General features: G+C 48.5%; 2 protein-coding genes across 6 annotated transcripts in view; both read left to right on the top strand.

Annotated features, from left to right (window-relative positions):
• The first annotated feature begins 14,319 nt into the window (after nt 1–14,319).
• SMYD5 (SMYD family member 5) lies at nt 14,320–46,404 on the top strand. Of its 2 annotated transcripts, XM_068274200.1 has the most exons (13): nt 14,321–14,457; nt 16,237–16,345; nt 24,355–24,494; nt 25,515–25,636; nt 26,624–26,693; nt 27,604–27,708; nt 28,065–28,127; nt 29,723–29,793; nt 31,947–32,053; nt 32,294–32,350; nt 37,854–37,948; nt 40,526–40,596; nt 45,971–46,404. In XM_068274200.1, the coding sequence occupies exons 1-13, from the start codon at nt 14,365–14,367 to the stop codon at nt 46,116–46,118; spliced, it is 1,251 nt and encodes a 416-aa protein (XP_068130301.1). In that variant the 5' UTR covers nt 14,321–14,364; the 3' UTR covers nt 46,119–46,404. The 2 variants fall into 2 exon arrangements, with proteins under 2 accessions (XP_068130306.1, XP_068130301.1); XM_068274205.1 differs by lacking the exon at nt 27,604–27,708 and having other exon boundaries at nt 14,320–14,457.
• Nucleotides 46,405–66,355: 19,951 nt separating this feature from the next.
• The window catches only part of GLOD5 (glyoxalase domain containing 5), a 13,912-nt gene continuing 8,835 nt past the window's right edge, over nt 66,356–71,432 (top strand). Inside the window, exons 1-2 of one of the 4 annotated variants that reach the window (XM_068266302.1) lie at nt 66,356–66,461; nt 68,972–69,121. In XM_068266302.1, the coding sequence (XP_068122403.1) occupies nt 66,429–66,461; nt 68,972–69,121 (183 nt within the window). In that variant the 5' untranslated portion in view covers nt 66,356–66,428. Of the gene's footprint in view, nt 66,462–66,988; nt 67,033–67,066; nt 67,104–68,306; nt 68,342–68,971; nt 69,122–71,432 lie in introns of those variants that run through there. The other 3 variants (XM_068266314.1, XM_068266320.1, XM_068266308.1) reach the window with 3 other exon arrangements.

Raw genomic sequence — 71,432 nt, 5'->3', positions numbered from 1 at the left:
TTACCTGTACCTTTAAAAAAAAATTCCCACGCCAATATCCACGGTAATTGATCCAACAAACTGTATCCTCTTATGTTGCGATCTTCTATTAAGTTGATTGAAGATCTCCGAAGCCCCCATCCACATAGCAGAGAATGCGTCCTTTCGGATGCATAGCTGCTAGCTCCCGCTGTTTCTCCCCACCTGCCTGCCTGCACCTGTCAACCCCCACCTAGGCTGGCACTCAGTGCACCCATGGGTGCGCTGGGTGCCAGCCTAGGTGGGGGTTGACAGGTGCAGGCAGGTGGGGAGAGACAGCAGCGGGAGCCAGCAGCTTCACGTCCTTCCGAGGACGCATTCTCTGCTATACTAACGGCTCATGAATGAGCCGGATCTTTTTAATGAATCGGTTCTTTTTTTATGAATCAACTCTTTTTTTTTTTAATTTAAAATCGATTTTCTCAAAAACTATAAGGTCTTTTTGAAAAAAAAATGTTCCTCTTGTTCCCACTGTTCTTCTTAACACTCCCAGTAATTTTGGTGTTGCTAGCTTTTAAAGGGGCTTTGCAATTAACCATTAAAGTCGGCGGGGGTATATTTTCCCACGGTCAGAAGGAGAATTTAGATTGAAACTTTAAAATTGATTTTCTCAAAAACTATAAGGACTTTTTGAAAAATTGTTTTTTCCTCTTATCCCCACTGTTCTTCTTAACATTTTCTGCAAGTTTGGGGTTTTTAGCTTTTAAAGCGGCTTTGCTATTAACTGCTAAAGTCGGCAGGCGCTTAATTTTCCCACGGTCAGAAGGAGTTACTTTTAAATTGATTTTCTTAAAAACTATAAGGTATTTTTGAATTTTTTTCCCCCCTCTTGCAGTCACTGAAAGATCTCAGGTTTTAGACACCTTGAAACATCTTTTCCATCACATTTCTGGCCAGCAGAAATGTTTCTAGTTTTCAAACTTCGCCTCCCCATTGAAGTCTATTGCGGTTCGCGAACTTTTATGCGAACCGAACCTTCCGTGAAGGTTCGCGACCGAAAATCTGAGGTTCGCGACATCTCTAGCCAGGATTGGATGGTCAACTTGGAAGGTCATAGTGTTTTTAGAAAAGCTAGATTTAATTAAAAGAAAGAAGGGGGGGGGGGGTCTGTATGTTTGTTAAAACTTCCTTATCTCCAGTTTTGATGGATGACATGGCTGAGGAGGACTGTGCCAGCATGGAATCTGTAGGGGTAATTAATCATACCGGAAAAAAAAGTCAGTTGCTTTTTGGGATCTGTTATAAACCTCCACAAATGAATGAAACGGAGGAAGTGCAATTACTGCAGCAGATTGAAAAAGCTGCAAACAAAATTGGGGTTATAATTATGGGTGATTTAAATTATCCAGACATTAACTGGGAAAGGCCACTCGCTCTAGTAAAAGTGGCAGATTTATATCAACACTGTAAGACAATTACTTAACTCAGATGGTAACTGAACCAACCAGGGGAGATGCTCTGCTGGATTTGGTCATTTGAAGGTCTGTTCAGGCTGAACGAATACATGGAGCGCTTCAAGAACACCGCGGTTTACCGCCAAGTGCCTAAAGACACCTTGCTGGGAGCCGGGCAAGTCTGCCCGACTGTGTCCATCTACTCTCCCGATTCGCCGCCAACCGGGGCTAACGAGAGGTTCCCTCCACTACTGCAAGCTCCCTGGGGACAGTAAGTGAAAGCCGTTTGGCTCTGTTACTACACAGACTGTTTATCTACCACTGGGAGGATTATAACTGTCAGATTAATTTATTCTGCTTCCATTATCTCCATTGTGGAATACGGCAGGGTTGCCAACCCAATTTCTAATTTTTGACGGACAAAAGGCCCAAAAAAGCAGGACACTCAAAATTTAGGACGGACACGGGGCGGAGTTGGGGGCGGAGTCAAAAGCGCACTTTTAAGTAGCTGTGGGTGGCGCTAAGCTCTGGGCATTATTATTTTTTGTATTTATATAGCCAGGGTTGTGGAGTCAGAGCAATTTTTGGGTACCTGGAGTTAGCAGTTTCATAAACTAAGGCGTCAGAGTTGGATGATTTTTGTACCAACTCTACAGTCCTGTATATAGCACTGACATCTTCTGCAGCACTTTACAGAGTACATGGTCATGTCACTGCAGTGGCGTAGCTAAGGAGCTGTGGGCCCTGTTGCAAGTTTTACAATAGGGCCCCCCAAGCACTCTATACATAACAATTGATACGGCGCACCAAAACCTACAATGGCAACTACAGTGTCTGAGGTGCAAAAAGGGGATGGGGAACAGTTTGTTAATGATTACTACTATTCAAAGTATCTATAGAAGTGATTATTATGAGCACAGGACCAATAGAGAGCGAATACTGTAGTTGAGGGAGGGCCTCTAGGGGCACCTCTGGCCCGGATGCGGTCTCTACCTCTGCACCCCCTATTGCTACGCCCCTGTATCACTGACTGTCCTCAGAGGAGCTCACAGTCTAATCCAGGAGTGGGTAAACTTTTTGACTTGAGGGCTACATTGGGTTCTTAAATTTGATTAGGGGCTGGTGCAGAATAGGAGTGCAGTGCACGAAGCGTGCTGCGACAAAAAAAGGGCCTGACTGTAAGGTAACAGTGTAACGCAAAGACAGTGGGCCCAGGTTTTCTCCCAAACACGGGACATTTTTCCCCCACCCACAAACAACTAAGACAAGACAAGACAAATAACATTTATATCGCACTTTTCTCCTGGCGGACTCAAAGCACCAGAGCTGCAGCCACTAGGACGCGCTCTATAGGCAGTAGCAGTGTTAGGGAGACTTGCCTAAGGTCTCCTACTGAATAGGTGCTGGCTTACTGAGGCCCAGGGACAGCAGGCAGCCCCCCTCAGACAGCAAGATACGTAATGTGGCAGCTTTCCCCAGAAAATACAGATCATGGCAAGGCATTTACAAATATGGCAGCCTCCATATCCCTATTATTTCTTACTACATCTATGTTGTACAAAGGCCATAGCAAAGTAAATTCAATCTGTAGGTCCTATCACATATAAAGTATGTTGCTAAGATTGTTCTATACAATCTGACTGTAGTGTGTACAGTGTATGGCAAACTAGTTTCAAAACTGCTTTCTGGTCAACAATTAGTTTATGTAAGAAGCAGAGTGTGTGTGACATCTGGGCTGGGGATATACAGTAGTGTGTTCTCCCCCTGCCAGCCACTCTCTGTCCAGTTACAAGGCCAGTCCTTCTGCCAGACTGGCTGGGGGAAATATGCAGAGGGTTGCAGAGTGAGACATAAAGAAAGAACCAGTCTAGCAGAATGACTTGCCCTGTAACTGGACAGAGAGTGGCTGGTAGGGGGAGAACACACTACTGTATATCCCCAGCCCAGATGTCACACACACTGCCCTCACAACTTCATACCTGGATCTGGCTGCCATTATATTCTGGGGACAGGGGGAGAGGAAGACAGTGATGAACACGCTGGCTGCTCGGTGCTTGCTCTCTCTGTCCCCTGCAGTACAGCTGCTGCTGCTGCTTCCAGTTCCTGGACAAGAGTTGTGGGGGGGGGGGCGGGCTCTCATGGCTGCTTCTACTCTTGCTCTCTCTCATTGGCTGGAGCGAGGCAGAAGCAGCAGAAAGAGCACTGCTGATTGGAGGGCGGGAGGGAAGAAGAGAAGGACAGAGAAGCCCAGGGCAGTATGGGGCTTCATGCAGAGCTACCTCACGTGCTGGAGGGTTAGGGGTTAGGGTTGGGGGAGGGGAAGGGATAGTAAAAGTCTATGGGATGTAGGTTATTTCGACGTGTAGGATAAAGTGTTGGAGCACCGGCAAAGGGACCAGGCCCCAACCAGTCCCACAGACTCCCAGCCCTCAGGGGTGCCCCTCTCTCCCTCACAGAGAGAGACTCACAGTAGGCTGCTGGGTCGACTGTTTTTCTCCTTGGCCTGGTCACTCCTGGCAGCTTGCTGGGCTGTGGGTGGGGGGCGGGCTGCTGCTGTAGACTGCTTGGTCGGCTGTTTGTCTGCCTCCCCCTGTCCCGAACCAGTCAGTCTCTGTCCCACAGACTCCCAGCCCCCACTCCAAGCCAGGGTGCCTCTCTCTCCCTCACAGAGACTCACAGTAGTGTGCTGGGCTGGCTCCTCTGCTCCAGGCTCCTGTGTTTGGTCGGCTGTCAGCTGCTGCTGATCTGCTCCTGCCCTGGCTGCTCCTCGGCTCTGCTCTGCTGCGTGGCTCCGAGTGCTGTCTGTGCTCATGTGCCTGCGAGTCTGCGACCTCAGCTCCGACCTGACTCTGGCTGCAGTGCTGCCGCCCGTGTGACGTACTCCTCTCTCCTCGCCGGCGTCCTCTCCTCCTCGTCTCGCTGCTGTGCTCAGACTGAGTGGGCTGGGCCGGCTCCCTCCCTGCATCTCGTATTGGGCAGCGAGTGGCGCCGGTGCCAAAAAGAGGTTAGCTGATTGGAGGGGACACCCGGGGAGGAGAGCGGCGGCTGAGGGGAGACTGAGGGAGGGGGGAAAAGAGCGCGCATAGCACAAGGCGCATGCGCAGAATAAGTTGGAATAATATATGCACTTTTGGACGGACGACTGCCCAGGAAATACGGGCAGTACGGACAGCTCTTTTTTAAGAGCTTCTGTACGGACAGTCCGTCTTTTGACGGACGCTTGGCAACCCTGGAATACGGAAACCACTTGTGAGCATATTTGATGTGGCCAGTATTTGAGGAAAGAGGAAATCTGCTGCTTTTTCAGTGTCCACTGTCCAGCTACAAGTGAGAAATCAGGACACATTATAAGATCGCTTCCAATATTATTCATTGTATGTGGAGTTTCCACTTTATGAAATAGCTGTTTTATTATTTTTACTATTTTTTACTTTGACATTTTTAATTTTTTCCTACTGCAGTAGGGCGGTGAGTGTGGTGTGTGAGTGTAATTGGTTAAATGAAAGTAAATGGCAAACTAGGACACAACTACTCACCTCCCAGGTTCCAATCACCGCTCACTCGCCGCTGGTCTTCTCCTCTCTGCATACACGCTGATACACAAGCTGCTTCCTGCTAAACAGGAAGCAGCGTGTGTGTATCAGCGTCTATGCAGAGTGGAGACCAGCGATGAGTGAGTGGCGATTTAAACCAGGGAGGTGAGTAGTTGTGTACAGCGCTTCCCTGTGTGCTCACTCTGCACTCAGAGGGAGGAGCACGGAGGGCCGACAGGGGAGAGGAAGGGAGGAAGAGGACGGGCTGCCCTCCCAGCGGCTGACTCCCCTGCCATTATGGGGGGCACCTACCCAACCTATACTGGTGAAGCTACCTATCTAACCTATACTGGGGGACACCTACCTAATCTAACCTATATTGGGGGGCACCTACCTAATCTAACCTATACTGGGGGCAGCTACCTATCTAACCTATACTGGGGGGTACCTACCTAATCTAACCTATACTGAGGGGCAGCTATCTATCTAACCTATACTGGCGGCATCTACCTATCTAACCTATGCTGGGGGCAACTATTCTGGCTACGTATATTAGAGGCACCCACCTAGCTAACCTTTACTGGGGGCACCTACCTATCTAACTTATATCGGGGACGCCTGCCTATCTAACCTATACTGGGGGCAACTATACTGGCTACCTATAATGGGGGGACCTATACTGAGTGCAACTAGACCTGGCTAACCTATACTGCGGGCACCCATACCTTGCTCCGGGGGAGGGGCTCAATTTTTACACCCTCGCCTTGGGTGCATTTTAGCCTAGAAACTGCACTGATTATGCACTGCTGCCATGCGCCACTAGCTATTACGCCACTACAATAGCTACATTTTTTGTTTAAAAAAATATATATGTCTGAAGCGTCTGGGTTGAAAACTGTGCTGTCCCAGTTGTGTATTGGACACAATGTGGGCTTCACAACTGCTGTCCGGAACCTCCTGCTGTATGGTTTTTATTACAGCCGTGGTACCAAAGCTAGGGACCATGGCCCATTACACTGCCTGCTGCCACACGTCACTCCTCCTCCTGCTGTATTTCACCTTCTGCTGTCTGTGTTCCCACCGCTAGGGTCCACAGAATTACAATAGCTACAATTTTTTGTAAAAAAAAAAAAATTATTCAGAGGTGTCTGGGTTAAAAACTGTGCTGTCCCAGTTGTGTATTGGACACAATGTGGGCTTCATGACTGCTGTCCGGAACCTCCTGCTGTATGGTGTTTATTATTACAGCCATGGTACCAACGCTAGGTATCATAGTCCGTTACATTGCCTGCTGCCACACGTCACTCCTCCTCCTGCTGCCACATTTCACCTCCTGCTGTCTGTGTTCCCACCGATACGTCCACAGAATATGCGCTGCTGCCATGCGCCACTAGCTATTACGCCACTACAATGGCTACATTTTTTTTTTAAATATATATGTCTGAGGTGTCTGGGTTGAAAACTGTGCTGTCCCAGTTGTGTATTGGACACAATGTGGGCTTCATGACTGCTGTCCGGAACCTCCTGCTGTATGGTGTTTATTACAGCCGTGGTACCAACGCTAGGGACCATGGCCCGTTACACTGCCTGCTGCCACACATCACTCCTCCTCCTCCTCCTGTTGCTGCTGTATTTAACCTCCTGCTGTCTGTGTTCCCACCGCCAGGGTCCACAGAATTATGCGCTGCTGCCATGCGCCATAGCTACTGCTACCATAGCTACATTTTCTTGTAAAAAAAAAATTATTCTGAGGTGTCTGGGTTGAAAACTGTGCTGTCCTAGTTGTGTATTGGACACAATGTGGGATTCACGACTGCTGTCTGGAACCTCCTGCTGTTTATTATTACAGCCGTGGTACCAACGCTAAGTGTCACGGCCTACTACATTGCCTGCTGCCACACGTCACTCCTCCTCCTCCTGTATTTAACCTCCTGATGTCTGTGTTCCCACCGCCAGGGTCCACAGAATTATGCGCATGCACGTTTCTAGGGCAGTGCCGCCCGTGCCGCCGCGCTGAGCACTGTTGGGAGGGGGCGCTGTAATGGAGGGGAGAGCCGCGGTGAGGGCAGCCCGACCTCTCCCTCCCTTCCTCTCCCCGGGCCACCCTCCGTGCTCCCCCCTCTGAGTGCAGAGTGAGCGCGCAGGGAAGTGCTGTACACAACTACTCACCTCCCAGGTTCTAATCGCCGCTCACTCGCCGCTGGTCTTCTGCTCTCTGCATACACGCTGATACACACGCTAAACAGGCAGCAGCGTGTGTATCAGCGTCTATGCAGAGTGGAGACTAGTGACGAGTGAGCGGCGATTGGACCCAGGGAGGTGAGGAGTTGTGTACATCGCTTCCCTGCGCGCTCACTCTGCACTCGGAGGGGGGAGCATGGAGGGCGGCCCGGGGAGAGGAAGGGAGGGAGAGGTCGGGCTGCCCTCCCCCGCCATTATGGGGGCCGCCTACCTAACCTATACTGGGGAAGCTACCTATCTAACCTATACTGGGGGACACCTACCTAATCTAACCTATACTGGGGGGCACCTACCTAATGTAACCTATACTGGGGGGCAGCTACCTATCTAACCTATACTGGGGGGCACCTACCTAATCTAACCTATACTGGGGGGCAGCTACCTATCTAACCTATACTGGGGGGCACCTACCTAATCTAACCAATACTGAGGGATAGCTACCTATCTAACCTATACTGGGGGGCACCTTCCTATCTAACCTATACTGGGGAGCACCTTCCTATCTAACCTATACTGGGGGGCAGCTACCTATCTAACCTATAGTGGGGGCACTTACTTATCTAACCTGTATTGGGGGCACCTACCTACCTAGCTAGCCTATACAGGTGACAACTATACTGACTACCTATATTGGAGGCACCTACCTAACTAACCTATACTGGGGGCATCTACCTATCTAACCTATGCTGGGGGTTACTATTCTGGCTACCTATATTAGAGGCACCCACCTAGCTAACCTTTACGGGGGAACCTACCTATCTAATTTATATCGGGGATGCCTGCCTATCTAACCTATACTGGGGGCAACTATACTGGCTACCTATACTGGGGGGACCTATACTGAGTGCAACTAGACCTGGCTAACCTATACTGTGGGCACCCATACCTTGCTCCGGGGGAGGCGCAATTTTTACACCCTTGCCTTGGGTGCATTTTAGCCTAGAAACTGCACTGATTATGCGCTGCTGCCATGCGTCACTAGCACAAAAAATATATATATGTCTGAGGTGTCTGGGTTGAAAACTGTGCTGTCCCAGTTGTGTATTGGACACCATGTGGGCTTCACGACTGCTGTCCGAAACCTCCTGCTGTATGGTGTTTATTACAGCAATGTTAGGGACCATGGCCCGTTACACTGCCTGCTGCCACACGTCACTCCTCCTCCTCTTCCTGCTGCTGCAGTATTTCACCTTCTGCTGTCTGTGTTCCCACCGCCAGAGTCCACAGAATTATGTGCTGCTGCCATGCGCCAATTGCTATTACGCCACTACAATAGCTACAATTTTTTGTAAAAAAAAAAAAAATATTCTGAGGTGTCTGGGTTGAAAACTGTGCTGTCCCAGTTGTGTATTGGACACAATGTGAGCTTCACGACTGCTATCCGGAACCTCCTGCTGTATGGTGTTTATTATTACAGCCGTGGTACCAACGCTAGGGACCATAGCCCGTTACAGTGCCTGCTGCCACACGTCACTCCTCCTCCTGATGCCACATTTCACCTCCTGCTGTCTGTGCCGCTGCCAGGGTCTGAAGAATTATGTCCTGCTGCCATGCGCCACTAGCTATTATTACGCTACAAATGTGCTGAAGAACAAATTTTACAACAGTTCAGTTCTGTAAGGGAAAAAGCATTAAGTTGGGTACAAGAGGAAGAATATGAACATTAAAAAAAGATGGTGGTGAAGAAGAAGAAGAATTACCAGTTGAAGAAGAACCAGGTGAAGAAGAAGAAGAAGAACCTGGTGAAGAAGAACCAGATGATGATGAAGAAGAAGAACCAGATGATGAAGAAGAATTAGATGATGATGAAGAAGAAGAACCTGGTGAAGAAGAACCAGATGATGAAGAAGAACCAGATGATGATGAAGAAGAAGAACCAGATGATGAAGAAGAACCAGATGATGATGAAGAAGAAGAACCAGATGATGATGAAGAAGAAGAACCTGGTGAAGAAGAACCAGATGATGATGAAGAAGAAGAACCAGATGATGAAGAAGAACCAGATTGTAACGATCTGTGTCAGCAAGAGGCAGAATATGATTATTAGGTGATCTGCAGTATCACCTATAATACAGATATATACCTGATTATAAGGTGATCTGCAGAATCACCTATAATGCTGGTATATCAAAAGCTGCCGTGACAACAAATACAGACAGTGTAACAGGTGTAGCAACCCACAGGAGGTACTCAATGTATAGTGCTTGGTGTAACAGTAATACTGATAGCTAGCAATACCTCACCAGAGGAGCTGGTGGGTACTATCAGTACAGAGGCCCTCACCAGAGGAGCTGGTGGGTATATCAGTACAGAAGCCCTCACCAGAGGAGCTGGTGGGTACTATCAGTACAGAGGCCCACACCAGAGGAGCTGGTGGGTATTATAAATGTAGAAGCCCTCACTAGAGGAGCTGATGGGTACTATCAGAACAGTGGCTTTCACCAGAGGAGCTGGAGGGTATTCTCAGTACAGAAGCCCTCACCAGAGGAGCTGGTGAGTACTATCAGTACAGAAGCCTTTACCAGAGGAGCTGGTGGGTATATCAGTACAGAAGCCCTCACCAGAGAAGCTGGTGGGTACTATCAGTACAGAGGCCCACACCAGAGGAGCTGGTGGGTATTATAAATGTAGAAGCCCTCACCAGAGGAGCTGATGGGTACTATCAGAACAGTGGCTTTCACCAGAGGAGCTGGAGGGTATTCTCAGTACAGAAGCCCTCACCAGAGGAGCTGGTGAGTACTATCAGTACAGAAGCCTTTACCAGAGGAGCTGGTGGGTATATCAGTACAGAAGCCCTCACCAGAGAAGCTGGTGGGTACTATCAGTACAGAGGCCCACACCAGAGGAGCTGGTGGGTATTATAAATGTAGAAGCCCTCACCAGAGGAGCTGATGGGTACTATCAGAACAGTGGCTTTCACCAGAGGAGCTGGAGGGTATTCTCAGTACAGAAGCCCTCACCAGAGGAGCTGGTGAGTACTATCAGTACAGAAGCCTTTACCAGAGGAGCTGGTGGGTATATCAGTACAGAAGCCCTCACCAGAGAAGCTGGTGGGTACTATCAGTACAGAGGCCCACACCAGAGGAGCTGGTGGGTATTATAAATGTAGAAGCCCTCACCAGAGGAGCTGATGGGTACTATCAGAACAGTGGCTTTCACCAGAGGAGCTGGAGGGTATTCTCAGTACAGAAGCCCTCACCAGAGGAGCCTATGAGTACTATCAGTACAGAAGCCTTTACCAGAGGAGCTGGTGGATAATGTCAGCATAGAAGATCTCACCAGAGGAGCTGGTGGGTACTATCAGTAATAAACCTCACCAGTGACAAGGGCTCACTGGTGAGTGGAGTAGTCAGACAGATCGGATTGGCAACAGACAGGAAGATACAGTACCAAATCGGCAGGCAAGAGGATAGAGGTAATTCAGGCAGAGTTAGCAACAGGATCAGATGGGCTAAAGTACAGAGTCGTTCAGCGAAAGGGAAGTCAGAAGAGAGCGAGAGTCAAACACAGGATATAACGCAATATTTCAATAACAATAATAATTCCTAGTCTTGTGTGAAATCCCTGGTTTCCTCCCGGAACTATCTAAGGTCTGAGTGCTAACACGTAGCATTCGCAACAGCAGACAGATTGCAAGTGAAGCCGAGAGGCTTGAGAAGCAGAGGTGACCCGATAGGTACGCCCACTCCTCAGAACCAATGAGGAGCGGCGGACGTCACCTCTGACGTCAGCCGACCCTCTGGTCAGCTGACGCGCCTTCTCCCCGCATAAAGGTCCTGTCTGTGCGCACGCGATACTGCAACCCTATGTGCGGCTGACAAACCCGTCCTCGGCGTGCTAGACGCCGGAGGAACGGGTGACATACTGGGCAGCGAAATGGAGGCAGCTGCGGAGGACGCCAGGCTGCCCGCAGCTGCTTCCTCCATGTACCTTACACAGATGATGATGAAGAAGAAGAACCTGGTGAAGAAGAACCAGATGATGATGAAGAAGAAGAACCAGATGATGAAGAAGAACCAGATGATGATGAAGAAGAAGATAAAAACCAAGTGAGGATGACCAAGAAGAAGAAGAAGAACCAGATGATGAAGAAGAACCAGGTGCCAGTGAAGAAGAAGATGATGAAGATGACGGTGATGAGAAAGAAGATGGTAAAACAGAAAAAGAAGGCGGTGAAGAAAAAGATGGAGAGAAGAAAAAGAAGAAGGTAAAGAAGAATAAACAAGATATGCAGAAAAAAAGTTTTCCATCATTTTTTTTTTAATTGCACCTATTTAATTGTGATTTCCCTTTAAATAAAAAAATAGCTCTAAGGCCATCCGAATTCGTGATCACGAATTCGGGGTAATACTCAAATTCAATTATCGATCACGGATCGAATTCGAATCTACTGGTCGTGATCACGGCCGAACCCGAATTTGACCCGGACCCAAATTCGAATGTACTCGAATCGAATTTGGGTACATTCGAGCATCACTGACTGTTGCTGAATTTATTATTTAATGGTCATAGTTGGCTATATTTGCTGCTTTGGGGTTACGGCGGGTATACTAATAAATAGCATCACACAGTTTCTGCACACCCATGATGCGAATCCTCATTTCACCACATCATGGCGGAAACACTGCTTTCTTATGCCTCGCTGTTACATCATTACATTAGCTCTGCCCATACAATGTCACGGCCACGCCCATTTTATTGGCAAGGTGCGCTTGGCGTGCCGCAAACACCCCTCCTCCCTGTGTTGAACCCAGAAAAATCTGGTCACTGTAGGTTTGAGGGCCTGGTACTTGTCATCTCTTTTGAGGGGGGGGGGGGGTCATTTTGTTCAAATTGGCGTGTTGGCACTTTATGAGAGACAAGAGACTTTGAGTTGAAGTTTGGGCACTCTGTCTCGAAAAGGTTTGCCACCACTTGCCTAAGCACTAACCAAGCTCCTCCCTCCCAGGTCAGACATACGGTAGGAAAATGTGGTCAATGTATCTGAACACTACAGGCTGTGTTAGAAGACAAATGTCCCTAAAGCTGAGGACTGGAGGTGGTGGTGCTGGTAGTAGTTAGTGTTGTCCGGATCATGAACGATTTGGATCTTTGATCCGAATCTCTTTTGTGAGTCGAATCATCCGGATCATCAAAATGAACGATTCGGTTCACAAAGGTGGTCGGGCCAGCAGCGGCAGCCCCCTCTCAGCGGGCAGGGGGGTCCTGGAAGCAGAGCAGAGATGGATCGCTCAGTTGGAGGGGAGCCAGCCTTGCAGGGACAGGTAGATGAGAGAGGGGGACATGGGTGCCACTGCCAGATATGTGTAGAGCACACGTACTGGCTGTAATGTGCTGCTCATTTTAGGCTGTCTGTTCCGTAGTTGTGCATAGTGAACAAATGGGAAACTTTTGGCTCAGAAGCACAGCTCAGTAACTTTGCGGACAGCGTGCTGGGCTAGAATGACAGGGCAGGCACTGTGATTGCAGGGCAATATGATCCTCCTGCACTCTGCTCTAAACAGCTGCACTTCACTTCTCCCTAAATGTATGATGAGTGTTGGAGGTGAGAAAAGGACACATTGGGGAATGCTTTCTTTCACTGTGAGACGTTTGCATTCAAAGTATACTGATGAACATATAGGTGAAATATATTTAAAGCATATGATTGCAACATGTGGGTAATGTGTGCAAAAAAACATTTCTGCTCTCTGCTCACCCCTCTTCGTCCACCTCCTCCCTTCTCTGTCTACTCCCTGCCCTTCTCTGTCCACCATTCCCCCTTCTCTGTCTGTCCACCCCCTCCCCTTCTCTGTCCACGCAGGGAAAGTCCTAGTGATGGGTCGTTCGCGAACGAGCCGGCTCTTTGCTGCGAACGACAAGAGCTGGTTCTCAGTTTTGAAAGAGCCGATGCCTCAGCCGCCTCACACAACTCTGCTTTGCTCTGTGATAAAGGGCGCTGAGGCATGCTGGGAGATGTAGTCCTCCTCTTTCAGCTTGTAGGAGTGTATGGGGCGGATGTATGGGGGGAGCAGAGCAGTAGCAGGAGGGATTGCCCCAGTCAGATAAGCAGTCATGGAGACGGGGCGGGGCTTTTACTCCGATTCTGAGTGGTGTCTAGTAGTGATGGGAATTCCGGCTCTTCTCGGAGAATCGGCTCTTCTGAATCGGCTCCCATTAAAGAGCCGGCTCTTACGGCTCTCAATCGGCTCCCTATTAAATATCAATAGACACCGCTCAGAATCGGAGTAAAAGCCCCGCCCCCGTCTCCATGACAACTTCAGACTGCTTCTCTGACTTGGGCAATCTCTCTTGCTATTGCTCTGCTCCCCCCCATACACTCGTACAAGCTGCAACTACAGGACTACATCTCCCAGCATGCCTCAGCGCCCTTTATTACACAGCAAAGCAGAGCTGTGTGGGGTGGCTGAGGTATCGGCTCTTTCAAAACTGAGAACCGGCTCTTGTCGTTCACAGCAAAGAGCCGGCTCTTAGAGCCGGCTCGTTCGCGAACGACCTATCACTAGTGTCTAGTGACATTTAATGGAGAGCCGATTCAGAGCCGTAAGAGCCGGCTCTTTAATGGGAGCCGATTCAGAAGAGCCGATTCTCCGAGAAGAGCCGGAATTCCCATCACTAGAAAGTCCTGTCCTGCTAGTCATTTCACCCCCCGAATGCTTCCGTAGTAAAATGATTCCAGATTCGGATCAAAGATCCGGATCTTTTTAATGATCCGATTCGAATCATCCGGATCATTGAAAAGATCTGGACTTCCCATCTCTATGGTGCACCCTTATGGGGGCGGGGCAGAATGGAGAGGGAGGGTTTAGATCGTCCTGTAGTAGTGATTGACAGATAGCAGCTGTCATATAGAAGTACATACTGACTGAGAAGGAGAGCGCCCTGTGAGTGGGCGTGGCTAGCGGAGTAAGCCGGCCACTGAACGGATTCATTGATTGCTGGGCGGGGAAAGCGGTTGGGCGGAGGTATATGAGCTAAAAGGGCGTGGCGTCATGTGAAGAGGCGGGGTAAGGATGGCACGCTCTATAGGCTGGGCGGGACAGAGATGTTTAGCTGAGTAAGGCAGATAGGCGTGAGGAATGGAAAGAGGGGAGGGGCGATGCTGTAGTGGGCGGGGTGAGAGGCGGGGCCGGCTGTCACGCGGCTGTCAGGCTGTGCGCGCTCTCGCTCATTCCATCATGGCGGCCTCCATGGCTGACATGTTCTGGCGCTGTGCGGAGCCGGAGGCGGCCCGGCGGGCGGTGGAGATCCGCTATATCGGCAGCGGCAAGGTAGGGGTGATAGGAGGAGGGGTGAGGTGGGGGTGTCGGGGGTCCTGTGATACCCCTGTGAGGAGGGGGGGAGCTGGCCTGAGCTAAGTGTGTGGGCTGCTGGCTTCTCCAGGCAATCATATGCTTAAACAGTATAGAGAGCCCGGGGGATCAGGAGATCAGTGGGCTCCTCCTATCAGGAGGTGACGTACAGTTCTATAAGGGTATACAGGGGGCTCCTCCCATCATGAGGTAATGTACAGGACCATAGGGGTATACAGGGGGCTCCTCCCATCAGGAGGTAATGTACAGGACCATAGGGGTATACAGGGGGCTCCTCCTATCAGGAGGTAATGTACAGGACCATAGGGGTATACAGGGGGCTCCTACCATCAGGAGGTAATGTACAGCTCTATAGGGGTATACAAGGGGCTCCTCCCATCAGGAGGTAATGTATAGCTCTATAAGGGTATACAGGGGGCTCCTCCCATCAGGAGGTAATGTACAGCTCTATAGGGGTATACAAGGGGCTCCTCCCATCATGAGGTAATGTACTGCACCATAGGGATATACAGGGGGCTCCTCCCATCAGGAGGTAATGTACAGCTCTATAGGGGTATACAAGGGGCTCCTCCCATCATGAGGTAATGTACTGCACCATAGGGATATACAGGGGGCTCCTCCCATCAGGAAGTAATGTACAGCTCTGTAGGGGTATACAAGGAGCTCCTACCATCAGGAGGTAATGTACAGCTCTATAGGGGTATACAAGGGGCTCCTCCCATCAGGAGGTAATGTACAGCTCTATAAGGGTATACCGGGGGCTCCTCCCATCAGAAGGTAATGTACAGCTCTATAGGGGTATACAAGGGGCTCCTCCCATCATGAGGTAATGTACAGCTCTATAGGGGTATACAAGGGACTCCTCCCATCAGGAGGTAATGTACAGGACCATAGGGGTATACAAGGGGCTCGTCCCATCAGGAGGTAATGTACAGCACCATAGGGGTATACAAGGGGCTCCTCCCATCAGGAGATAATGTACAGCTCTATAGGGGTATACAGGGGGCCCCTCCCATCAGGAGGTAATGTACAGCTCTATAGGGGTATACAAGGGGCTCCTCCCATCATGAGGTAATGTACAGCACCATAGGGTTATACATGGGGCGCGTCCCATCAGGAGGTAATTTACAGGACCATAGGGGTATACAAGGGGCTCCTCCCATCATGAGGTAATGTACAGCTCTATAGGGGTATACAAGGGACTCCTCCCATCAGGAGGTAATGTACAGGACCATAGGGGTATACAAGGGGCTCGTCCCATCAGGAGGTAATGTACAGCACCATAGGGGTATACAAGGGGCTCCTCCCATCAGGAGATAATGTACAGCTCTATAGGGGTATACAGGGGGCCCCTCCCATCAGGAGGTAATGTACAGCTCTATAGGGGTATACAAGGGGCTCCTCCCATCATGAGGTAATGTACAGCACCATAGGGTTATACATGGGGCGCGTCCCATCAGGAGGTAATTTACAGGACCATAGGGGTATACAAGGTGCTCCTACCATCAGGAGGTAATGTACAGGACCATAGGGGTATACAAGGGGCTCCTCCCATCAGGAGGTAATGTACAGGACCATAGGGGTATACAGGGGGCACCTCCCATCAGGAGGTAATGTACAGCTACATAGGGGTTTATAAGGGGCTCCTCCATCCTGATATGGTATGCTCTCCTGTGTAGATCCATATCCTGCTATCTCCAATAATGGCATTATGTCTCTGGCATTGTTTCCCTGCAGGGGCGGGGCCTGTTTGCCATTCGCAGTATTCGGAAAGGGGAGACCATTTTCCAGGAGAAGCCTCTGGTTTCCTCCCAGTTCCAGTGGAACGCTCTGTACCGTTACCGGGGTGAGACTTACTGTGACATTTAATACCACTGGCTCGTTGTTCCGATATGTTTATAGGTCTGCTCTGCCTCTCGTTCACATCATTTAGCGCAGATGGCTGTGCGATTGGAACGCAACGCGTCCGATCGCACGCCATCTGCGCTCCTATGCGCTGCGCTGCAGATCCCATTTATTACAATGAATGGGATCTGCGCTGCGATTCACAAAAATGCGTGCAGTACGCGATAGTGCAATCGCGCTGCCACGCAGCGCATATGATGGGAACGGTAGAAGGGCTGTCTATGCCCTTCTACCGTTCTTGCGTGTCGCACACTATATGCGCTGCCAAAATGCGCACGGCAGCGTGTATAGTCTGAACAAGGCCTTAGCCATAGCCCCTGAACAAGCATGCAGCAGATCAGGCGTTTCTGACATTATTGTCAGATCTGACAAGATTAGCTGCATGCTTGTTTCTGGTGTGGGATTCAGCAACTACTGCAGCCAAAGAGTTCAGCAGGACTGCCATGCAACTGGTATGGTTTAAATCCTAATACACACAGTAAAATTTTGCATCAGGTCGACGGGTGATCTGAAAAGAAGTTGCATCGTGGGTAGGTGTCCAAATTGCTCCCAATCGATAATGCGATCGATTTTTGCATTAACTACCCAAAATTGATCGTGTTATCGATTGCCGTCGGAAATTATCGGGTTGATTGCACGAAAAATTACAGTGTGGATGTAGCTTAAACGGAAATAAATATTACAGCCTCGCTTTATGTCCCCTTTTAAAGGAATACTATCGATTCACATATTTTTTTCAGTTGACACAGGAATTGTTTGGGAAGTGCTGCTTAGTACTGGTGTATACATTTTAGTAGCAGCTTCTTTGTTTACTGTTAGCAAAATACATTCAAACTTTACTGACACCAAAACTGATGGCTGACTGAGCCATGAGGAGAGGGGAAATTCCCCTCACACTTGATCAGTTAACTCTGTGTAGCCCTGTGTGTGACAGAGACAGGACACAGGAGCTGCAGCTGTTGGGAGCTCTGTTTCTGACTGACCTGTCTGAAGAGAGCAGAGGAAATGTAACTAATTGTCACAGCTTTTCATACTGTTTTTGCTTTCAGAGTTTGATATGTTTGATATTTGCTTTCTGTAGTCTGATATGCAACTCTGGCTGTGCATTGAAGCAGACACAACTTCTGCAATTGATTTGTCCCAATATAGCTAAATCCTAACCTCAATAAATTACAGCTTTTGCCTCTGATATTTAACAGGAAAAGTAGGAAAATGTTTACACAGCTACTTAGACATTATTTGCACACTGTCATTTTAGAACACTTGGGTATCGATAGTATTCCTTTAACAGAGTTGCCAGTCCATTTCATCCTCATGTAATTCTCAGCATAGATACCGCACTGGGATTTGAATGTTTTTGCAAAAATATAAACAAAACACCCCTGTTTGAAACAAACCGTTTTCTGAGCAGGAGAAATCTGAGTGTGTGCAGCATGTGGGGAAAAAGTCATACTCATAAGGACTTGCAATGGATACAAACAAGCCATGCTTCTCTCATACACAGTCCTGCCCTCATACACTGCTTTTTACAACCCCTTCAAAGCGGCGTTCAGTCTACAGCAACATACAATTAAAACCTGTCTCCCAGCTCTTTCTTCTCTGAATAGTTATCCAGCCTGCCTTTGATCCTAAAGTAACGTCATCTGTTAAAATCATAAGGTTATAATCTGCTCTTGTGAAAAATCTGCAGTCTTTTCAATAAAACAGCTCATCTTGCAAATTATTCATCTCAATCTGCAGCAGATATCCATCTGTAAGCCTTGGGCATATTCTAGATCAGGAACCATTTTGTCTGAGAGCCATAAACTCCACATATTTTAAAATGTAATTCCATGAGAGGCATACAATAGGTTTCAAATTGGGACAGTAGGGCTCACATCCCTGTTGCCATGGTGATGTCTATACAGTTGATCCGCCAGGCAGCGGAAGTGTCAGACACGTCTTCAGCTTCTCTTGGTTTTCAGCAACATCAGCAATTTCCCCCGAGAGCAAGACAGGAGAAATACAGACTAACAGCTTGTACAATTAGCTCGCTGACTTGGGGGTTGATTCACTTTGTAGCACGAGTGCGGGAATCTTGTTCTACAAAGTCACTGCACCTGACAGGGTCCGGAGTGGGACAATTGGAGCAGCCGTTGGTTTTAGGGGAGTGCGAGTAAGTTACTATTGCAGCAGTAGCGTACATTACTAAGCTGCGCTGCTTGAGCATTGTAGCTTAGTGAATCAACCCCTACTGATTTGTCTATGAGCCAAATGTAGCCATCAAAAGAGCCACATGTGGCTCCCTAGATGGTTCTCAGCTGGGACGGACAATCAGGGCCGCCTCCTTCTGCAAATCTAGTGGGTGTACAGGAGCAAAAAGAAGACGGTTCCGGGCCTCTGCCTCTGCTTCCTGCTACTCAGGAAATTATGTAACTTGTAAACTTTTCTTCCTCAGAGGGATATGGAGGCTGCTATATTTATTTTACTTTTAAATAATGCACATTACCTGGCTGTCCTGCTGATCCTCTGCCTCTAATACTTTTAGCCATAGCCCCTGAACAAGCGTGCAGATGAGGTTCTCTGGCTGAAGTGTCACTGGATTAGCTGCTTGCTTGTTTCTGGTGTGATTCGGCCACTACTGATGCCAACGAGATCAGCAGGACAGCCAGGCAACTGGTATTGGTTAAAAGTAAATATGGCAGCCTTCCTTTCGTTTCACTTGTGCTTCTTTTCCGCTTGTAAGAGTCAAGGGAATTGCTCTCCATGATTGATGACAGTACTGTGTAAGTCACTAATAATAAGCAATGCTTCCGGATTCCAGTACCTGCTATCAATTAACTTGGGATATTTTAAACAATGTTTGTCATTCAATAAAAAGGCAGATTATATGTCATTTGTGTAATTTCATCTTCTGACATGATAACTCCCTGTGATTAGGTTATTTTTCTGTCCTGTCCTCCATTTATGTGAACTGGTCTGGCCAGTTCTTGGTTTTTTTTTTCTCATCAGGTTATTTGTACTTTAAAGGTAGGCATACACTGGTCGATTTGCCATCAGATTCGACCAACAGATAGATCCCTATCTGATCGAATCTGATCAGAGAGGGATCGTATGGCTGCCATTACGAGTACATGTGAAATCGGCTCGGTAGACTTGGGCGCAGGATACAGCCGGTATATGGCTGATCCTGCTTCTGCACAAGTCCGGGCCGAACTAATTACTATTCCCCCTCCAGGCCAGCATGGATAGTGGGGGAATAAAATAATTCGGCAAATTATGATTTTTAAGCAACCTCGGCTCCGTCTTCTGACAGCACCGACGTTACTCACTGAGCGCCGCATCCCTTTATAGTGTATGGCGGCGCTCGCTGCGCCCAAATCTAGCAGCGCTGAAAAGCACTGCTCCGGCCTTTACTGCAAACAGATTGTGAATCGATTTCAGCCTGAAACCGTTCACAATCTGTGGTGGTGGTGGTGCTGCCGCCGCTCCCCCCTTCCCCCGGCATACATTACCTGCTCCGCCAGCACGACTCCCCAGGTCTCCGCTGTCTTCTTCTCCGCTCTGGTCTGGTCTCCGGGTCCAGCAGGCTTCACTTCTTCCTGTCTGGGGGAGGTTTAAACAGTAGAGCTGTAACGATTGGTGTCAGCAACACAGATTTCTCTGATTATTGGTGATCTGCAGTATCACCAATAATACAGATGCTATATCTGATTATGTAGTGATCTGCAGAATCACCAATACTAGTATAGCTTGGCACAGGACACCTAGTGTGGTAGAGTGTTTGGTGCAACAGTAAAGAAAGGTTATCTCCCAAGGAGCCGGAGATACAGACACTACTGCAGCCAAGGATTCCCTGAAGAGCGGCAGAGGCCGCCGGCTGGAACGCAGAGATAGCCGCTTGCCCGCGCGGCGGTATCTCCCCTATTCATTACAAGAGCCTCTACTGTTTTAAACTTCCTGCCGGGACAGGAAGAAGTGAAGCCTGCTGGATCCGGAGCCCAGCGCGGAGACGGAGCAGCGGTGACCGGGGAGATACGCGCCGGCGGAGCAGGTAATGTATTGCAGCTGTATTGCGTCGGTCGTCAGGCACTCGAACGCCGCTAGCGACGTGCTCCCTTCCCGCGGGCGATCGGTAATTTTCCGCACAGAGCGATCAACGGGATCGATCTATTTCGAGATGAAATAGATCGAAATTTAGCGTTAACGATTTGATAGATTCAATCCCAGTAATCGAATCTGCTGTCGATCGGCTGGGAATTAGCCTAGTGCTCTGTTCTCGAGCCTCTTCTGTTTTCTATCTATACCCACAGTCCTGGGCACCTTCTAACAATCTCACCACTGTACAAATGCCACACAAGGCTGATTCTCAGACCCTGACCTCATAACCATGCTTAACTGCGATGGTAGAGTATGGCCCATAAGCAAGTCGCTTTTTCTCCTGAGTTTTCTCCTAGGTGATACTTAGGCCACTGCAGCTTTAAAGGGGAACCTTAACTGAACGGGGGGTAAAGAGTTTCACTTACCTGGGGCTATTACCAGCCCCCTGCAGCAGTCCTGTGCCCTCGGAGCCGCTCTGGAATCCTCCGGTCCCCCGCTGCCACTTAGTTTCGTTTTTGACGACTCACCAGTCGGCTGGCCGCCATGCGTATTATTGGACGCATTCCCTACTGCAATTAGCGCTGTTGTGGACCGCAACGCGTACAAAAATATGCTTTGTCGCATATCTACGCATGCGTAAAAAACGAAACGGGGTACCGGAGGATTCCAGAGCGGCTCCGAGGGCACAGGACTGCTGCAGGGGGCTGGTAATAGCCCCAGGTAAGTGAAACTCTTTACCCCCCGTTCAGTTAAGGTTCCCCTTTAAGGCCTTGCTGCAGGACCGCACAACTCAGCACAAAAGTGATTTTTTTCCCCCCCCCTCCTTTTCTGCCCACCAACAGAGCTCTCTGTTGGTGGGCTGATCGCTCCCAGGATGTTAATTTATTTTTTATAAATATTTATTTTTTTCAACAATAAATTTTGTTTTGTTCTTTATTTCCTTAAGCCCCCCCACCCCGCCAGCCAATCAGCGCTTCAGCCTGACAGCGGATCGCTCTCTTGCTGCCCAGGCTGTCCCCAGTACAGTGCTGCCGTAGATCGCAGCGCTGTACAGAGTATAGATGGCGAAATGCTGTCTAGCAGTCTTCTAGCGGCGATTGCTGTCATTCAAGCAGAGATGCACACGTGATCTCCTGCCCCAGGACTTCACTCCAATTGGCGTTGTGGTCCTGGGGCTGCCGTGGCATTCATGCCAATCGGCGTGGAGCGGTCCGCAAGGGGTTAAACCACCAGCAAGTAAAGAAATACTCAAAATAATTTTGATAGTACTTTTTCACCAACTTTTGGGTACTTTTTTAAAGGGATACTGTAGGGGGGTCGGGGGAAAATGAGCTGAACTTACCCGGGGCTTCTAATGGTCCCCCGCAGACATCCTGTGTTGGCGGAGCCACTCCCGCTCCCGCTGATGTCACCAGGAGTGTACTGCGCAGACACAGACCATACTGGGCCTGCACTGTGCCCTCTTGATGACATCAGCGGGATCGAGGACACGGGCATGCAGGCGCAGTGGTTTTCTGATTTTAAAGTCAGAAATTCCAGAAGTGAACCGGAGGCGGGGCCGGAGCATCGGTGAGTGGCAGTGTGGGCACAGGATGTCTGCGGGGGACCATTAGAAGCCCTGGGTAAGTTCAGCTCATTTTCCTTTCCTTGCTCATTGCAAAGTGCTAAAAAAAAAAATATTTTAAATCAGATGAAAAATTATCTCCTATGAGAAAACTAAGGAGAGAATTGCACATCTTCTGACATGAATACTCCCTGTGATTATGTACTTTTTTGTCCTGTCCTCCATTTATGTGAATTGGCCTAGCCAGTGCTTTGCTTTTTTTCTCATCTTGTTCCATCACACCAGCCTGACAGGAGCAGCTCCCGATATTGGCTATGTATTTATGTTCTGGCCTATATAACACATTCATGTGCTTGTTGCAGTGATGACTGACTTGTGTTTGAAGTCCTCAGTAGCTTTGGTGGTCCACCTACCGGCGGTTCAGGTTGGTGTTGGGCCCAGTCACCCAACGGCAACTGAAGTGACAGGTATATGTTTATTTCTTTTTAAACAATACCAGTTGCCTGGCTGTTCTGCAGACCTTTCATGCCTGATTTTCTTTTGAATCACACACCTGAAAAAAGCATTGCGCAAATGCAGTCAGACTTCAGTCGGAGCCATCTGAGCTGCATGCTTGTTCAGGGTCTATGGCTAACGGTATTAGAGGCAGAAGATCAGCAGGACAATGTGCTTTGCTTAAAAAGAAACAAATATGGCATCTTCCATATCCCTTTCTCTTTAGGTTTCCTTTAAGCTAAATCCCCCTTCCCCCGTTTGGATGCTGTATAACGCATTTGAAGTCTGTCTCTTACCGCATTTTGTGTAAATGTATGACACGTGGCTGACAGATGCTGCATGTGACAGGAAGTAGGACGCACTGGTGCCTCCCACTGGCAGATGCTGCATGTGACAGGAAGTCTGATGCACTGGTGCCTCCCACTGACAGATGCTGCATGTGACAGGAAGTTGGACGCACTGGTGCCTCCCACTGACAGATGCTGCATGTGACAGGAAGTCTGATGCACTGGTGCCTCCCACTGACAGATGCTGTATGTGACAGGAAGTTGGACGCACTGGTGCCTCCCACTGACAGATGCTGTATGTGACAGGAAGTCGGATGCACTGGTGCCTCCCACTGGCAGATGCTCCATGTGACAGGAAGTCGTATGCACTGGTGCCTCCCACTGATAGATGCAGATACCAGGCGGTGCCACAGAGTGGCTGGAAAGTGGCGATCGCACTGCTTGCTGTGTGAATGGGCCCTCACTATGGTCATGGAGGACTGAAGAACATCAGTGTCAGGGCAAGTCTGACCTTTATATTGGTGGCAATAGTTGCAGCCCTCGCATCGGTCAGATCGGAATATGGTGGTTTGAACAGGAAGTAGCGTTTGTGTTAGCTCTGTCCAGACTCCTCCCCCATCATCACTACAGGAAGTAGTCAGGGAGACTCTGAGGGTAGATCAGCCAGTATTTTCCTGTATTCAGAATCTCCTTGCTTTCCCTCCCCCAGTGCCAGCTCGCAGCCCATGCTGGATTTTTGTAATTGGCATTGCTGTGTGGGTTTTGGTTGGACTGGTAGCGGCATATCTCAGCTTATTTTATTCGGTTAAAATCCTGAACTTCCAAATCTCACTTTTATTATTATTGTGTCCTGACAAATGTCCATGTTCTTAAAGCAAACCTGATCTAAAAATGTAAAAGTCAAAATGTACAAGAATCGGTCATACTTGCCTCCCTTGTACTCTACTCCTCAATTTCTTTCTCCTCTCCTGCATCCCATTTGTCCACTGTGATCAATGGAATTCTCCGTCCTCCATTTTAAAAAATGGCCATTACCCCATAACAGCTTTCTGGTCAGCACACTGTTCAACTGTGTAACATTGCCCACTTGAGTCATAGGGAAACATGGACGTTACCTTGCTCATCAATTGCCCTTTTAGTTATAACGGACAGCAACTGATATATTTCAGTTCTGACAAAATCTTATTAGAAATGGAAGGGATCACTGTAAGAAGAAAATGGTGAGCTCTGAGAGGAACTGACGGTAAGGTAAGTATGCAGTACTAATTTGCAGGTACCTCATGTGTTTATTTTTAATAATTGTATTTGGTTCAGGTTCCCTTTAAAGTGCAACTTCAGCAGGCTAATTTGCATGCGCATGTGTAATTAACATGATGCGCAAAAAATAAACCTTCAGATTTGGCCGTGTAGGAAATCCACATAGACAGAAGAGCAGTTGTCATGCCAGTCAGTAGACCAACCATGTGCGCCGCCATCAGGCCTCCCCATCCAGCCCCAGGTAACTTTCCTGCTTTCCCCTTCCAGCCTGCGACCACTGCCTGCGCTCCCTGGAGACGGCGGAGGAGAATGCCCGGAGGCTCGCTGGCAACGTTCATATCGCCCTTCCATATCCCGAGCTGTGTACCATCCAGAACGGGCTCCACCAGCAGTGCCCGGAGTGCCAGGTAATAACCAGTGTCCCACTTAGCAGATTGGCTGCCTGCCAGTGCTTCTTCTGCTCATACAACTAGAACGTCTTCATCAAAGTGCAGGGTGTGCCCAGTGTAATGTCCCTGTACAGCAATACAGTAGAGTCACAGTTATCCGGAACTCAACTAACAGCAGTGAACCAACCAGCACAAATTGCCGGCAGTACCCCCCCCCCCAACAAGGTTAATGTACTTTCAGTATCTGTACTTGTAACGTACATGTCTAACATATAATACAGAGTTCACGGTATGTACTGTACATACCATGTTTTCCTGAAGATAAGACTGTCCGATATTTTTGCACCAAAAGATGTGCTGGGCTTATTTTCAGGGGAAGTCTTATATATTTATAAACACAAGTTCCAGTGCTGTGTGTCCTCCTGCCTTCCCCAGGAATTGGCCAGGCCTATTTTTAACATGGAGTCTCAAGCAACGAGAAAGCATGTCTATGCGGCATCAGCCGATCCCCCATCAGTGCCCGATAACCAAGACTCTACTGTACTTCATTCACATCCGTCCCGATGCTTGACCACACAGGATGGCTCCTGTGATACAGAAAAGTCTCCAATTATCCTGAACTCCAGCAACTGGAAGTCTCAACTAACCGGCATGCCTGAGGTTGAGAACGGGTTGAACTTTTGGGGGGTTTTCGGAGCAGAAACTACGTACTGATCATCCGGGTGCCATCTGCTGCACTTTCTGCAGCTTCCAGATGCTTTCCTGCGTCCATGCACGGCTCCTGGAGTGTCACATGACCTGATGTACACAGAAGATGCCGTGTAGCTGTTGGCAGCTGCGGGATTTGTAGCAGAGCCCGGAGGATAGGTAAGTCATTTCTGCTGCTCCGGAGGGAGGTCAGTGTTATTCTATCGCTGGTTCAAGCAACTGGCAAGCACACGTATCAGGCAGCTCCGCCCTGTGTCTGGATACCGGAGACTTTGCTGTATATGAAAGCTGAGCTGTCGCAATGTATTAATCTTATTCCTTGCCCTGCAGGTGTCCTACTGCAGCGCGGAGTGTAGGAAGGCAGCCAAAGATCAGTATCACCAGGTCCTGTGTCTGGCCTCCTCCAGGGACAACCAAGCCCATCCCCTCAACAAACTGGAGGAAGCCTGGAGGTAAGTGATCAGATCCTGGAGGTACGTCCCAGCAGTCTGTGCTGCAGGCTCCTCCTCCACACCATGGAGGTAAGTCCCAGCAGTCTGGGCTGTAGGCTCCTCCTCCACACCATGGAGGTATATCCCAGCAGTCTGTGCTGCAGACTCCTCCTCCACACCATGGAGGTACGTCCCGGCAGTCTGTGCTGCAGACTTCTCCTCCACACCATGGAGGTACGTCCCGGCAGTCTGTGCTGCAGGCTCCTCCTCCACACCATGGAGGTACGTCCCGGCAGTCTGTGCTGCAGACTCCTCCTCTGCACCATGGAGGTATATCCCAGCAGTCTGTGCTGCAGACTCCTCCTCCACACCATGGAGGTATGTCCCAGCAGTCTGTGCTGCAGACTCCTCCTCCACACCATGGAGGTACATCCCATCAGTCTGTGCTGCAGACTCCTCCTCCACACCATGGAGGTACGTCCCAGCAGTCTGTGCTGCAGGCTCCTCCTCCACACCATGGAGGTACGTCCTGGCAGTCTGTGCTGCAGGCTCCTCCTCCACACCATGGAGGTACGTCCCAGCAGTCTGTGCTGCAGGCTCCTCCTCTGCACCATGGAGGTACGTCCCATCAGTCTGTGCTGCAGACTCCTCCTTCAGACTGTGGAGGTACGTCCCAGCAGTCTGTGCTGCAGGCTTCTCTACACCATGGAGGTACATCCCATCAGTCTGTGCGGAATGCTACTCCTCCAGACCCCCACACACCCCCAACATAAAATACACCACAATCGTGCCAGGAAAATGCAGTAGTTGAAAGAAACGTGATTGTGATTGCAAAAAATACCCTAATAGTCACAGCAGTGTTAAGTAGGAGCAGAAAATATCAGTGAAGCCCTCCTCTATACCTTATTGTAGAACTGGGGACCGGAGGGGGACTCCTGTTAGGTGGAATTTGAGTAAGATTTATTTATAATTCTGCTAACACTCTTTTGGTCCTTGTCCCTCCCCCAGAAACATGCACTACCCCCCGGAGACAGCCAGCGTCATGCTCATGGCGAGGATGGTGGCCACTGTTAAACAGGTACTGTCTACTGATACTAGCACTAATGTACCATTGGTACAGCGAGTTCTGGTTTACCATTGTGACAGATAAAATACAATATTACTGCTGCTGATTGGCGGATGTATCCTCTGTGGGTTGCATTATTGCTGCTGATTGGCGGATGTATCCTCTGTGGGTTGCATTATTGCTGCTGATTGGCGGATGTATGCTCTGTGTGTTCTATTATTGCTGCTGATTGGCTGATGTATCCTCTGTGGGTTGCATTATTGCTGCTGATTGGCGGATGTATCCTCTGTGGGTTGCATTATTGCTGCTGATTGGCTGATGTATCCTCTGTGGGTTGCATTATTGCTGCTGATTGGCGGATGTATCCTCTGTGTGTTCTATTATTGCTGCTGATTGGCTGATGTATCCTCTGTGGGTTGCATTATTGCTGCTGATTGGCGGATGTATCCTCTGTGGGTTTCATTATTGCTGCTGATTGGCTGCTGTATCCTCTGTGGGTTGCATTACTGCTACTGATTGGCTGATGTATCCTCTGTGGGTTGCATTACTGCTGCTGATTGGCGGATGTATCCTCTGTGGGTTTCATTATTGCTGCTGATTGGCGGATGTATCCTCTGTGGGTTGCATTACTGCTGCTGATTGGCGGATGTATCCTCTGTGGGTTGCATTACTGCTGCTGATTGGCGGATGTATCCTCTGTGGGTTGCATTATTGCTGCTGATTGGCGGATGTATCCTCTGTGGGTTATATTATTGCTGCTGATTGGCGGATGTATCCTCTGTGGGTTATATTATTGCTGCTGATTGGCTGATGTATCCTCTGTGTGTTCTATTATTGCTGCTGATTGGCTGATGTATCCTCTGTGTGTTCTATTATTGCTGCTGATTGGCTGATGGGCGTATCTTCTGTGTGTTGGGAACAGGCAAAGGACAAGGATTGGTGGCTGCAGCTCTTCTCCCAGTTCTGCAGTAAAGCAGCCAATGAGGAGGAAGAGATCGTCCACAAGCTTCTGGGGGACAAATTTAAAGTGAGTGCTTCATGTGCTGTCTGCTGTACAATGGGGCGTCGGTGTGGGAGGAGCTTTGCCCATCCCCCCACGATATATCATTGCATGTATGCAATATGTACATGCTTTAGTCTTGCTAGGCACGTGATGGGAAAACTGTGTATTTTGGGCATTGGAGGGTTTCAAGATAGAGTTGGAATGGGGCATTAGTAAGTGCCAGATGGGTTGCGGAGAATGGAAGGTTGGATATCTGCGAAGCAGTAGCCCCAGAAGTGTCCCTGTGTCCTTATTATGGTCAGCTGTAGGAGGAGGGGAGGGTCGGCTGAAGAATGGTGATTTTATAGCTTGTACTGATGCTGCATCATATGCCTCCCCAGGGTCAGCTGGATCACCTGCGCCGCCTCTTCACGGAGGCCCTGTACGAGGAGCGGGTGAGCCGGGTAAGTAGAAAGTGTCTAATTGTTTGGATTGTGGATCAGGCACACAGGTGTTTCTTGAGATTGCTTCATGACTGAGCTGGCCATAGATTTCTGGAGACCGGAGATATCTGCCAGGCCTGGACTTTGTCGCTGTCGCACACATAGTCACCACGATCTAGTCCTGACTCTGCAGAATTAGAGGAATTCCGCACTTGTACAGCTAAATTCAAGTTCCAACCAGAAGGAATTTGTGTATGTGTCCCTTTACATCCCGCTTACTTTTTTGAAGGGCACAGTGGCATGGAGATCTTTGGCATGGACTCTTTGTCAGGAGAGATCAGGGCTGAACTTTTGAGCGCTTAGGAAGATGAGGGGAGATTGGGGCTGGACACTTGAGGGCTTAGGAAGGTGAGGGGAGATTGGGGCTGGACTCTTGTGGGTATAGGAAGGTGACGGGAGATTAGGGCTGGACTCTTGTGGGTTTAGGGAGGTGAGGGGAGATTGTGGTTGGAGTATGTACTCCCACAAGTAGATTAGAAAAAAAACACATATATCCAGGCACATCGCCTCTAGTTAGGACATTAAATAAGTTATTAAGGAAAGGGAGGTGCTGAAGGGGGTGTGGCCAGAAAACAGCAAAAATCTATTAACCCTTCGCACTCTCGCATGCAAATGTTCAAACAAATGCATTCACAGATTTACTCATCCAGGCACAACTGTTATCCCTACAGCTAAGTTAAAAGCCAGGGTTTTAGTTCACAGAAGAATGCATTCTTATGCTTAGTCACCTATACTGTGCAGAAGTACCCAGGTAAACATAGGTGTCCTAACTCTGGCCCTGTAACATGCATAGTGCAGACATGCAAACACATTCATTGCATCAAACCTATCAATGGATTAGGAGCACACATCCTGAGGTCCTCTCCTGGGACAGACAGTGCATCTTACCAATCGCACAAGGGAGCTAACGTTATGTATCCATGTGCACCATGCGCATACACCAGCATAAGCTGTCTGCATGCTGACAAACATACAGGGGAAGGAGGCAGTGCACTGAATTAAAACCCAGCCATAGAGCTCAATAGGACTACCTTGCAACTGGAAGTCTGCTTCCATGAAAGCAGGAAGTGGAAAGAGTGCAGATTTATCTCAGGATTTGTTTCAGCTGTAACAAAGAAATGTTTTTCTTTATGTTATTACGCTGTTACCTATCTTTTGGAGCAAAGAGTAAGTAGTGAGTTCAGGTCCGCTTGAAGTAAATCTGTCTGTATGGCGGGGGTTACAGTGTTCTCCACAGGCTCTTTTAGCCGGGTGCTCCACCCGGCTAGTTTTTGTGACCACCCGGCTGTCACGGCTCACCTCCTCCTATGCTGTAAGCATAGTTCCTCACAGAAGCACTGGCCCTGCATTCTCTCCTTTCGCCCCACCCGGCTACTTTTTCATGCCACCCGACTGGAAAACATTTCTGGGGAGAACACTCGGTTATATCCTGGGACGGGCAGGACAGTGTTCACTTGCAGGGAAGTTGAAGGGAAGGCTCGTTGTGGGGGGCGTCAGTGTTGGTGATTTTGTTACCTTGGTTATTTCTTCATTGACTTCTCTGCTTTTCCTTTCAGTGGTTCACTCCAGAAGGCTTCCGCTCCTTATTTGCTCTTGTAGGAACAAACGGGCAGGGCATTGGCACCAGGTGAGGCTACATCTCTCGCGGCTCAGGGCCAAGAATCTCTCAGCCTCCTGTGAGTTCACTTTATAGTGAGATTCCACTTCTAGAGGCGTTATTAGTGTCCGCGTAGTGTAGCCAAATAATACATGTCTGGCAGTCTAAACCGGTCCATGTGTGGCATACGCTGTCCTTGTACTGCGCTGCCTCGGGCCAGATGTCTGCAGAAATGGCTGTGTGTAGATGGGGCTTCTAGGTGTGGCATGTGTGTGTGTGTGTGTCTGTCTGTCTGTCTGCACCCCATCTACAAGGCCCCTCTTCTGTATTTTCGTGTGTGTGTGTGTGTGTGTGTGTGTGTGTGTTTCTGGCTGTGTGTGTGTGTGTGTTTACAGTCCCACCTACCAGGCCCCTCTATCCTGTATGTTCCTCCCCCAGGGGTGTATGCTCACTGTGTGTGTGTTAGGTTACAGTCCCACCTACAAGGCCCCTCTATTCTGTATTTTCCTGTGTGTGTGTGTGTGTGTGTGTGTCTGCACCCCATCTACAAGGCCCCTCTTCTGTATTTTCCTGTGTATGTGTGTGTTTACAGTCCCACCTACAAGGCCCCTCTATCCTGTATGTTCCTCCCCCGGGGGTGTATGCTCACTGTGTGTGTGTTAGGTCAGTGTTTCTCAACATTTTATTGGTATGCACCCCTTTTAAAACCCTGTACTCACCAAGTACCCCCTGGCATAGTAAACATTATCTCAAGTACCCCTTGACAAATATATTTTTAATCCTAGTACATAATTGGTTCTAAACAATTATCAAGCATTTACTATTGGTTTTAAATAGCTATAATACTAATTTGGTGTTGTTTATATAGGATTTATCATTTTCTAAAACTCTAAATTTGTTATACTTGGTTAATTATATCAAGCAGAAGTACCCCCTGGAACCATCAGAAGTACCCCCTGGGGTACGCGTACCGCATGTTGAGAACCTAGGTGTTAGGTTACAGTCCCACCTACAAGTCCCCTCTATTCTGTATTTTCCTGTGTGTGTGTGTGTGTGTGTGTGTGTGTGTGTGTGTGTGTGTGTGTGTGTGTGTGTGTCTGCACCCCATCTACAAGGCCCCTCTTCTGTATTTTCCTGTGTATGTGTGTGTTTACAGTCCCACCTACCAGGCCCCTCTATCCTGTATGTTCCTCCCCCGGGGGTGTATGCTCACTGTGTGTTAGTGTTGTCCGGATCATGAACGATTCGGATCTTTGATCCGAATCTATTTTATGAGTCGATCATCCGAATCATCAAAATGAACGATTCGGATCGCAAAAGGGGCGGGGCCAGGAGCGACACGCCCCCTCTCAGCGGGCAGCGGGGTCCTGGAAGCAGGGATCGCTCTGTTGTATGGGAGGCAGCCTTGCAGGGAGACAGGTAGATGAGAGAGAGGGGACATGGGTGCCACTGCCAGATATGTGTAGAGCACACATACTGGCTATAACGTGCTGCCCATTATAGGCTGGCTGTTCCGTAGTGCTGCACAGTGAACACATGGGAAGCTTTTGGCTCAGCACAGCTCAGTAACTTTGCAGACAGTGTGATTGAAAGGCAATATAATCCTCCTGCACTCGGCACTAAACAACTGCACTTATCTTCTGGGAATGCTTTCTTTCACTGTGCGACCTTTTCTTTCAAAGTGTACAGATGAACATATAGGTGAAATATATGTAAAGCATATGACTTCAGCATGTGGGTATTACGTGCAAACATTTCTGCTCTCTGCTCGTCCCTCCTCCCTTCTCTGTCCACTCCCTGCCCTCTGTCCATCTTCTCCCCTTCTCTGTGTGTCCACTCTCTCCCCTTCTCCTGTCCACAGACCTGTGCTGCTGTTCATTTCACCCCCGAATGCTTCCGGTAGTAAAATGATCCGAGATTCGGATCAAAGATCCGGATCTCTTCAATGATCCGATTCGAATCATCCGGATCATTGAAAAGATCCGAACTTCCCATCTCTACTGTGTGTGTGGTAGGTTACAGTCCCACCTACAAGGCCCCTCTATCCTGTATGTTCCTCCCCCAGGGGTGTATGCTCACTGTGTGTGTGGTAGGTTACAGTCCCACCTACAAGGCCCCTCTATCCTGTATGTTCCTCTCCCGTTGGAGTATGGTCACTGTAGCTCCTCCTCTTCCTGTTGCAGCTCTCTGAGTCAGTGGGTCCATGCGTGTGACGCTCTGGAGCTCCCGGCTAAGGAGAGGGAACGTCTGGATAATGTCATAGACCAGCTCTATAAGGACATAGAGAAAGGTGGGTAACGGCTAGAAGCCTGGTCTGTCAGAGGGTAATCTTTTCGGGGGGCGTGCTCTCGTGATGCAAATAGTACGCAGCTTGGTACTGCTAATGTTACACGTGGAGCACAAATCCTTTTATAAAGCTGAGCTGGAGACATGCGCACTTCTGTATGTTTATGAGCATGATAAGCTGGCGTTCCCCAGTCCCTGTTATGTATGACTGACTTTGTTAATGTTGTGATTTCTCCCTCTGCAGAAACGGGGGAGTTCCTGAACTGCGAGGGGTCGGGGCTGTACCTGCTGCAGAGCTGCTGTGAGTATTCAGCTCTGGCCTGTGTCTGTATGATCTCTATGTCCCAGTTCTACTTATTTTTTATATCTCGGGGTAGCTTTTAACCACTTGAGGACCGTGGGCTTTACCCCCCTTAAGGACCAGACCCTTTTTTTCCATTCAGACCACTGCAGCTTTCACGGTTTATTGCTCGCTCATACAACCTACCACCTAAATGAATTTTGGCTCCTTTTCTTGTCACTATTAAAGCTTTCTTTTGGTGCTATTTGATTGCTGCTGCGATTTTTACTTTTTATTATATTCATCAAAAAAGACATGAATTTTGTCAAAAAAATGATTTTTTTTTTTAAGTTTCTGTGTTGACATTTTTCAAATACAGTAAAATTTCTGTATACATGCAGCACGAAAAATGTGGACAAACATGTGTTTGATTAAAAAAAAAAACCATTCAGCCTATATTTATTGGTTTGGGTAAAAGTTATAGTGTTTACAAACTATGGTGCAAAAAGTCATTTTTCCCATTTTGAAGCATCTCTGACTTTTCTGAGCACCTGACATGTTTCATGAGGGGCTATAATTCCAGGATAGTATAAATACCCCCCAAATGACCCCATTTTGGAAAGAAGACATCCCAAAGTATTCACTGAGAGGCATGGTGAGTTCATAGAAGATTTTATTTTTTGTCACTAGTTAGCGGAAAATGACACTTTGACAAAAAAGGGGAAAAAAAAGAAAAAGTTTCCATTTTCTGCTAACTTGCGACAAAAAAAATGAAATCTGCCACGGACTCACCATAGCCCTCTCTGAATACCTTGAAGTGTCTACTTTCCAAAATGGGGTAATTTGTGGGGTGTGTTTACTGTCCTTGCATTTTGGGGGGTGCCTAATTGTAAGCACCCCTGTAAAGCCTAAAGATGCTCATTGGACTTTGGGCCCCTTAGCGCAGTTAGGCTGCAAAAAAATGCCACACGTAGTATTGCCGTACTCAGGAGAAGTAGTATAATGTGTTTTGGGGTGTATTTTTACACATACCCATGCTGGGTGGGAGAAATATCTCTGTGAATGACAATTGTTTGTTTTTTTTACACACAATTGTCCATTTACTGAGATATTTCTCCCACTCAGCATGGGTATGTGTAAAAATGCACCCCAAAACACATTATACTACTTCTCCTGAGTACGGCGATACCACATGTGTGGCACTTTTTTGCACCCTAACTGCGCTAAGGGGCCCAAAGTCCAATGAGTACCTTTAGGATTTCACAGGTCATTTTTGTTTCAAGACTACTCCTCACGGTTTAGGGCCCCTAAAATGTCAGGGCAGTATAGGAACCCCACTAATGACCCCATTCTAGAAAGAAGACACCCCAAGATATTCCGTTAGGAGTATGGTGAGTTCATAGAAGATTTTAATTTTTTGTCACAAGTTAGCGGAAATTGATTTTAATTGTTTTCACAAAGTGTCATTTTCCGCTAACTTGTGTCAAAAAATAAAATCTTCTATGAACTCACCATACTCCTAACGGAATATCTTGGGGTGTCTTCTTTCTAGAATGGGGGCATTTGTGGGGTTCCTATACTGCCCTGGCATTTTAGGGGCCCTAAACCGTGAGGAGTAGTCTTGAAGCCAAATGTCGCAAAATGACCTGTGAAATCCTAAAGGTACTCATTGGACTTTGGGCCCCTTAGCGTACTTGGGGTGTAAAGTGCCACACATGTGGTACCGCCGTACTCAGAAGTATTATAATGTGTTTTGGGGTGTATTTTTACACATACCCATGCTGGGTGGGAGAAATATCTCTGTAAATGACAATTGTTTTTTTTTTTTTTTTTACACACAATTGTCCATCTACAGAGAGATTTCTCCCACCCAGCATGGGTATGTGTAAAAATACACCCCAAAACACATTATACTACTTTTCCTGAGTATGGCAATAACACATGTGTGACACTTTTTTACAGCCTAGGTGTGCTAAGGGGCCCAACATCCTATTCACAGGTCATTTTGAGGTATTTGTTTTCTAGACTACTCCTCACGGTTTAGGGTCCCTAAAATGCCAGGGCAGTATAGGAACCCCACAAGTGACCCTATTTTAGAAAGAAGACACCCCAAGGTATTCCGTTAGGTGTATGGTGAGTTCATAGAAGATTTTATTTTTTGTCACAAGTTAGTGAAAAATGACACTTTGTGAAAAAAAAACAATAAAAATCAATTTCCGCTAACTTTTGACAAAAAATAAAATCTTCTATGCACTCGTCATACACCTAACAGAATACCTTGGGGTGTCTTTTTTTTCTAAAACGGGGTCACTTGTGGGGTTCCTATACCGCCCTGGCATTTTACGGGCCCAGAACCGTGAGTAGTCTGGAAACCAAATGTCTCAAAATGACTGTTCAGGGGTATAAGCATCTGCAAATTTTGATGACAGGTGGTCTATGAGGGGGCGAATTTTATGGAACCGGTCATAAGCAGGGTGGCCTTTTAGATGACGGGTTGTATTGGGCCTGATCTGATGGATAGGAGTGCTAGGGGGGTGACAGGAGGTGATTGATGGGTGTCTCAGGGGGTGGTTAGAGGGGAAAATAGATGCAATCAATGCACTGGGGAGGTGATCGGAAGGGGGTCTGAGGGGGATCTGAGGGTTTGGCCGAGTGATCAGGAGCCCACATGGGGCAAATTAGGGCCTGATCTGGGTGGGAGAAATCTCTCTGTAAATGGACAATTGTGTGTAAAAAAAAAAAAAAAAAAAAAATCAAACAATTGTCATTTACAGAGATATATTTCTCCCACCCAGCATGGGGATGTGTAAAAATACACCCCAAAACACATACTACTTCTCCTGAGTACGGCAATACCACATGTGTGGCACTTTTTTGCAGCCTAAGTGCACTAAGGGGGTCAAAGTCCAATGAGCACCTTTAGGCTTTACAGGGGTGCTTACAATTTAGCACCCCCCAAAATGTCAGGACAGTGAACACACCCCACAAATGACCCCATTTTGGAAAGTAGACACTTCAAGGTATTCAGAGAGGAGCATGGTGAGTCCGTGGCAGATTTCATTTTTTTTTTTTGTCGCAAGTTAGAAGAAATAGAAACTTTTTTTTTTTTTTATTCTTTTTTTTTTTGTCACAGTGTCATTCCGCTTACTTGTGACAAAAAATATCTTCTATGAACTCACTATGCCTCTCAGTGAATACTTTGGGATGTCTTCTTTCCAAAATGGGGTCATTTGGGGGGTATTTATACTATCCTGGAATTCTAGCCCCTCATGAAACATGTCAGGTGTTAAGAAAAGTCAGAGATGCTGGAAAATGGGAAAATTCACTTTTTGCACCATAGTTTGTAAACGCTATAACTTTTACCCAAACCAATAAATATGGGCTGAATGGGTTTTTTTTTAATCAAAAACATGTTTGTCCACATTTTTCGCGCTGCATGTATACAGAAATTTTACTTTATTTGAAAAAGTCAGCACAGAAAGTAAAAAAAAAATCATTTTTTTGATGAATATAATAAAAAGTAAAAATCGCAGCAGCAATCAAATAGCACCAAAAGAAAGCTTTATTAGTGACAAGTATAGGAACCAAAATCCATTTAGGTGGTAGGTTGTATGAGCAAGCAATAAACCGTGAAAGCTGCAGTGGTCTGAATGGAAAAAAGTGCCTGGTCCTTAAGGGGGGGTAAAGCCCACGGTCCTCAAGTGGTTAAAGGAAACATCAATCAAAATGTGCTGCCCCATAATATACTTACCCCTGGGCTTCCTTCAGCCTCTTACAGCCGACATGTCCCACGCAGCATCTCCACTCGCAGCCGCCAGCCTGGGGTCCCTGCCAGTGCAGAGGCCGACCTCTACTGTGCCTGCAAGGTTACGTTTTCAGCAGTGTTCTGCGCAGTACACTTGGGACTTGATTCACTAAAGCGTGTAAAGTGTTAGCACGCCAGTGAAAAGCCACTTTGCACGTGCTAACATGCTTTGCACATGCTAACTAGGGTGCTAAGTAGTTTGCACGTGCAAAGCTTTTACGCTTTTGTAGATCAAGCCCTTGGACTTGATTGACAGCAGCACAGGCGCAGTAGAGGACAACCTCGAGGTCGGCCTCTGCACAGGCGGGGACTCTGGGCCGGCGGCTGCGAGCGGAGATGCTTTGTGGGACATGTCTGCTGCAAGGGGCTGGGGGGGAGGTAAGTATATCATGGGGCAGCACATTTTGATGCTTCCTTTAACCAGTACACTATATAAGCAGAGAGTGACTGCAGTTTGCAGCAATACAAACACTGAGACCAATACAGGTTAGGTAATAGAGCAGCTGATACAGGATACTCATGAATTTGACAGGAACCACCAGGATTGTCCAGAGACTCAGGCTTGAGAGCATGAAGTTCTGCCAATGCTGAGCTGTTGCAGATCTCTTAAAGTGGACCCAAATTAAAAATACAAGAACTCAGAAATAAAATCTATTTTCTAACTTATAATAATAAATGGCAGCCTTTTTTCAGCTGCATGATGACAAATATAAAATATTTTACATTTATTGGAGGAACCCCTCCCTTCCTTTCATATTGCCGGGACAGAATCCGACAGACTGGTGGAGTAGGATGTGTCGGGCAATGGAGGAATTGCTAATGGCTGCCACCTGTATAACCCTAGTTATGCAAAGAGAAGGGTGAAAAGCATGCACTGAAATGCTCATAGGCTGGAAGGAGTGTTTATTTATCTTTGTATGTGTCCGAGAGGTGCAACTAAATATTTTGAATTAAAAAAATGTTTGGTTTGGGTCCGCTTTAAAGGGTACCTGAGATGAAACAACCCAAAAAAATACATACCTGGGCCTTCCTCCAGCTCTGTCGGCACCGTCCTCCTTCTCCTGGATCTTCCATAAGGGCTCCCGGTAACTTTGGCCAGTTGGCGCATGCGCTGTGCGCGCTTCCCCGTCACGCTCCTGTGGCCAGTAAAGTTCTGCACCTGGGCTGTAGTACTCGGCAGACGCCGAATGCTCCTGGCAACAGAAGCTACACCTGCTGGACAGAGCGGTCTCTAGACAGAATAGAGCGCTCTGCTGGTGGGAGGCCAGCGCAATCTTAGTCAATAGAGCCACCTGCTGGTGGAACAGTAGAGGTCCAGGGCAGCCAGAATGGGAATAGAGCCACCTGCTGGTGGACAATGGAAGTCCAGGGTAGTCTGTCAATACTGCCACCAGCAGGCAGACGGTGGCAGGACATGATTCCTAACATGACTATTAATCTACTTTTTAAATCGGTTGATTTAGGTCAACTTCATATAAAAATTTGGAAAACTTAAAGTTCATAAAGTTTCATGCAGTGCTGTAATCGTAACCAGCCAATCAGAGAAGCACACATGGATTGTTTCTCCATGTGTATTGTCCTAGCAGGGGGGATTATGTTATGAGAATTTATAGTGAACAACTAACAAAGATTTCTCATAAATCTGTATGTTGTGTGACTGTTGCTGGAGTGCCCCTTTATCTGCCTCTGATTGGTTCTTTCTCTTTCCGGCCTCCACAGGTAACCACAGCTGTGTCCCCAACGCTGAGGCCTCTTTTCCGGACAATAATTACCTCCTGCACCTGATAGCTGTAGAGGACATCCAGCTGGGAGAGGTGAGCAGCGGTAATGCCTGCTGAGCGGTGCTCCACGGAGGCTGGCTGTATACTGGTGATGAGCAGCGGCGAGGCCTGCTGGGCAGTGCTCCACGGAGGCTGGCTGTATACTGGTGATGAGCAGCGGCGAGGCCTGCTGGGCAGTGCTCCACGGAGGCTGGCTGTATACTGGTGATGAGCAGCGGCGAGGCCTGCTGGGCGGTGCTCCACTGAGGCTGGCTGTATACAGCATAGTCCCCAGTATCCAGCACCGGTGGGGATCTCCTGATGCCAGATACATGTGCTTGCCTGTTGCTTGAGCAACCGACTAAATATGCACAAACCTCCCCCTGAAAATACTCACCCGGCCTCCAGCGATGTCTGGCAGTCTACCCATACCTCTTTGCGATGGTCAAACAGCTTTCTGGCACCCTCTGTACATGCAAGTCACATGACCCGCATCGGGTCAGGTGATATGCCAGCTTCTGTGAAACACACCAGAAAGCCACTAGGAGCCCACAGGGAGACTGACAGACATCACTGGAGGCTCAGTGAGTATTTAAAATTCCTCCACTCAAACCCCCCCCCCAACGCTCCAGAAGTGTAGTCTCCTGTTATCCTTCAGGCATGCCGGTTAGTTGAGATTTCCAGTTGCCTGACTTCCAGATAACGGCTGCTCTGAATTACTAGTGGACTTGGATATCTGGCATCCTCTTAGGGCCGGTTCAGACGGGTGACTGCCAGCAGCTGTCCTCAGTCTACCGCTAGAAGCCACTGCTTTCCCTTACCACCCTCAGGGTGCTGATGCTATTTCCTGGTTGCTGCCATTGACAATATGTTACTGATACATTTGTCTTTGTTTTGATGTGCTTGTTGTACTGTTTTATTGTATGCTGTCTTACCACCCACCTTCGAGCTGCTATGTGCCAAAACCAATTCCAGGCACAACCCAGTCATGCTTGGTATGTGTATGCCAAAACATTCACGCCCACGCGCTCCCGTGCCGTCCCCCGTTAGCCTGGAGTTCAATGAATGGGAATATAGCTCCCATTCATCGATCTAAGTCCCCAGATAAAAAAACAGACGGCCTCTTATCAGAGGCCGCGGTCTTTCTGAAAAAAAGTTTCCCATCCTCCTAGTGCTTCCTGGGAGCGAGTTCTCGCTTCCAGGACAAAAAAAAATCTCACTCTGGCCAAATAGTGAAACTACATCTACATACATTTTTTTTTTTTTTATAAAATAAACCCACATCTTTACATTTAAAATTAACTGTTTAACTCCCACACCAAAAATTACCCAAATACAATTTTTAGAGAGGGAAAAAAATACAATAAAAAAAAGCCCCATAAATAGTTACCTAAGGGTCTGAACTTTTTAAATATGCATGTGAAGAGGGGTATATTATGAACATTTTTTTTAATTATCAGCCTGTAAATGGTGATAGACGTAAAAGTAAAAAAAATGCACCTTTATTTCCAAATAAAATATTGGCGCCATACATTGTGATAGGGACAAAATCAAGTGGTGTAATAACCGAGACAAATGGGCAAATAAAATACATAGGTTTTAATTATGGTAGCATGACATATATTTTAAAGCTATAATGGCTGAAAACTGAGAAATTAATTTTTTCTATTTTTTTCCCTTAATATTCCTGTGAAAATGCTTTTAGAAAAAAATAATTCTTAGCAAAATGTACCACCCAAATTATGCCTAATTGGTGGTGGAAAAAACAAGGTATAGATGAATTCATTGTGATAAGTAGTGATAGTTACTGGCAAATGAATGGGAGGTGAAAATTGCTCTTGCATAAGGTGAAAAATCCTTGTGGGCTGAAATGGTTAAATGACCACTATTGTGAAAATCATAACATTTAAAATACATGTAAACACATACAGATAAGAAGTATGTTTTATCCAGGCTAAAATGCACTAGAAGTTACTTTTCTCCTATGTTGCTGTCCCTTACAATAGACAGTAAAAATCTGACAGGTTTTGGTCAAGGCCATCTCCTAATGGGGTTTTCTCAGGGTTTTCTTTCTTTTCAGAAGCAACAAATCCTGTTCAGGGGGTGTCTTAAAGGAATAAAGGTCATGCTGAGCTGGACTAGTGCAAAACCTGTTGGTTCTGTCAGATTTTTACTACATACTGTAAGTGACAGCAACATAGGAGAGAAGTATTTTATAGCTCATTTTACTCTGGGAGAAATATACTACTCACTTACTTATGTGTTTACAAGTATTTTAAACTTCATAGATTTGCGCAAGAGTGGTCCTGTAACTTCCCTCTCTGGTAGTGATAGTCATGTCTAGGAGAAGTCATGGAGAAGCATGTGATTTTGTTTGATCAGCTGATAGATTTGCAAAGCTCTCATTTGCTGATCACATTCTGCTTTAGCACCTGATCATGACCAGCAAATAAATCAAAGACTTGCAAAGCTATCATTGGAGCAAACTGAGCTACTCCATGAGTTCTCCTAGACGTGAGCATCATTACTATCTGAACTTGACCTTACCAAACCTTTACACACACCACACCACAAGACACTTCTTCTATTAGTTACTTCCACACTGACCTCTGATCTGCTGTTGTGTTTCAGGAGATTTGTATTAGTTATCTAGACTGTTGTCAGAGGGAGAGAAGCCGGCACAGCCGACACAGAACACTCAGGTAGGTTGCTAAGAGCTCCGCCTCTTTTCTGTGTGTACCCCAAAACACCCGAGTGGGGAAGCGCTAGCCTGGCAGCTGAATGGGCTCTTTCCTTACTGTTTAGCTTATTTGCATGGGCTGTGTGTGTGTGTTTTTCAACAACATTAGATTGTAAGCTCCTCTGGTGCAGAGACTGATGGGAATGGATCAGTGATCTCTGTACAGCGCTGTAGTATATGTCAGAGCAATATACATGTATAATAATAATAGTGTGTGACTGTGGTGAGGGCATTAGAGTGTAATCTCCTCTGGTGCAGAGACTGATGGGAATGGATCAGTGATCTCTCTACAGCGCTGTAGTATATGTCAGAGCAATATACATGTATAATAATAATAGTGTGTGACTGTGGTGAGGGCATTAGAGTGTAAGCTCCTCTGGTGCAGATTACTCCAGAAATGTTTGTACGATGTGGAATATTTTGGTGTGATACTATTGCTTGCCATCAGGGGGCATTAAATGTAGAATTCTTAAAATTTTAGGAAATCCATAACTCCCACTTTCTGAACTACTAAGTTAACTTAGTTAAGGGGCCCATACACTCAGCCGATTTTCTGGCCGACCGATCGAATCCGATCGATTGATCGTTTGCAAATCGGTTGGCCAGTCGACCGATCGATGGCCGATTTCGATGGATTTCCATCGAACTGGCAGGGTGGAAAATTTAGGTCGATCTGATGAGATTGCTTATCAGTTTGCATTGGCCTTAATGGAAATCTGATGGCAAAAAAATGCCATCAGATCGAATTTCAATAGATTTCAAACTGAAATCTATTGGAATTCTATCCTGGTAAAAAATGTTCTAAAAACGCACCAGATAGATCATCAGATGCATTTCTTATCTATCTGCTGCCAATCTGACGAGTGTATGGTCACCTTTACAGAGAATCTGAAGCCATTGTAAAAACTAGTTTTTACCTGTTATTTAGCTTAAAGATGATGGTCTGTGCTAAAACGCAGCATTCCCGTGGCAGAACGAGGGTTTTATAACCCCCAAATCCCCGGGGCAAAAACCAGGGAGCACTTCCTGGTAGAGGCAGAGCTTTGTGCTGTAACTCTGCCTCTACTCGCATCAATCACTGCTGATCACTGCCTCTCCCCACCCCTCTGTCTTCTTTCACTGAGAGGGGCGGCGATCAGCGGTTGATTGACGCGAATGGAGGCAGAGCTACAGCACAAAGCTCTGCCTCCCCAAGATGCAAAATCCACAACTTTGAAAGTCGTGGATTTTTGCCCTAGGATTTGGGGGTTATAAAACCCTTGTTCTGCCGTGGGAATGTAGTGTTTTAGTACTGACCATCATCCTTAAACAGACACTGACGTGTCAGAAAAATCTTCTTTTTATTTAAAAAATGTTTATAACATGCTAGCCCTACCTAAACCGCCGCATCCCCGCCACTGAAATCTAACTAAATCCCCCCCCCCCTAACTCCCCCCTCCCTCTCCCCCGCAAAATCCACGACTTTCTTGGTTGTGGGTTTTGCTGCTGTTGGAGGCAGAGCTATGAGCTGCAGCATTGCCTCCGTACGCATCAGTCACCCGCGTATCTCCGCCTCTCCCCCGCCCCTCTCAGTGAAGGAAGACTGAGAGGGGCGGGGAGAGGCGGAGATACGCGCTGATAGACAGAGTTGCTGCTGAAAGCTCTGCCTCTCACGGAAGCGCTGCCCGGATTGCCCCCGGGGAGTTGGGGGGGAGGGGGTAGTTAGATGAAAGCGGCGGTTTAGGTAGGGCTAGCATATTAAACACATTTTTTTAATAAAAAGATGATTTTCTTGAGACTTCAGAGTCCCTTTAAAGAGAATCTGTACTCTGAAATTCTTACAATAAAAAGCATACCATTCTATTCATTATGTGCTCCTGGTCCCCTCTGTGCTGTTTCTGCCATTCTCTGCTGCAAACCTGGCTTGTAATTGCCAGTTTTAGGCAGTGTTTACAAACAAACTAACCAGCTTCTAATAGGCTCAGCTAAGCAGAGTGTGTTAGTCACACAGAGCCTTCAGGGGGTGTGTACAGCTTCTAGCTAATCACAAGCAGCCCTGCACATTCCAGTCTGACTGCCTCAGCCTGACTGTGCCGACTGTAGAGAGAAGATTAGATCATATAACAGAGATAACACAGCTACTGTGCAATTAGGAAAAGCTGCAGTAAGCCAGACCACATTAGAAAAGGCATAGGAACTTATAGCATAGAAGAAATAAAGATAAACAATTTGTTACAGAGTCTCTTTAAGCTAAATAACAGGTAAAAACTCGTTTTTAAAATGGCTTCAGAGTCTCTTTAACACGTAATTGTAAACAGCTGATTTCAGGCAATATTACAGGTAGTCCCCATTTCTCCAATGAGATGGGGACTGTAGATTCATTCTTAACCTGAATTCCTTTAAGTTGGAACATTATCTCCCTCTGTCCCATTCTGCCTCTCTGTGCCCGCAGTGTCACACTGTGCTACCTCCTGTCCCCTCTGTGCCCGCAGTGTCACACTGTGCTACCTCCTGTCCCCTCTGTGCCCGCAGTGTCACACTGTGCTACCTCCTGTCCCCTCTGTGCCCGCAGTGTCACACTGTGCTACCTCCTGTCCCCTCTGTGCCCGCAGTGTCACACTGTGCTACATCCTGTCCCCTCTGTGCCTCCTATTGTCCCATCTGTGCTACCTCCTGTCCCCTCTGTGCCTCCTATTGTCCCATCTGTGCTACATCCTGTTCCCTCTGTGCCTCCTATTGTCCCATCTGTGCTACATCCTGTCCCCTCTGTGCCTCCTATTGTCCCATCTGTGCTACATCCTGTTCCCTCTGTGCCTCCTATTGTCCCATCTGTGCTACATCCTGTCCCCTCTGTGCCTCCTATTGTCCCATCTGTGCCCCCTATTGTCCTATCTGTGCTACCTCCTGTCCCCTCTGTGCCTCCTATTGTCCCATCTGTGCTACATCCTTTCTTCTCTGTGCCCGCTATTGTCCCATGTGTGCTACATCCTGTCCCCTCTGTGCCTCCTATTGTCCCATCTGTGCTACAGCCTGTCCCCTCTGTGCCTCCTATTGTCCCATCTGTGCTACATCCTGTCCCCTCTGTCTCCTATTGTCCCATCTGTGCTACCTCCTGTCCTCTCTGTGCCTCCTATTGTCCCATCTGTGCTACCTCCTGTCCTCTGTGCTACCTCCTGTCCCCTCTGTGCCCCCTATTGTCCCATCTGTGCTACAGCCTGTCCCCTCTGTGCCTCCTATTGTCCCATCTGTGCTACATCCTGTCCCCTCTGTGCCTCCTATTGTCCCATCTGTGCTACCTCCTGTCCTCTCTGTGCCTCCTATTGTCCCATCTGTGCTACCTCCTGTCCTCTCTGTGCCTCCTATTGTCCCATCTGTGCTACATCCTGTCCCCTCTGTGCCCCCTATTGTCCCATGTGTGCTACATCCTGTCCCCTCTGTGCCTCCTATTGTCCCATCTGTGCTACATCCTGTCCCCTCTGTGTCTCCTATTGTCCCATCTGTGCTACCTCCTGTCCTCTCTGTGCCTCCTATTGTCCCATCTGTGCTACCTCCTGTCCTCTGTGCTACCTCCTGTCCCCTCTGTGCCCCCTATTGTCCCATCTGTGCTACATCCTGTCCCCTCTGTGTCTCCTATTGTCCCATGTGTGCTACATCCTGTCCCCTCCGTGTCTCCTATTGTCCCATCTGTGCTACCTCCTGTCCCCTCTGTGCCTCCTATTGTCCCATCTGTGCTACCTCCTGTCCCGTCTGTGCCCCCTATTGTCCCATCTGTGCTACCTCCTGTCCCGTCTGTGCCCCCTATTGTCCCATCTGTGCTACATCCTGTCCCGTCTGTGCCCCCTATTGTCCCATCTGTGCTACATCCTGTCCCATCTGTGCCCCCTATTGTCCCATCTGTGCTACATCCTGTCCCCTCTGTGTCTCCTATTGTCCCATCTGTGCTACCTCCTGTCCTCTCTGTGCCTCCTATTGTCCCATCTGTGCTACCTCCTGTCCTCTGTGCCCCCTATTGTCCCATCTGTGCTACATCCTGTCCCCTCTGTCTCCTATTGTCCCATCTGTGCTACCTCCTGTCCTCTCTGTGCCTCCTATTGTCCCATCTGTGCTACATCCTGTCCCATCTGTGCCCCCTATTGTCCCATCTGTGCTACATCCTGTCCCCTCTGTGTCTCCTATTGTCCCATCTGTGCTACCTCCTGTCCTCTCTGTGCCTCCTATTGTCCCATCTGTGCTACCTCCTGTCCTCTGTGCCCCCTATTGTCCCATTTGTGCTACATCCTGTCCCCTCTGTGTCTCCTATTGTCCCATCTGTGCTACCTCCTGTCCTCTCTGTGCCTCCTATTGTCCCATCTGTGCTACCTCCTGTCCTCTGTGCCCCCTATTGTCCCATCTGTGCTACATCCTGTCCCCTCTGTCTCCTATTGTCCCATCTGTGCTACCTCCTGTCCTCTCTGTGCCTCCTATTGTCCCATCTGTGCTACATCCTGTCCCATCTGTGCCCCCTATTGTCCCATCTGTGCTACATCCTGTCCCCTCTGTGTCTCCTATAGTCCCATCTGTGCTACCTCCTGTCCTCTGTGCTACCTCCTGTCCCCTCTGTGCCCCCTATTGTCCCATCTGTGCTACATCCTGTCCCCTCTGTGTCTCCTATTGTCCCATGTGTGCTACATCCTGTCCTCTCTGTGCCTCCTATTGTCCCATCTGTGCTACCTCCTGTCCTCTCTATGCCTCCTATTGTCCCATCTGTGCTACATCCTGTCCCATCTGTGCCCCCTATTGTCCCATCTGTGCTACATCCTGTCCCCTCTGTGTCTCCTATTGTCCCATCTGTGCTACCTCCTGTCCTCTGTGCTACCCCCTGTCCCCTCTGTGCCCCCTATTGTCCCATCTGTGCTACATCCTGTCCCCTCTGTGTCTCCTATTGTCCCATGTGTGCTACATCCTGTCCTCTCTGTGCCTCCTATTGTCCCATCTGTGCTACCTCCTGTCCTCTCTGTGCCTCCTATTGTCCCATCTGTGCTACCTCCTGTCCTCTCTGTGTCTCCTATTGTCCCATTTGTGCTACATCCTGTCCCCTCTGTCTCCTATTGTCCCATCTGTGCTACCTCCTGTCCTCTCTGTGCCTCCTATTGTCCCATCTGTGCTACCTCCTGTCCCCTCTGTGTCTCCTATTGTCCCATCTGTGCTACCTCCTGTCCCCTCTGTGTGCCACTGCTTGTCTTTATGTGCTTCCTTATGTCCCTTTGTGAATTCCCCCCCCCCCCCCCCCCCTTCCCCTTTGTTGTTCTGTTGATGTATGGATTGGATGGTCTGGTTGAGTTCTAATTACAGGAAGTGATGACTTTTTGTGTCTCCAGGGAAAATTACTTGTTCATCTGCTCCTGCCCGAAGTGTGAGTCCCAGGCCGAGGACCCGGACATCACCTCGGAGGAGGAGGATGAGGATGCTGAGCTGGAGGGAGAGACGGACGATGCAGAGCTGGAGGATGAGATGACCGATGTCTGACAAGCCCGTCATTGGTTCCTCTACAATCTCCCATCATGCTAGTCTACAGCGCTGGAGTTCAGCCCCTCCCTACCATCCTCACTTCCTGTACGACTGACACACCCAGAACCAAGCACTTTGATTGGCTAGGCCTCCGCCATGGCGAAAACTGTTCATGAAGAGAACTGTACATGCAGCGTTCCTTTTTATACCACTTCCTAACGTTTTTGGGGGTTCTGACCACAGCATGTGAGGGGTGAGACGGCCCGCGGACCCTGCAGATAAATGTTTACATTTTTTTTCTTCATACGATGTGGTGGTCATTTTATAGAATTGGCAGTTTTACATACATTATTTATACAGAGCCCTGCATGATTGAACTCTGTAGGCACGGTCTCCATTCTTTCCAGCAAATAGTAGCTGCTGCTTTTTTCACATTACAGCTTCTAAATGCATCCTGTGTGTATGGAGTCGTGTTGGATTCTGTTTAGCAAAGAACGTTCATAGTGGCTGCTGGGCAACATCTTTACGGTACAGACGGGTTCAGCAGGTTCTTGGTCCGGCCTCTGGCTGCCTCCTGCATTGCCATGTGGGGTTCAGCAGGTTCTTGGTCCGGCCTCTGGCTGCCTCCTGCATTGCCATGTGGGGTTCAGCAGGTTCTTGGTCCGGCCTCTGGCTGCCTCCTGCATTGCTATGTGTGTAGACAGGGATGGGGTAGGGACAAGACAAAAGGGGAAGAGCGCACTCCATTTCAAAACAATATAGACGACAAACCTCTCCATGGAATATTCTCACCTCTATAAGTTGCTGACTCGCCCGTATGGGTTGGTCAGTGTTAGCTCTTTTGTCCCTTTGTAGGCCAGGGACACAGGCTCTGGATACAGTGTTGCCGATCGCCTGCTGTCTCCTTTTGATCGCAGGATAACGCCGCCTTGGTACTTCCAAGTGTGGTCTCCAAGCTGGCTGGTATTTGTAGTCCTCCCGGTTTGGGGATAGGTGGTGGTGGAATATGCGGAGTAATGAAGCAGAGAGGTGAAGAGGAGGGAATGGATAGTCATGCAGCACAGGTGACTAAGCGCCCAGTGCCCCTTGTAGCCAGGTATATGCAGCCTCACCTGTGGAACGGCGAGAGTGATGTCCTGGCTGGTGGGGCACACATGTGCGGTGTCACTGGCTGTGGAAATATGAGAGGGAGAACTTAGGTATAGTGGCCCAGAGAGAGCTGGTCACTTAGCGTGCCAGTGTCTTGCTTTGCTCAACTACCTCCACTTGGAGCGCTGAAGTACAGCACTCATCTGCGTGTCGGTTTCACACAGCTGCCGCAGCACAGAGTGCCTGACCTGCAAGCGCACCAGCTCTTCCCCTATGTGACCAGCTCTCTCTGGGCCACTATACCTAAGTTCTCCCTCTCATATTTCCACAGCCAGTGACACCGCACATGTGTGCCCCACCAGCCAGGACACCACTCTCGCCGTTCCACAGGTGAGGCTGCATATACCGGGCTACAAGGGGCATTGGGCGCTTAGTCACCTGTGCTGCATGACTATCCATTCCCTCCTCTTCACCTCTCTGCTTCATTACTCCGCATATTCCACCACCACCTATCCCCAAACCGGGAGGACTACAAATACCAGCCAGCTTGGAGACCACACTTGGAAGTACCAAGGCGGCGTTATCCTGCGATCAAAAGGAGACAGCAGGCGATCGGCAACACTGTATCCAGAGCCTGTGTCCCTGGCCTACAAAGGGACAAAAGAGCTAACACTGACCAACCCATACGGGCGAGTCAGCAACTTATAGAGGTGAGAATATTCCATGGAGAGGTTTGTCGTCTATATTGTTTTGAAATGGAGTGCGCTCTTCCCCTTTTGTCTTGTCCCTACCCCATCCCTGTCTACACAGATATTCTACTAACCACAGTGAGTGGTCATCATAGAGCCGCACCACGCCACCATCATACAGCTGTTGTCTCTACAAATCCATGCCATCTATCCAGATTGCTCCTCCTGTGCACATAGGAGTAAATATATACCACTCAGCATATAGGATCATCCACCTTAAAACCGCATTGCTATGTGGGGCTCAGCAGCTCCTGGGCCTGGCCTCTGGCTGCCTCCTGTATTTGCCATGTGGGCTCAGCAGGTTCTGGGCCTGGTACCTGGCTGGCTTCTGCATTAAATAGGCGGAAACAGCCACTCTGTTGGGTCTGCTCTATTACGCAGACGCAGGAGACATGTGCCTGCGCAGTAGAGTGGGCCCACATTGAAGAGCCGAGACTGCGCTGGAGTCGGGAAGGTAAATATTTGCATCCCCGCTGTTCAGGGAGATTTATCTCCGCCACTGTGGGACTGAGGAGGACAGGGGAAGCCTCAATAGGATCCAGAGGCTTCCCCCACCTAAGGTGAGTACCCCCCAGGGGTTTTCTTTAAAATTGCACAGCAGCTTCCAGCATACAAGAGTAGGCTCTCCTTATAGTAAACTCAGTCCTCAACCATGCACCTGTATGAATATACAATGTCTGCCCAGTCCTGATACAGTAGAATCCCTTTATAGTAAACCCCAAGGGAGCAGGAAAAGTAGTTTACTATATCAGAATTGGGCATACATTGTATCTTACTAATATTATAAGTGGGAAAGTTTGGATGTTTGTTACTCGATCACGCAAAAATGGCTGAACGGATTTATATGAAATTTGGCACACACATAGTACATTACCTGGAATAAAGTATAGGATACTTTTTATTCCCATAACCAAAAAGGGGGTGGAGACAAATACAAATGTCACTGGGAAAATGTAAACTGCAGCCATTCTTACACTGTTAATGGTAGGGTTCTCAAACTTTGCATAGTTGGTCATTGGATGACTGGGATTAATATTCAAAAGGGTGGGAGGAGCCTGCAAAAGCCAATCAAAATTCACCTATTGATTTTCAAGGGAAATATTTACATTGCTGCCATTCTTGCACTGTTAATGGCACAAGCCTCAAACCTGGTACAGTTGATTTTTGAGTGACTGGGTTTCAAATTCAGAAAAGGGGGTGGAGCCACAAACAGCCAATCAAATTTGTTTCATTTCAATGCAAATTATTGATGCCAAAGACCGCAAAGCTCACAAACTTGGTCATTGAGTAATTGTGTGTTAGGGTTAGCAAAAGTGGGTGGAGCCAACACCAGCCAAATACATACTCGGGAAATGCCGGGTCATCAGCTAGTATTTATATAAAAGCATCTGCTGTAACCTGAGGACTGAGTTTACTATATCCAGAGGTTTACTATATCAGAGTTTACTAATACTACGAGAGTCTTCTGATATAGTAAACTACTTTTCCCGGTTCCTTGGAGTTCACTATAAAGGGATTTTACTGTATAAGCAAATAGCATGCAATGCTATCCTATGGGAAATCAAAAACACATGCAAAAGCGCATACGCTTAGGAAATGGTCGTTTAAAGTTGGATCAGCACCATATAATGGTTAATGAAAATGGCAGGTACAGTATGCTCTAAGGGCCCGAATGCCAGTATATCCAGATCAAAGAAGATAGTGCCGTAAGGCAGCACCACACTAACCAAGTTTGTAAATTTAAGTCACAAAATCTTTATTGGAATTAAACTGTAATCAGTGGGTTAAAACCAAATAAAAATCACTAAAAAAGTGATAATACTGGTGTCCTTAAATAATCATCCAATGGTTAGATTAATAATAATAGGGGTCCCCCTCTCCTATAACCATTCTAAACATAACATTATAATAAGTACAGTATCAGTGATTCAGGAAGTCCATAATCAGATCCCCAGATACGGGAAACAAACAATGCAGAGGCTATTGCACAAAAACACGTGTGTAGCAGCACAAGTAAAGAGAAGTGAGCCAAGGGGGTTTATCTGAACACGAAGGAGACGGGGGTACCCAAGGAAGGATCGCCGGGAGACGGCCTTAGTGCACCTCGCTGGCCAACTCCCGCTTTAAAGGAGCTACGTGAACGGCAAAATTCAGCCGCCTTATGTAGACCTGTCACACAGGAGCATTGCCCAATCCAGGGCCGCCAATACATTAGTACCGAACTTTTATTGGCCGTGATGGTGGTGTGGGCGGGTGTACATGGAGATAACAAGTGGTAGGCACTGCTGTGACCGGCAGCATTTTGGCCAATCAGAGAGCTACTACACATCTCCAGGAGTGACTGGTTGAATGGGGCATAGCGTGCGCTATGTGGGGAGTTGTAACTGCAGCTGCTGCTCAATTTTAAGCTGCGCTACTAAAGCATAGAAAACATAGTTTAAGGGCTGGTTTACACAGGCGTCTGCCCCGCGTTTACAGTGTTCGGGACGCAGTGTTAAATTTTTCCCATTCAAGTGAATGGGAGTGTTTGCACGAATGCGGTGTTCAAATCCCCATTTTCCCTGGCGTTCAAGGCGACCCTGGACATATGTAGCGTCCTGGGATAGTTATCCGCCATGGCTAGTGTCCCCCTGTGGGGACAAAAACATCCACCGCAACTGAAAGCCGATGAAAGCTTGAACGAGACGCAGCCAAAAGTCGGACAGACACCTGTGTGAACCAGCCCTTATGGAGAACTGTAGTGAGAGGGATATGGAAGCTTTCTATTTATTTCCTTTTAAACAATACCAGTTACCTGGCAGCCCTGCTGATCTACCGTATATTCTGGCGTATAAGACGACCCCCCCCAACTTTTCCAGTTAAAATACAGAGTTTGGGATAAACTCGCTGTATACGACTACCCCTCTTCCAACGCACACTAAATAAACATTAAAAAAAAATCATATACTGGTGCTATGTATGAACAGCTACTGGTGCAGTACTGTATGTGGTACCCAGTATATAACACTATACAGGGGATTGACTGTTTGGATTGGTCAACTCTCCCTAAGCGGATTGGTCAGCTCTCCCTGTTTATCAGAGCGGTATGGAAGAATAGATTGCGCTGTGCCCATAAAACACGCCTCTTTCACCCTTCTGGCCCACCCATTTATCCTATTTACCACCTCCTCTGCCTCTCAGATCTCGCACATGTGCGCCTGCGCCGCTTCACTACAGTCCTCAGCAGCGAGATCTGAGAGGCGGTAACAGGATAGGGCGTATCACCCGGCATCAATTACACCCGGCGTATAAGACCACCCCTGACATTTCAGAAGATTTTCAAGGGTTGAAAAGTAGTCTTATACGCCAGAATATACAGTATTTGGCTGCAGTAGTGTCTGAATCACACCAGAAACAAGCATGCAGCTAATCTTGTCAGATCTGACAATGTCAGAAACACCTGATCTGCTGCATGCTTGTTCAGGGGCTATGGCTAAAAGAATTAGAGGCAGAGGATCAGCAGAACCAAGTAACTAGTGTTGCTTAACCACTTCCCGACCGCCGTATAGACAATTGGCGGCCGGGAAGTGGACCCCGCAAGGACCGCCGTATTGACAAATGGCGCCGGTCCTTGTAGGGGCATGGGCGGCGCGATCGCGTCATTCGTGACGCTATCGGCCGCCGGGGACTGGCTCCACCCACCTCGCGCTGTAACCCGCCGGCCGTTCGGAAGCGCCGGCGGGTTACTAGCACCCGGATCGCCGCATACAAAGTGTATAATACACTTTGTAATGTTTACAAGGTGTATTATACAGGCTGCCTCCTGCCCTGGTGGTCCCAGTGTCCGAGGGACCACCAGGGCAGGCTGCAGCCACCCTATGTCGCACCCAAGCACACTGATTTCCCTGTCCCCTGATCACCCACAGCACCCCTCAGACCCCCCCCCTGCCCACCCCACAGACCCCTGTTTGCACCCAATCACCCCCCTAATCACCCATCAATCACTCCCTGTCACGATCTGTCAATGCTATTTTTTTTTATCCCCCCCCCCCCTGCCCCCTCCTGATCACCCCACCCACACCAAAAAAATAAAATCTTCTATGAACTCACCATACTCCTAACGGAATACCTTGGGGTGTCTTCTTTCTAAAATGGGGTCACTTGTGGGGTTCCTATACCGCCCTGGCATTTTAGGGGCCCTAAACCGTGAGGAGTAGTCTTGAAACAAAAATGACCTGTGAAAGCCTAAAGGTACTCATTGGACTTTGGGCCCCTTAGCGCAGTTAGGGTGCAAAAAAGTGCCACACATGTGGTATCGCCGTACTCAGGAGAAGTAGTATAATGTGTTTTGGGGTGTATTTTTACACATACCCATGCTGAGTGGGAGAAGTATCTCTGTAAATGGACAATTGTGTGTAAAAAAAAAACAAAAAAAAAAAATCAAACAATTGTCATTTACAGAGATATTTCTCCCACCCAGCATGGGTATGTGTAAAAATACACCCCAAAACACATTATACTACTTCTCCTACGGCAATATCACATGTGTGGCACTTTTTTGCAGCCTAACTGCGCTAAGGGGCCCAAAGTCCAATGAGCACCTTTAGGCTTTACAGGGGTGCTTACAATTTAGCACCCCCCAAAATGTCAGGATAGTAAACACCCCACAAATGACCCCATTTTGGAAAGTAGACACTTCAAGGTATTCAGAGAGGGGCATGGTGAGTCCGTGGCAGATTTCATTTTTTTTTTGTCGCAAGTTAGAAGAAATGGAAACTTTTTTTTTTGTCACAAAGTGTCATTTACCACTTACTTGTGACAAAAAATAATATCTTCTATGAACTCACTATGCCTCTCAGTGAATACTTTGGGATGTCTTCTTTCCAAAATGGGGTCATTTGGGGGGTATTTATACTATCCTGGAATTCTAGCCCCTCATGAAACATGACAGGGGGTCAGAAAAGTCATAGATGCTTGAAAATGGGAAAATTCACTTTTTGCACCATAGTTTGTAAACGCTATAACTTTTACCCAAACCAATAAATATAGGCTGAATGGGGTTTTTTTTTTTATCAAAAACATGTTTGTCCACATTTTTCGTGCTGCATGTATCCAGAAATTTTACTTTTTTTGAAAAATGTCAGCACAGAAAGTTAAAAAAAAATCATTTTTTTTTTTACAAAATTCGTCTTTTTTGATAAATATAATAAACTGTAAAAATCGCAGCAGCATTTAAATAGCACCAAAAGAAAGTTTTATTAGTGACAAGAAAAAGGGGCCAAAATTCATTTAGGTGGTAGGTTGTATGAGCGAGCAATAAACTGTGAAAGCTGCAGTGGTCTAAATGGAAAAAAAGTGCCTGGTCCTTAAGGGGGGTAAAGCCCACGGTCCTCAAGTGGTTAAAAGAAAATAAATATTGCGGCTTCCATATCACTCACTACAGTTATCCTTTAATCTTCTTAAAGCCAATGGGTACCGGATTAAAAAAGAAAAAGTCAGATACTCACCTAAGGAGAGGGAAGGCTCGTTCCTAATGAGTCTTCCCTCTCCTCTCCCGGTGCCCTCTGTGCTGCGCTGGCTCCCCCGTTCCCGTCCGCCGCCGCCGCCGCAGGGACTTCGGAGGTCTTCGGGAGCATTCGGGCTTCCGAAGACGGGCCGCTCCATACTACGTACGCGCGAGCGCGTCATAGAGGGCGCTCGCGCATGCGTAGTATGGAGCGGCCGCGTCATCGGGAGCCCGAGTGCTCCCGAAAGCTCCCGAAGGCATGCGGAAGTGGCAGTATTTGACCGAACTGGTCGAATACTGCCACGGGGGATTCTGCGCGGGACTGGGCACCGGGAGAGGAGGGGGAAGGCTCATTAGGACCGAGCCTTCCCTCTCCTTAGGTGAGTATCTGACTTTTTCTTTTTTAATCCGGTAAACATTCACTTTAAACATCACAAATATAGGTTTTCTGACATTTTGTCTGCGGCCCCTGGGGGACCCCCTGACAGGTACTGAAGTGTACCTCCAGGGGTCTGCGGAACCTATGTTGAGAACCGATGCCCTAGCAGCAGCTGGCCTATTGGAGGAGATTGAAGCTGCCTCAGTTGAACACAGGACTACACTTCCCATAATCACAAGCGGTAGCTGCTAATATTCTGCTGACTGAATCCCAAAGGCTGGAGTCAGTTTCAATGTCTGCTGGTTATCCACTGTCAGAATGATGGTAAAATTAGAGGAGAGAGCAGGTGTAAAGGGAACCAAAACTGATCCAAAAAAAGTGTGTTTAACTGGGGGCTTCTACCAGCTCCCTGTGGTTGCTCTGGGCCCGCTCTGTCACTGAGCGATCCTCCGGTTCTCTGTAGAGACAGAGTTTCGCTTTGGAGACTGGAACGTGTGATCGAGGACGTGCATGGCCATGCATGCACAGTGTATAAAACAATGCATGCACAGTGGTCATGTACTGGCCCAGATGCTGAAAATGAAACTCAGCTGCTGCGAGGGACCGGAGGATCCGTTCTGTGACAGCGCGGGCACAAGGCAACTGCAAGGGGACTTTTTTTTTTTAAGTTCAGTTTAGGTTTCCTTGAAGCTCTTTTTTGAATCTCAACATTTGCTTTAATATTGGCTTCTGTTAAGTGAGATTAAAATGAAAAAAACAGATGCTTACCTATGGAGAGTGAAGGCTCTGGGTATAACAGGGCCTTCTCATTCCTCTCACGGTCCCCTCCTTCCAGTGTTGCCCCCTCCCCTTTCCCCAGGTTCAAATCTTCCGCCACGGAAGGCTTTGGGAGCACTAGGGCAGCTCCATACTGCACAGGTGCGTGTCAGAGCGCGCTCACGCATGCGCAGTGCGGAGCAGGCCATCTTCAGCAGCACTGGGGCTCCTGAAGCCTTCAGAGGATACTCAGAGCTGTATTTCACCAATCAGTCTCCAAGCTCTTGCAGGGGGAGCCAGCGCTGGACAGTGAGAGGAACGGGACGGCTCTACAACCCAGAGACTTCCCACTCCATAATTATTTTTTTTTTCCATTCACTTCACATTAACTTGTAAGGGCCCTTTCACATAGTCTGTTGCAATAAGATCACAACGTAGGTGAAAAGCTGCATCGCTGCAGTGTGACCGTACAGTACAATGAAAGTATGCTGCACTGCCATTGTGATCGCACACATTATGCAGTTACTGCAGTGGAACCCACCACATCACACTCTAGGTGAAAGCCCCAGAGGAATATCATTGCATTGTGCTACAATATTGTCCTTTGCACTGCAGCAGACCCTGTTTAAAGCGGAACCTGTAGATCGAAAATTATTGTTTCACTTACCTGGGGCTTCCCCAAACCCCCAGCAGCCGTCCTGTCCCACGCTGGTCCTCCACGAGCCTCCGTTCTCCCGCCGCCAGCTACTTTTGGTTTCGCCGCCGGGCCATTGCACGGCTCTGGCCACGCGTATCCTTTCTTCGCGTTCCCCGCTATTGCAGAGGGGAACGCGAAGAAAGGATACGCTTGGCAGGGCTGCGCTGGCCTCGACTTACAAATCGAGGTACGGGACGGAGCGGTGGTGGGAGAACGGAGACTTGTGGAGACTCGGCGCGGGACAGGACAGCTGCTGGGGGCTTGGGGAAGCCCCAGGTAAGGGAAACAATGTGTTTATTTTCTATCTACAGTTCCGCTTTAAAGAGAACCCTAAGTGGGTGGTTAGGGGGGAAGATGGGACACAGAGGCATGTTCTCTACCTCATGACATGCCGCTATGTCCCCACTCCACCGCTCTCTGTGAGTGGACAACTCTTGTGATCAATTTTTTGTTTTGTTTTGTGTGGCCCACTTGCATTATATACAGCCCTGTCAGTCAGTCGCAGCTGGCCTTTGGCCCCTTGGTGGCAATTCCTACTGTGCCATGGCCAGGCCCAGCACATTCAGTGACTACCTATGTGTGTGACAGGCAGCTGCACATTTGTAATCCCATCCCAATCGCTGCACCTGCTCACTGTTAAGTGTACCTACCTACCTACGTGAGCGCACGCATTATTAATACCACCTGTGTGTGTGTGTGTGTGAGTGTGAGTGTGAGACAGGTGCACATTTCTAATACCCAGCAGCACTGCATATACCTACCTGTTGTTCAGTGCACCCACCGACCTATGTGAGCGCACGCAGTGTGATATTTAATGCCACCAGTCACCTGTGTGTGTGTGTGTGTGTGTGTGTGTGTGTCACAGCTGCACATTGTATTGATACTAGTCACTGCATACCTGTTCCCTGCACCTGTGTGACTGCACATTGTATTAGTCAAGTCAATGCATACCTTTCACTTCATCCCCCCAATGTGGGCAAAACAGGCAGGGGCAGGCCACCCGGCAGGTCTATTCGAGGTCGTGCTGTTGTGATTTCGTGTGGCCCTGGACCAAAGTACAGTGTTCAGAAGGCGTGTGCCATCAACCCCCAAGATTGTCAGGACGTAGTTGACTATTAAACACAGAACACCTCATCATCCTCAGCTTCCGCACGGAAGCGTGATATATCTTCCTCCTGCTCTGATTCTGGCACCCCACTTAAAGGACTTGCGAGGTCAAATGGTAAAAAAAGTCAAATGCCTGTATGCTAATTTAAGGCACGGAGGACGCCTGCGCTCAATAGCCCCCCGCCGGCTCACGACCGCTCGGCCCGGGTCGGGCTCTCTTGGCTGCACAAAGATGGCCGCAATAGCCGGCCGCGGCTGCACAGTCCGCTTAGCCGCGAGTGCGGCTGCGCAGCTCTAGGGCCAACCCCCCCGATCCTTGCAACTTGTAGCGTGGATCGGGGGGTTGGCCCTAGAGCTGCGCAGCCACACTCGTGGCTAAGCGGACTGCGCAGCCGCGGCCGGCTCATGCGGCCATCTTTGTAAAGTTAGGTGAGTAATCCTCCGCCCGCCCGCCTCGCCTCTTTGCCGCCGCTATTCTGGAGGAGAAGATAGCAGAAGGGGGTCCGAGGTGAGGGAGCCCCCACGCCCCTCCTTCTAGCGCTTCTTTTCCTCCTTCTTGTTCTGCTGCTGTAGGGGCTAGGGGGGCTTGGCGACATCCCCTTGCCTGTCAATCACACGGTGCGCCACGCCCCCTGTGCCCAACGATAGGAACACCACTGCTGGGTTATAAATAAAGAAAAAACATTCTACAAACAAACTGTCTTGCTTCAGTAAAGCGTACATTTCTAGTAACTCCAGCACCATATAATTACCCAGATAGAATCTTCAGGCTGTTGATTGCAGAACAAGTGTCTGGAATTATTTGGCCCGGGGCCTGTGTTGAGATTCTGGCACTGAAGGTACAAGCAGGGATCACACTTGCCCAAATCGTGGCCGGTTTCATAGGCAAACGCAGGAGGAGATTACAGCCAGGGCCGCCATCAGAAATTTTGGGGCCCTTCACATGTCACCAGGCCTGGGCCCCCCACTGGTTGCTGTGCCCGCCCACTAGCCACCCCACCCCCGTGTCCGTGCAAAAAGTGCGCTGCGGCAAAAAATGTGCATGGCTCCGACACTGAAGAAAGCGGCATGCACAGCGTAATGCGGCAAAAGGTGGGCATGGCCATGGCATGTTGTGGGTGGAGCCAAATTCTAGCAAAATACAGGTAGTCCCCAGTTAACAAATGAGATAGGGACTTGTAGGTCCGTTCTTAAATTCTTATGCTTTATCTGTTCTCCTTTGTCCCTCTCTTTTCTTCCTGTGCCTCTTTTGTCCCCCTCTGTCTCACCTCTGACTGTATGTGGGAGAGCAGGTAGGCACTCGGAGTTGCAAGCCAAAATCAGAAAAAGTACCCAGTTCACTATGTGCTCAAGACTGGCAAAGGAAAGACTTCTGCAGCAAACAAAAAGCATGTGGAAAAAGTCTGGCACTATAGTGTTTATTGTACAAAAATGGTTTCACAGGTAAAAATAAAGTGCATCAGCAAGCATGGTGTGCAATGGTAGATGGTGCAGTGAAAACATACCAGTAGTTGTCTTCGTACGTGTCTGGGTACAGATCGGAGGCAGCGGTAGTGGGTGCCACAGGGTGCACGGCCTAACGACCGTTTCGCATGGCTTGCGCCAGGCTTTATCAAAGGTGAAAGGTGCAACAGTGCTGGACAGTCAGCGAAGCGTTTTTTAAAGTGCATCTAGCAGCACTTCCGGTTCGCTGTTGTAAACCACGCCCCCTCCGGAAGTAGGAAGAACTCATACCCTGTAACCATAGAGCATTGTGGAACGCATTTGGTACGCATGAAAGAGCCGCGCATACGCGTCAAAGGTCGCGTAAGCGAGCGCGGACCTATCATGCCCAAAGCCTGCACAACGCCTGTGGAACGCTACGTAACCGCATGGAAGGTCGCGTACAAGCATCAGAACATGACGCGTGTACGCGTTACTCACAACACCATGCGTAAGAAGTGTCCGCATCGCATGGAGCTACTATAGAAGTGCTCAAGTCATGCGTAATGGTGGCTGCGAAAAGGATCTCCGGTCCCCTCTCATGTCAAAGACAGGGGGATTCAGAGCAAGCAGTCACCAATAGGCATTGGATAGTGAAAGCCTCGCAGGACTGAGATATGGAAAATTGTTTTCCCACATATCTGGCTTATTGGCCTAAATTCAGATTTGGGTGCTGTAGCGTTACTTTATAGGGTGGATGAGAAAAAGAGCATCGCCGGAGGTGAGATGGATAGGAAAAGGAGAAGTGAACCCAAAGGTGTGAGGTGACAGCAATGACAGAAGTGATATAGAGGAGAGTGGGTACACTGGGGAGGGTAGAGGTGGGAGCAGGGGGCGGCACCCCCAAGAGAGGTGATTGGTTCGATCCCAAATCGGCATCTAAAAATGTAGTAAAATACGCATGTAACTGTTTTGTGCTTGTCATAAAGCTCATAAAAAACATTATTAAATCAAAAGAAAAAGGGGATGTGGCCTTATTGGGATCGAATGGGCAACAAGAGGCGGTCAGGGGCTAGGGCATTCGAATCCTCAGCTGGAATCACCGGGAAGAGTTAAGGATCAAGGAAGCATGCAAGATCCACATAGTCGTTTAGACCCAAAGGACCCATGGCGTCAGTGCGTAGGATCCAGAGCGCTTCTTGTCTGAGTAGAAGTTTTTTCTTATCGCCCCCTCTACGAGGAGTATTGCAAATATCGATACAAGCAAACGACAGAAGGTTGGGATTACTTTGATGGAAAGTCAACATATGCTCGATGATCCTTGGACAGCCTTTGTTCTTTGGAAGCAGGCGAACATGCTCCAAAATGCGTTCTTTTATCATTCTAGTGGTTTTGCCGATGTAAAAACGCTTACATGGGCACCACAAGGCATATACTACAAATTTAGTTCTGCATGTGGCAAAGAAAGGAACATTGTGATGGATCGAGCCTAAGGTATAGGACTTACTAGTTTTCATGAATTGGCAGGCTTTACAAAAGCCGCATTTGTGGTTGCCTGGTGAGGCAAATTCGTTCAGCCAAGTGCGCTGTGGATGCTCGCGAAAGTCGATGTGTACTAAGAGGTCACCAATGGTTGGCGCTCTCTTAAATGCGATTAAAGGTTCGGAGGGTAAGGAGTCTTTCAAAAGTGGGTCTTCCAAAAGTAGAGACCAATTTCTACTGAAGGCCCATTTGATTTGATTGGCCATGGGAGAGAAGTCAAAAGAAAAGACTCCTGTTCCCTTAGTGGGCTTGACTCGCTTTTTCCTTTTTATAAGATCAGATCTGTCTTTGTCTAAAGCTCTTTTAATCGCTAGATCGAGGTTGTTTTCGTCGTAGCCCCGATTTAGGAGTCTCTGTTTTAGATTTTCAGCTTGGTCTAGGAAATCCTGGAGTTTAGTGTTATTTCTGCGCAGTCGCAGAAACTGACCATAGGGTAGAGATTCTGTTACATGTTGTGGGTGATAACTCTTGCAGTGCAAAATGGTATTGGAAGCGGTAGGCTTACGATAACTTCTTGTCAGTATGCCCTCCTCCGTGGTGGCTAGTTCCAAATCGAGGAAGCTAATGCTTTCCATTGACCATTCCATTGTGAAGAGCATATTGACTACATTGTCATTTAAATATTCCAGAAAACACTGCAAGAGTGGGACGTCTCCCGACCAGAAAGTCAGGATATCGTCCACATACCTGGACCACATCCTCAGAGCCGAACGAAAGGGGTTATTAGAAGAATGTATGTGGATTTCCTCCCAGGCGCCTAAAAACAGATTAGCATAGGTGCAGGCTACCGGGGTCCCCATTGCCGTGCCCGAGATCTGCTGGTACCATGTATCCCCAAACATGAAGGCATTGTGGGTGAGGACGAACTCTAAACACTCACACACAAATGCATTATAAGAAGTCTCCTTGTTGGAATCTCTGTCAAGATACATCCTCACAGCACTGATACCATCAGTGTGTGGGATTCTGCTGTAAAGACTGGTAACATCAATGGTCACCAGCAGATCTCCTTTGCACCACGACGAGGACTCCAGGCCCTCCAAAACGTCGATTGTATCACTAAGGTGCGAGGGGATTGAGTGCAGCAAAGGTCGAAGGATGTGGTCCAGGTATCGTGACAGTCTTTCCGTGACCGCCCCCAGGCCCGAAACAATTGGTCGGCCTGGAGGCTCGGTCAGGGATTTGTGTATCTTTGGGAGGCAATACCACACAGGTTTCACTGGGAAGGTAGGGAGGAGGTTGTTGGCCAAAGCTGAAGTCAAAAAGCCTTTTTCAACTCCTCTTCTTAGAAGTGATCTCAGGGCAGAATGGTAGCTAATGGTGGGATCTTTTTTAAGAGGCTTGTAAGTGGAGGTGTCAGACAATTGTCTCATAGCCTCTGTTTTATATTTCTCTGTGGAGAGGATTACCACTGATCTTCCTTTGTCTGCTCTGCGGATGGTGAGATCGGGGCGATTTCTCAACCACCGCAGAGCATTACTTTCAATAGGAGATAGATTGGGGGTTATTGTGGGGTAAATTAGGGCCTTGATGTCATTCTCTACTTGTTTTTCAAAGTGGTCAATACAGGAACCTGCTTGGGTGGGAAAAGGCATAGTAGATTTGCATGGTCTAAATTTGGTATCTTCAGCCAATGGTACAGCAACCAAAGCTGATTCAACCAACAGTTCATTCAGAGCCGTAATTTCATCAAGTTGTGTCTCCTTCCACGAGCCCATAGTGCTGAAACCCAGTGTTCCCACTGATTTTAAGTCAAGTTTCTCTGGGCTTTTTAAGGGCAAAGTCTGTTCTGCCTTCATTTTGCTAAAGTGATGTTGTATATTCAACTACCTGATTCCTTTGTACAGATCCACCTTGAATCGAGAGTAATCGAACTGTTGCGTCAAAGAGTAATTCAGGCCTTTGTTAAGTAGACTTTCCACCCCATCTGGTAGTTCTACAGTAGTCAGGTTCACCACACTGGTTTTGATGTTAGAAGGCATGGTTTCTAGTAAGTTGCTTTCCTCTTTTTGCTTTTTCCTCTCGGTTTGTCCTCCCAAGTTACTCTTCTGCCTTTTCCTCCCTCTTCCTCGCCTGATGCGCCGCCTAAAGGGGCATCCACTGCGTGGGTTGGATGTTTTTTCTTAGGAGTGTGTTTGGGGCGTGGTTTAGGAACGTCTTCCCCACTTGACTCAGAATCGGTGGTCCAGTAACCTCTTGGTTGCTTGGGTATGTTAGGTTTCCCCTTTGGTTTAGGGCCGTAAAGTTGTGCCCAAGAGAAAATCCTTCCAAACTTATAGTCCTCCTTATCGCGAAGGAATTTTTGCAGCTTTCGTGCTTTAATGTTGTTTTGTACTGCTGCTAGCTTTTTATCTATTTTTTTCTACTGAGTTTTTAAATTGTTCTTCAGTTACTAGTTTTCTAAACTCCGTTTTATTTTCTGAAATCGCACTGGTGAGCAAATTCAGTTCGATCTTGCTTCTGTTTAAAACAATGTCCTGTAAACGGGCTGAGTGCTCCAAGAATTCTTGCTTCCAGGTTTCAATAAACTTCGGATCCTGTTTATATTCAGAGGGTTCCTGGTACCTCCTGAAACCCCTGGCCACCAATTGCTCTCCCTTATACCTCTCCAAGGTGTTGACCGTCCAAAAAAACTCCCACCTCTCTCTCACACATAATCTCCTTAGATTTTGTTCCAGCACCTTGGCACCCACAGAGCTGTTTGAACCGCTAGATCCACCAGTATTGGTAAAGAAACTGGTGAGATCTGACCTCCCTGCTATAACGTTGTCACCATGGACCGTTAGTGACTGATCGGCAATGTCCAAATCCTCAACAGGACTGTCCTCTTCGGTATTGGACATATCCGGTGCTCAATACCAAAAAAAGCGAAAAGCTAGTACAAGTATGTGGGAGAGCAGGTAGGCACTCGGAGTTGCAAGCCAAAATCAGAAAAAGTACCCAGTTCACTATGTGCTCAAGACTGGCAAAGGAAAGACTTCTGCAGCAAACAAAAAGCATGTGGAAAAAGTCTGGCACTATAGTGTTTATTGTACAACAATGGTTTCACAGGTAAAAATAAAGTGCATCAGCAAGCATGGTGTGCAATGGTAGATGGTGCAGTGAAAACATACCAGTAGTTGTCTTCGTACGTGTCTGGGTACAGGCCACATCCCCTTTTTCTTTTGACCTCATGTTCCCGTCTCATCTCTTTTCTCCCTGTGCCTCTGCTCCCCCTGTGCTACCTCTTGTGCCCTTCTGTCTCAGCTCTAGAGATGTCGCAAACCTCCGATTTTCGGTTCGCGAACTTCCGCGGAAGGTTCGGTTCGCGTAAAAGTTCGTAAACCTCAATAGACTTCAATGGGGAGGTGAACTTTGAAAAATAGAAAAAATTATGCTGGCCAGAAAAGTGATGGAAAAGATGTTTCAAGGGGTCTAACACCTGGAGGGGGGCATAGCGGAGTGGGATACATGCCCAAAGTCCCGGGGAAAAATCTGGATGTGATGCAAAGCAGCGTTTTAAGGGCAGAAATCACATTGAGTGCTAAATTGCAGGCCTAACGTGCTTTCAAACATCTTGCATGTATATACATCAATCAGATAGTGTAATTAGAGTTCTGCTTCACACTGACACACCAAACTCACTGTGTAACGCACCGCAAACAGCTGTCTGTGTAGTGACGGCCGTGCTGGACTGGTGCGCACCATGGCCAGAGTGCAGGCCCTGGCGGTTTTCCAGCCCATATGGTCGCCGGGCTGTGGTAGCTCAATGATAGAACAACAGTGACTGTCCAGCTGATCGAATTTGGTCTGTCCACAATGAAGCAACAACCTTATTATCTTCTTGTATGTAGGTAGGCATAGGTAGGAGTCCCAGTATAGTTAGGTAGGCATAGGTAGGAGTCCCAGTATAGGTAGGTAGGTAGGTATAGGTAGGAGTCCCAGTATAGGTAGGTAGGCATAGGTAGGTGCCTCAGTAGTTAGCTAGGCATAGGAAGAGACCCAGTATAGGTAGGTAGGCATAGGTAGGTGTCCCAGTAGTTAGCTAGGCATAGGTAGGAGACCCAGTATAGGTAGGTAGGCATAGGTAGGAGTCCCAGTATAGGTAGGTAGGCATAGGTAGGTGCCTCAGTAGTTAGCTAGGCATAGGAAGAGACCCAGTATAGGTAGGTAGGCATAGGTAGGTGTCCCAGTAGTTAGCTAGGCATAGGTAGGAGACCCAGTATAGGTAGGTAGGCATAGGTAGGAGTCCCAGTATAGGTAGGTAGGTGCCTCAGTAGTTAGCTAGGCATAGGTAGGAGTCCCAGTATAGGTAGGTAGGCATAGGTAGGTCCCCTAGTATAGGTAGGTGTCCCCGTATAGGTAAGTAGGTGCCCCAGTAGTTAGGTAGGCATAGGTAGGTGTCCCAGTATAGATAGGTATGCAGGGCCTGGCTGGCACAGTAATAACAATTACCAAGGTCCAGCTGCAACAGATAGGGCTGTATAATGTCAGTGTCAGTGAGCAACACACACACAAAAAAATAACACATCAGGAAAACATTATCTCTCAAAAGAGAGCTGTTGGGGGGGTTTAGCAATAACAATCAGCCAGGAGCAAGCCAAGAGCCTAACTAATCTTTCCCTAGGAGAACAAGTCTGCAGCAGCTGTCCCTTTTCTCTCTCTAGCAGGCACACGAGTGAGTGTAATGGCCGGCAAACCTGCCTTATATAAGGGGGGGGGGAGGGGGCTCCAGGTCTTAGTATAGCCGGATTGGCTACAATGCGCCTGCTGACTGTGATGTAGGGGGTCAAAGTTGACCCTCATAGTGCATTATGGGGCGAATCGAACTTCCGCAAAAGTTCGCCTGGAACCGTTCGCTACATCTCTACTCTAGCTCGTCCCCCTGCCCTAGCGAGGTATAGGTGGTGCACTCAGTATAGGTAGCCAGGTATAGGTGGTGGCCCAGTATAGGTAGCCTCTAACCAAGATATAGGTGGTGCCCTCAGTATAGGTAGCCAGGTACAGGTGGTGCACTCAGTATAGGTAGCCAGGTATAGGTGGTGGCCCAGTATAGGTAGCCTCTAGCCAGATATAGGTGGTGCCCCAGTATAGGTAGCTAGGTATAGGTGGTGGCCCAGTATAGGTAGCCTCTAGCCAAGATATAGGTGGTGCCCCAGTATAGGTAGCTAGGTATAGGTGGTGGCCCAGTATAGGTAGCCAGGTATAGGTGGTGGCCCAGTATAGGTAGCCTCTAGCCAGATATAGGTGGTGCACTCAGTATAGGTAGCCAGGTATAGGTGGTGGCCCAGTATAGGTAGCCTCTAGCCAGATATAGGTGGTGCCCCAGTATACGTAGCTAGGTATAGGTGGTGGCCCAGTATAGGTAGCCTCTAGCCAGATATAGGTGGTGCCCCAGTATAGGTAGCTAGGTATAGGTGGTGGCCCAGTATAGGTAGCCAGGTATAGGTGGTGGCCCAGTATAGGTAGCCTCTAGCCAGATATAGGTGGTGCCCCAGTATAGGTAGCTAGGTATAGGTGGTGGCCCAGTATAGGTAGCCTCTAGCCAGATATAGGTGGTGCCCTCAGTATAGGTAGCTAGGTATAGGTGGTGGCCCAGTATAGGTAGCCTCTAGCCAGATATAGGTGGTGCCCCAGTATAGAACTCACTCATATGCTCCCTACGTTTATGCGCTGATGTCACTCTTCTCTCAGTGCTGGAACACGGTGTGCTGGTTAGTGAGCCACAGGTGCAGTGTCTGGGAACAGGCACAAGTTGAGACACCAGAATATCTGCAGGTATCCTGCAGCTCACAGCACTGTCCCCTTTCTTTTCCTGCTACAAATCATGGAGCAGCTCTGGAGAACTTAACAGAGTCAGGTATGAGCACAGCCCTGCGCCCTGCTGTGTGAGTGCTTCACTTTCCCCTAAATTACCAATGTCTGCTGTCCTCATTATTATCTGCATCCAAACTGCACCCAAACTATCCCGTTGTTGGTCGGGAAATTGCATTGTGTGTACCCAGCATGATGTCCTACCATACTGTATTGTGCGTGGCTGAGGAAGGCCTATCAGGGATCCCCCCTTTTAAAATCCTGGGTTTGCCCCTGGGTTTCCCGCACCGTGAAAATGGCACGCACAAACTGCTTCCCGATGCAGAAGCGCGGCGGGAGTAATGTGCGGTTTCCTTCTGGTCTTGGACAACGCTTGCAGATTCCTCAGCGGAAAACCGTTTCCTGCAGCCGCTTGTGTGTCTGCTGCGCCTCTGCCTCCTGCTGCGATCCCACTTCCTGCTGGGTTGATGCAATGACAAATGAGTTGTAGTTCACACACGTTGTTTTGACACTCGCCCTGAGAGCCAACCATGGATTAAACTTCATAAGCTCTGACCCCATTTCCTATGAGAATTATTTTTTTAAATAGATTATCAGGGGAGTCTGTGTGGCTGATATTGTGGTGAAACCCCTCCCACAGTGTGATGTCATGACCATGGCCCTGACAGTTTGCTGTCTGTGAACCTCGTTGCATTGTGGGATATAACTTTTTTTTTTCCAACTGCCAAGCAAGCAGTATCTCCCTCTGTGCATAGAACTCTTAGTAATGAACATTCCGTACAGATCTCCTGGCAGAACTAAAGATGTCACCACCGGTGATACATTTCAGAATGTAAATCAACCAGATGAAAGAATTTACAATGGGCACACACTGAGTAATCTATACATGAATATTTTAAACAATAAGCAATTGTATTAATTGTGTTATTTTCACTGCAGATCCTTTTCATCTAACTGCACTGCAAGAATGTCCTTATTGAAAACGTCTACATTTCCTTTTAGTTCAGGTTTCCTCTGGAACAGAACCCGTTTGCACATGAAATAGCCTAATATACATTTAAAGAGCCATCAATATGCACAATACAACGTGTAAAAAGTCCCTATCACACTGCATGATGGGAGAGAGGCAGATGAATGCAGCGTGTGACTGTATTATGGGGAGGATTCTTGCTGGTATTACAGGACGGGCAAGTCATTCATTGCTCAATCCCCTCCCCGCCCCTCCCTCCTCTGTATTCACACCAGGAAGTTTTACTAAAAAGACACACTCCAGAGACTTGTGAGCTGCTACCTGCCTCTACCTGGCACCATGCTGCCCCTCTGCCGCCTGCTGCGAACCCAGGTAATCCCTGACCCTCTGTACAGTGCCCAGCCTGGCACTATGCTGCCCCTCTGCCGCCTGCTGCGAACCCAGGTAACCCCTACCCTCTGTACATTGCCCAGCCTGGCACCATGCTGCCCCTCTGCCGCCTGCTGCGAACCCAGGTAACCCATACCCTCTGTACAGTGCCCAGCCTGCCACCATGCTGCCCCTCTGCCGTCTGCTGCGAACCCAGGTAATCCCTGACCCTCTGTACAGTGCCCAGCCTGGCACCATGCTGCCCCTCTGCCGCCTGCTGCGAACCCAGGTAACCCTGACCCTCTGTACTGTGCCCAGCCTGCCACCATGCTGCCCCTCTGCCGCCTGCTGCGAACCCAGGTAACCCATACCCTGTGTACAGTGCCCAGCCTGGCACCATGCTGCCCCTCTGCCACCTGCTGCAAACCCAGGTAACCCTGACCCTCTGTACAGTGCCCAGCCTGGCACCATGCTGCCCCTCTGCCACCTGCTGCAAACCCAGGTAACCCTGACACTCTGTACAGTGCCTCTACCTGGCACCATGCTGCCCCTCTGCCGCCTGCTGCGAACCCAGGTAACCCTGACCCTCTGTACAGTGCCCAGCCTGGCACCATGCTGCCCCTCTGCCGCCTGCTGCGAACCCAGGTAACCCTGACACTCTGTACAGTGCCTCAGCCTGGCACCATGCTGCCGCCTGCTGCGAACCCAGGTAACCCTGACCCTCTGTACAGTGCCTCAGCCTGGCACCATGCTGCCCCTCTGCCGCCTGATCTGAACCCAGGTAACCCTGACCCTCTGTACAGTGCCCAGCCTGGCACCATGCTGCCCCTCTGCCGCCTACTCAGGTCCCAGGTAACTCCTACCCTCTGTACATTGCCCAGGCTGGCACCATGCTGCCCCTCTGCTGCGAACCCAGGTAACCCTGACCCTCTGTACTGTGCCCAGCCTGGCACCATGCTGCCACCTGCTATGAACCCAGGTAACCCTGATCCTCTGTACTGTACCCAGCCTGGCACCATGCTGCCCCTCTGCCACCTGCTGCGAACCGAAGTAACTGACACTCTGTACAGTGCCCAGCCTTGCACCATGCTGCCTCCTGCTGTGAACCCAGGTAACCCTGACCCTCTGTACACTGCCGAGACTGGCACTATGCTGCCCCTCTGCTGCCTGCTGCGAACCCAAGTAACCCTGACCCTCTGTACAGTGACCAGCTGGCACCATGCTGCCCCTCTGCCACCTGCTCCGAACCCAGGTAACCCTGACCCTCTGTACAGTGCCCAGCCTGGCACCATGCTGCCCCTCTCCCACCTGCTCCGAACCCAGGTTACCCTGACCCTCTGTACAGTGCCCAGCCTGGCATCATGCTGCTCCTCTCCCGCCTGCTCTGAACCCAGGTAACCCTTACCCTCTGTACATTGCCCAGGCTGGCACCATGTTGCCCCTCTGCCGCTAACCCAGGTAACCCTAATCCTCTACTGTGCCCAGCCTGGCACCATGCTGCCCCTCTGCCATCTACCCCGAACCCAGGTAACCCTGACCCTCTATACTGTGCCCAGCCTGGCATCATACTGCCCCTCTGCCACCTGCTGCAAACCCAGGTAACCCTGACCCTCTGTACAGTGCCCAGCCTGGCACCATGCTGCACCTGTCCCGCCTGCTGCGGACCCAGGTAACCCTGACCCTCTGTACTGTGCCCAGCCTGGCACCATGCTGCACCTGTCCCGCCTGCTGCGAACCCAGGTAATCCCTGACCTTCTGTACAGTGCCCAGCCTGCCACCATGCTGCCCCTCTGCCACCTGCTGCAAACCCAGGTAACCCTGACCCTCTGTACAGTGCCCAGCTTGGCACCATGCTGCCCCTCTGCCGCCTGCTGCGAACCCAGGTAACCCTGACCCTCTGTACAGTGCCCAGCCTGGCACCATGCTGCCCCTTTGCCGTCTGCTGCGAACCCAGGTAACCCTGACCCTCTGTACAGTGCCCAGCTTGGCACCATGCTGCCCCTCTGCCGCCTGCTGCAAACCCAGGTAACCCTGACCCTCTGTACTGTACAGTGCCCAGGCTGGCACCATGCTTCCCCTTTGCTTCCTGCTGCAAAACCAGGTAACCCTGACCCTCTGTACTGTACAGTACCCAGCCTGGCATACTTCCCCCCCCCCCCCCTGCTGCCTGGTCTGACCCCAGGTAACTGACCCTCTGTACTGTACAGTGCCCAGCCTAGCACCATGCTGCCCCACTGCTCCCAGCCCAGGTATTTCTGACCCTCTGTACTGTACAGTGCCCAGCCTGGCATACTTCCTCCCTGCTGCCTGCTCTGACCCCAGGTAACTGACCCTCTGTACTGTACAGTGCCCAGCCTGGCACCATGCTGCCCCTCTGCTCCCAGTCCAGGTATTTCTGACCCTCTGTACTGTACAGTGCCCAGGTAATCCGGATACCCTGCTCTGTACATAGCGCAGCCAGTCCTTGTATGGATAATCGCACACTGTATTCTTATCTGCATTGTGTTGTGCAGTTCCAGGCCTCCTATCAACTGGTCCGTGCCGCCTCTCAGAGTCCGTTCCAAATAAAACGCCTGGATCATCTTGTCCTGACTGTGAAGAGCATAGAGAACACTGTCAGTTTCTATACCCGGGTGCTGGGGATGGAGGTCGTCACCTTCAAGGTACAGTAATGTTCCTTTACTTCAGTTAGCTGGATAGTGTACAGGTTAAGGGCTCTGCCTCTGACACAGGAGACCAGGGTGCCAATCTCAGCTCTTCCTGTTCAGTAAGCCATTCAGTAAGGAGACCTTGGGCAAGACTCCCTAACACTGCTACTGCCTACTGAGCACGCCGTAGTGGCTGCAGCTCTGGCACTTTGAGCCCACCAGGAGAATCTTTACAGGCCACACACAGGTCCATGTGTTTCCTGCCTGTTATACCTCGAGGTGTGCAGGGGAACAGGAGGAAACAGTGATCAGTAACAGTAGGACAGGGTGGCATGGGAGGAAACCGTGATCAGTAACAGCAAGGTGGGATGGCACAGGAAGAATGATCTCCCTGCTCTTAGTTATCTCCCTGCTCTCTTAAGGTGGCCACACGTCTCTCGACTTGACGGCTGAAGCATATGGATGCAGCTAGTCATAAATATAAATACACTAGCTGGTGGCCTGGCGTTGCTCGGGTATATATTTGGCTGGTGTCGGCTCCGCCCGCTTTTTCTAACCCTAACACACAATTACTCACTGACCAAGTTTGTGAGCTTTGCGGTCTTTGGCATCAATAATTTGCATTGGAATGAAAAAATCTGAATGGCTGTTTGTGGCTCCACCCCCTTTTCTGAATTTGAACCCCAGTCACCCAATGACCAACTGTACCAGGTTTGAGGCCTGTGCCATTAACAGTGCAAGAATGGTAGCAATTAAATATTCCCATTGAAAAGCAATAGGTGAAGTTTGATACACTTTTGTAGGCTCCACCCACTTTTCTGAATATTAATCCCAGTCACCCAGTGACCAACTGTGCAAAGTTTAAAAACTCATTACCATTAACAGTGTAAGCATAGCTGCAGTTTACATTTTCCCAGTGAAATTTGTATTTGTCTCCACCCACTGATGACCCGGCATTGCCCGTGTATGTATTTGGCTGGTGTTAGCTCCGGCCACTTTATAACCCTAACGGACAAACACTCAATTACCAAGTTTGTGAGCTTTGGGGTCCTTGGCATCAATAATTTGTATATTCCAATAGAAATTAAACAAATCAGATTGGCTGTTTGTGGCTTCACCCCCTCTCCAGCATTTGAACCCCAGTCACCCAATGACCAACTGTAGCAGGTTTGAGGCATCTGCTATTAACAGTGGAAAAATGGCAGCAATTGAAATTATCCACTTGAAAATCAACAGGTGAATTTTGATTGGCTATTATAGGCTCCACCCACTTCCCTGAATATTAATCTCAGTCACTCAGTGACCATCTGGGCAAAGTTTGGGAACCCTGCCATAAACAGTGTAAGAAGGGCTGCAGTTTACACTTTCCCAGTGGAATTTGTTTTTGGCATGACCAAGTTTGTGAGCTTTGGGGTCCTTGGCATCAATAATTTGTATTTTCCCATGAAATGAAACCAATCTGATTCACTCTTTGTGGCTCTGTCCCCTTTTCTGAATTTGATCCCCTGTGACCCAATGACCAACTGTACCAGGTCTGAGGCTTGTGCCATTAACAGTGCAAGAATGGCAGCAATTGTAATTTTCTCCTTGAAAAGCAACATGTGATTTTTGATTGGCATTTTTAGGTTCCACCCACTTTTCTGAACATTAATCCCAGTCACCCAGTAAGCAGCTATGCTAAGTTTGAGAACCCTTCCATTAACAGTGAAGAAGGGCTGCAGTTTACAATTTCCCAGAAAAATCTGTTTTAACTCCTCCCACTTTTTGTAACCTGGACACACAGTCACTACACAATGACCAAGTTTGTGAGCTTTTGGGTTCCTGGCATCAAAATTGTGGTAATGGAAGCAGTTTATCCAGCAAAGAAATCTGGCTGTTTTTAGCTCCGCCCCTTTACTGAATTTGAACCCCAGACACTTAACGACCGACTGTAGCAGGTTTGAGGCCTCTGCCATTAACAGTGTAAGAATGGCTGCAGTTGCAATATTCCCCTTGAAAATCAAAAGGTGAATTTTGATTGGCTGCTGTAGGCTCCACCCACTTTCCTGAATATTAGTCCCAGTCACCCAGTGGCCAACTGTGTCACGTTTGAGAACCCTGCCAATAACAGAATGGCTGAAATCAATCTAACAAATCTGATAGGCTGTTTGTGGCTCCACCCCTTTAGTGAATTTGGACCCCAGTCACCCAATGACTGACTGTATCAGGTTTGAGGCCTCTGCCATCAACAGTGTAAGAATGGTAGCAATGTGAATAGTCCCCTTGAAAATCAATAGGTAAATTTTGATTGGCTGTTGTAGGCTTCACCCACATTTCTGAATATTCA

This window comes from Hyperolius riggenbachi, chromosome 1 (assembly GCF_040937935.1).
Source record: "Hyperolius riggenbachi isolate aHypRig1 chromosome 1, aHypRig1.pri, whole genome shotgun sequence".
NCBI classification, from domain to species: Eukaryota; Metazoa; Chordata; class Amphibia; order Anura; family Hyperoliidae; genus Hyperolius; species Hyperolius riggenbachi.
This window is presented reverse-complemented; position numbering and strand designations above follow the sequence as displayed.

Coding starts and splice junctions, on each gene's coding strand:
- SMYD5 (XM_068274200.1), top strand. CDS start 14,365: ATGGCGGCCTCCATGGCTGACATGTTCTGGCGCTGTGCGGAGCCGGAG. Junction 14,458..16,236: donor GCTATATCGGCAGCGGCAAG/GTAGGGGTGATA, acceptor GTTTCCCTGCAG/GGGCGGGGCCTGTTTGCCAT. Junction 25,637..26,623: donor AAACTGGAGGAAGCCTGGAG/GTAAGTGATCAG, acceptor TCCCTCCCCCAG/AAACATGCACTACCCCCCGG.